The sequence below is a fragment of the Passer domesticus genome, chromosome 1, assembly GCF_036417665.1.
Source record: "Passer domesticus isolate bPasDom1 chromosome 1, bPasDom1.hap1, whole genome shotgun sequence".
NCBI lineage: Eukaryota > Metazoa > Chordata > Aves > Passeriformes > Passeridae > Passer > Passer domesticus.
In genome coordinates, this window is record NC_087474.1 from 41,566,909 (window position 1) to 41,621,752 (window position 54,844).

General features: G+C 44.8%; 2 protein-coding genes and 1 long non-coding RNA gene across 10 annotated transcripts in view; 1 reads left to right on the forward strand and 2 right to left on the reverse strand.

Annotated features, from left to right (window-relative positions):
* Positions 1-3,355, reverse strand: part of LOC135297814 (uncharacterized) — an 11,895-nt gene extending 8,540 nt beyond the window's left edge. For both annotated transcript variants that reach the window (XR_010359767.1, XR_010359766.1), the window contains exons 1-4: positions 2,494-3,355; positions 2,086-2,211; positions 1,393-1,620; positions 1-1,135 (exon numbers count right to left, since the gene is read on the reverse strand). The exon at positions 1-1,135 is cut by the window's left edge and continues 781 nt beyond it. This is a non-coding gene — a long non-coding RNA (uncharacterized LOC135297814). The remainder of the gene's footprint in view (positions 1,136-1,392; positions 1,621-2,085; positions 2,212-2,493) is intronic.
* A 7,154-nt stretch (positions 3,356-10,509) lies between these two features.
* On the forward strand, positions 10,510-41,737 carry POMGNT2 (protein O-linked mannose N-acetylglucosaminyltransferase 2 (beta 1,4-)). Of its 6 annotated transcripts, XM_064415803.1 has the most exons (4): positions 10,510-10,702; positions 30,773-30,996; positions 35,854-35,996; positions 39,434-41,737. In XM_064415803.1, exon 4 carries the CDS (start codon positions 39,526-39,528, stop codon positions 41,260-41,262), a length of 1,737 nt encoding a protein of 578 aa, XP_064271873.1. In that variant the 5' UTR covers positions 10,510-10,702; positions 30,773-30,996; positions 35,854-35,996; positions 39,434-39,525; the 3' UTR covers positions 41,263-41,737. The 6 variants fall into 6 exon arrangements, with proteins under 6 accessions (XP_064271873.1, XP_064271867.1, XP_064271877.1 ...); XM_064415797.1 differs by lacking the exon at positions 35,854-35,996; XM_064415807.1 differs by lacking the exon at positions 30,773-30,996.
* Positions 41,738-53,092: 11,355 nt separating this feature from the next.
* Positions 53,093-54,844, reverse strand: part of GASK1A (golgi associated kinase 1A) — a 23,295-nt gene continuing 21,543 nt past the window's right edge. For both annotated transcript variants that reach the window (XM_064415808.1, XM_064415815.1), the window contains one exon: positions 53,093-54,844. This exon is cut by the window's right edge and continues 6,094 nt beyond it. The gene's annotated coding sequence lies outside the window, so the exon portion shown is untranslated.

Consider the following 54,844-nt stretch of genomic DNA (forward strand, 5'->3'; position numbering starts at 1 on the left):
CTCTTCACGAGGCAGAATATCACTATGTCTTGTAAAAGGAAACAGAAGAGGAATACAGTCTGCAAGTTAGATTCAAAGTTGGGAACATGCCTTGAGGTTTCCACACAGAAGAGTGGTATTTTGCAGTTTTACTTTTAGAACAGTTTATTAAAAGATCCCAAATCCCTTTCACCTCTAAATTTTCAGAATGTGTCAGCACTCCTCTGGTCAGATTTTCTTTTAATCTTTGATTTTGGAACTGGTAAAATTGTCTTCAAACATGCCTACAGCAGTGCTCTGACATGAGCTTGTGCTCTGGATCCAATTCATTCGCATACAGAGGAACCAGCAGAGGGATCTCTGTGCTGCTAACACCCTGAAAATAGGACTTACAGAGTCTCTGTGCATACTTTGGCCTTGAGACTGCTAAAGGGAGTGAATTTCAGCACAAAATTGGACTTCATCTTCAAGCTACAATGTGATTTTCACGCCTGGGCTTTGCTTACTAAAGATTTCTATTACAGCCCTAGGACAAAAATGCTAATCCAATAGCTTTCATCTTTCCAGTGTCTCTGACCCATCTCACTCCCCAGCCACATTCTGGAGTATGCTGTGGATAGAAGGATATGCTGCAAGGTAGGCTAAACAGATAGCCTGGTGCTTCTTTAAGCACTTGTGTATTTAGTCAGTAGCCACTATGAAAGAGTTGGAATAATTTTTATTTTGTAGCGTTCTCTGTGGAAAAGCTCAATCATTTGCCCAAAGAAAGAGCAAAAGCTTTTCCTTTCTTCCATCCCTGCTCCAGTACTCAGGTAAGACCCATGAGATGGGCACTGCACACAGTGAAAAAATGCAGAAGATTATTCTGTCCCCTAAACTGAATGTAATTGTGGATACAGCTGCATCTGAGTTAGCACAAGAATTGCCATCAGGAGTAACCCCTCAGACCATATGACCCAGTGTTCTTCACAAGAGAGTGCCAACACCATCTGACTTGGAAAAAGAAGCAAGAAAACCTAATAGTGCTGCTACAAAGGTTAGCTTTGGTCTGGGACCATGAGGACTGGCAGCTTCTAATTGCTTTGAACGGTGCATTGCTGGTGAATATAACTCTTGGCTGCTCCAGCTATCCATATGGCAGCAGCTTCTTTCAGACCTGTAATAAAGAAAGACAATGGTGAAGACTAGTAAATACAAGAAAGCTGCAAAGAATTCACACATTTAAATCAAGCTTAAGTGAAAGACACAATTTCCAAAGCATTGGTTTGCATATTTACTGTATTGTCTGCATCCCATACCAAGAATTACTCATTCCTGGCAGCATTTTTGCCTGTGAAACAATATTTGCAACTGCACTTCCTAAGAAAGTCCAGTACTTTACCTTAAACATCCAATGCCTTTTGCCAAACTCACCTGCATGGAAATACTTTTGATGAAATGCTTGAAAAGTCACAACAGACATCAGGTCTGACTTCAGTGTAAGCATCCCTTCATGTCACACATCATTTTTGTGCGTGGAAAGGAAGATAAAAGCTCTTTCACCATTGGGTGCTACTCTACAAGCTAATCACTACACTAACGTGCAGATGTTCTTTTGATACGACCTTTTTCATACTCCACACAGCGGGTTGTTTAGGTTTTCTGTGAAGAAAATGGAGAGGGACCCAGTGGGTGACTGGAGTACTGCATGTTTGTTATTATCCCCCCCTCACTCATCATAACATCATATGAGTCGATGTGCCTGTGATTTTTTTTTTTTTTTAAAGTCTAATGCAGTCACTAGGAGCTGCTGCTGCAGTGGCACTGCCTGGGCAAAATTAAAGGATCGAGAAGTGAGGACAGATTTAAAATCTACAATTTAAATCCAAGTGGCACAAGAGGAAGAGCTTAATTTTCTCTATCATTTCAGGCGTGAAGCAGAAGGTGACCCCGTGGAAATAATTTTAATAATATAAATGAGATGGGATGTGTCATCTGTAAGGGAGGGAGCAGGGGGAAGGCAGAGCTCACAGGGGGCTGTAGCTGCAGGGAAATGGAGCAGCTTCAGATGGAGATGATTTTTCTGTCAACACAAAGCACATGAGGGGAGAGCTGGGGCATGCTCACAGACAGTGGTGCTTTGAAAGAGCAGGGCAATGATCCTGTCTGAGAGATGCTCTGTCTTGCTGTGACATGAATGGAAGGAGCCAAACTCCCTGCTCAAATACACAGGCAGATGCTGTATGTTTTCCACTACAAGAAAAGAAAAAGAAAAAAAAAAGAAAAGGAAAAGAAAATTTAAAAAAAAGGGGGGGGGAAGGGAAGGGAAGGGAAGGGAAGGGAAGGGAAGGGAAGGGAAGGGAAGGGAAGGGAAGGGAAGGGAAGGGAAGGGAAGGGAAGGGAAGGGAAGGGAAGGGAAGGGAAGGGAAGGGAAGGGAAGGGAAGGGAAGGGAAGGGAAGGGAAGGGAAGGGAAGGGAAGGGAAGGGAAGGGAAGGGAAGGGAAGGGAAGGGAAGGGAAGGGGAAAAAAGAGTACCTGTGTTGCTGTTACCCTGGAGAGTTCTTTTCCATCCTAGGTATGAATTCCCCAGCAAACAGACAGATGCTGAATTCATGCTACATCCTTGAGGCCCTGTGTTCTCAGAGAAGTGGAGCATTATTCTTTGCCTTGTTTTCATTTATTTTGCTGTGCTAGGTAAAAATTGAGCTCATAGGAACATACTCCCTGGGGCAGACAGAATCCAACAAGGCAGCCAGGTTTATTACCGGGCCTGGCTCTCCCAATTCACTTCTGTGGTACCTAGGGCTGCTGTCAAGGAGGACAAGGTTCTAGTTAAGTTGTGGGAAAGTTCACTGGGAGCAAACATTCCCACCTGAAAACAATGCCACACAAGGGTTGGTAGTTGGCATTGCCTTCTGGCTGGCCTGGAACAGGATCATCCTGAAAAGCAGGACAATAATTTTCCATTCTCTGTCACAGTCTGGCCGTCAGAGGAAAAGATAAAGAGAGCATTTGCTCTCACTGAGAAGAAAGATCTGAACCTTTTTAGGCAGGAGCCAGCTAGTCAGACTCCTCTGCAAGTGGGAGAAGGGTAGAATAATGACCACTTCCCCAGGTATTGGGCAGTGGGGTTTATGGAGCAGAGGAATCATTGTAACTCATCCCCACTCGGATTTGGGACCACAATGTTTGTGCATGCATGCAAAACCAAACAAATTGCTGAAAATCAAAGTAATTGTCCCAAAGGAAGACTGAGGTGCAAAGCAAGGATTTCTTAGCATTAGGCTTGATGTTTCCCATTGTTTTGCAGGATGGACACGGCTCTCAAGCTGCAGTCTGGGGAGGAGGTATAATGCCTCCTTGTTTCATATCTGTGTCATTAAATGAAGGTGATGAAAGTTAGGCTATGTATGGCCCCCAGGGGCAGAAGCCCAGCGGGGAGGCCGGTTGTCCAGGATAGCTCAACGAGGGTCCAGGATTGCCCAGCGGGAGGCTCAGGCAGCCCAGGCAGCTATAGTGATTTGCAGTCAGCTCTTTAGTGATTTCAGCTCTTTCAGCTTGCCTGGGGCCGTCACCCTGGGTATCGCCGCAGCAGACGCAGAGAGAGAGAGAGCAGCGCTGTGTGGGTTCCGCAGGGTTCTTTATTGGGGTCTCCGCGAAGGGTCCAGTGACAGCTCTCCTCTGCCGAACCGGGCAGAGCTAGGGGTTTTTATACCTTATAGGGGGATTGAAAACTGTCCAATAGTAAGGGTCAGGGGAAAAGTGACCTATGGATATACAGGGAGATAACAGGGTCCCAAAGGCGGAAGAGAGGGGCTTCTAAAGCCTTAGTCATGCTGACTTTGATATTTCCTAGCTCAGGCTTCTGACCTCCAAGGCCTTGCAGGCCTTGTGCCTGCTACAGCTATGCTACACTGGGGCAAAGCTCACATCTTACAAAAAGCAGATACTTTAGAGAGCAAGAGGCTGGACTGTTCAACCATAAAGTGAAGCAGGGATAGTTATCTTCTATGTCCAGACCTCACACTTTCCTAACACATAAAACTGATTCCCTTCCTGTAAAATCACTTTCTAAAAAGAGGATATGCACTGCCAAAACCTTATGTGAATGAAGGGCATCATAGCTCATTAGAAGTGCAGAAGGCATCCAAGGAATGAGGATGATGTGTGCCATAAGCAGTCTTAAACCAAATATATCAAAATTCTCTCCTGTGTGATGGCTCAGTACCAATGTCAATACTCTCTCAGGATTTCAGCGGGGTGACCTGGAAGAGATGGCTGAAGAGAGGGTCTCCAAGGGACTGCTCATCTTGGTGAATTTCAGGTTTAATCTTCAGCATCTGAGCTAACCAGTGATAAACTAGGCATCCCAAAATATATTCTAGCTGCAAGCTGCCAGATATTTTTCAGAGAGTTACAGATGGGTACTTGGGAGCCACAACACACGCTTTAAAAAAAAAAAAAAGGAAAGCAAATATTCTGCTAACCACAAGCTGGCAGAAAGAACTGTTAAAAATCCTGTCCCTGAAGAGCTCATGAATAAAGGAAAGGAGCTCTTTGAAAAGAGAGACTGAGCATGTGAAAGTCGAGGTGAACTACATCTTTATTTGTTATTACCAGCCTGAAGAGTTAAACGCTCTTTTATTTTTTACAAACACTTACATGTAGAAAAAAGGAAACTACTCCTCTGTGAAGACTTTGTTTTGTTATTTTATTAAAGAACAAATTCTTTTTCATGTTACCATTTGCTGGTGTTAGTTTTGTTTCTCAAACAGAAGCAGGGAAGCCCTGTGGTACTGAAACCCAGCTGATACTAGGTACTTTTAGCAGTAACATGTAGATGGAATTTTATTTAATTTACAAAATCAGGTGCTTAAGGCTTTGCAAAGGCAGATCTGCAGCTTTAATGCATCCCCTTGTGACAATGGGCTGGAATCAGCCTTTATACATGCATAGTTTACAGGAAGAGGAAGAAGGAATAGATGGGGAATATTAATCAAAAACAAAAAAGGGAATTGATAAATTTTACCTCACGATATACAAAAAGGAAGATAAGACCAGATGCATCAAGCCAAGTTAAAGACCAAAATTTATGTAGTCACAGTTTGGTGAACACACAGAGATGTTGCACATTTTCAGCAATGTCTCTTACTAACAGTAATTCTCATGGAAGCAGGACACAGCTCTCTGTTAGAGGAATTCCTGCCAGGAAGGGTGGGAAGATGAAAGAAGTTGTAGTGATAAGAGGCCCTCTTTGTGCAGAACAGCAGGTGTGAGAGGGTAGGTCAGAGCACACAGGGCTGGGAAAGCAAGAGGCAAGAACATCATCAAATATGGGAGTCATTCTCAATGAACAGGGATGCCAGGCACTGAAGTTGGAGGACTTGTAAAGACAAGACATGGATAGCAGGTCTCATAAACGTCCTGTGTGGAAGAAGAGTGATTAAATGGATCACATTTCCTCTGCATCTAGATCTCTTTCATGCCCTGCCACAATGGCAACAGCCAGCATTGCTCCTGCCACTTCCAAAAATGCCTCTGGGTGGGACATTGCTCAGTGCAGAAGGGAACTAGTCTCTTACAACCTGTGTAATGTTTCTCATGGATTCTGGGCCCATGCTCTCCTACTTTCTGCTGGACAGCTCTTCACCTCAGCAGTTAAATACGTGACGGTGCTGTCACCTTAAACAGGCAGACTACAAAACACCACAGACAGCAGAGCACCATCAATTCAGTCACTGAGTGACACAAAGTACTAAGAGTGATGAATCTTTCCTACACGCACAAGAAATGATTGATTTGAATAATCGCCCGAGAATATTCACATGACACTCGAACAGTCGCTGTCATGATTACCAATGTCTCTCTTCCTCACAGCAAGTCTGTAATTGGCAGGAGTGTCTTAGATAATTTATACAGCAACAAGATTTTCACACTTTCTCAGTTTTGGATAGTTGCTAATATTTCAGGAGACAGTAATTTTGTCATACAAGGGAGCTTTTGGCACATCTGTTGATGCCGACTGCCATTGGATTTCTCAGTTTTCCTGTCTTTTTTATTAATTGTCATTAGTACCCATCTATTCCTTTTTGAATTGTGGAGATTTACATTTATTTGAATTTAGACTAGTGCAGGTCTTTTTCTATACTGTAGTCAATCCATGACATATATTTTACAGAAACATCTACTTCAAGTCCACATATTAATGGATTTCCTGTTATAAGGAAAAATTCCTTATTGCTCACTAGTTTGCCCGTGCCATCTTGTTAAATAAGTGAATGGCTAAATAAATCAAGTGTTTGCTTATCTAACTGTCCTGCATTCCAAACCAAGCAGACTACTCCAAAAACCAAGCACTGTCACCACAGTCACCAAGAAGCTGTCACCACTCCAGGAGGAGCTAGGACAAAGCTACTTTCTCCATTGCTTTGCTGTCATGCTCGTGTGGATTGTGGCATGTTGCTCACTTCTGTGCTCAGTAGGATCCCACTGCTAGCAGCAGAAGCAGGGGTTGGTGCCCTGCTTCTGGGACTGGGAAATCTTCTTGTTCTCTTAGTATCACCATGAAACTAGTGGATAATTTTAACTGCCATCATTAGAAGTCCTTTTTTGATCTCTCTTTGTACAGAAGTTGTGTTTGCTCCCCTGTTTAACCGCACATGTGCTCATTTCACCTCATTTTACCTGGAACAAGATAAACAAAACCTTAGTTTTCTTTGGCAACACCAGCAATTACCCAGCCCTTGGGCTTAAGGAGAGAAACACTGGGATCAGAGCTGTGCTTTCAGAACACCCAGTGTCCTCACCACCTCGTAGGCACAAGTCATTTCAGTGGCAGCACTGCTCAGCAGCAGATTTATTTCTTTTTTTACTCCTGCATGTGTTCGACATCAGTGTGTGAAAAATTGCTACTAGAGGGCAGATACTGATCATGATACAGCTATTACTGGCTGCCAGGTGCTGCAGAGATTGGGGTCACTGCTTGCTTTTTCCAAAAGAGAGACAGTTTAATGAAATCTTGCTCTTCGGAGGCAAGAAAGCATTTATCCCCTCCAAACAAATTCATAGTCCTGAGGTAAAATGACATGAATATGTATAATTTCTTTAGTGAATTACATGAATTTGTAAGAGAGGTTTGAGGCATACAGCACTTCCAATGTCCCTCGTTCAGCTCTCTCTGCTGCCTGCATTTAGCATATGCTGAGAGGATGTGCAGAGAGTTCCATGGTGCCTTCCGTCCCAAATGGCTTCACTGATGTTTTTGGCTGAAACAGTTTTCCTTGGCAGGATGATTAGGCAGCAGCACACTCCATGGATGTTGCTTATTACCTCTTACAAGACCGGAATCACTGGTGCTCATCCAGTTTTACGTACTGGCTGGTTGGCCCACCAGGCTCTGCTGAGCTGTGATTATACCACAGGCAGACTGCTACTTCCCTTGGGATTGTGTGTCCCACTACCCCCACCAAATGCATTTCACAAAGCTGTTATTTAAAAAAATCTGAGTGGCTAAATCCCAGCAAGATCCCAGTACATCCTTCTCTCTGTCCTGCTGAGGAAAGGATAAGAGCACAAGTGCCCACAATTTGTGCAGCACACAGAGGTAGTGAAAAGCAAGGGAGAGCAGAGGCATTAGGTAAATGGCCAAAAAAGCTGAGGCAGCCTCACACAGAGACACACAACAAAGAAGCTAGTGGATCTAGCTGACTACAGCTGAGCAAGGCTTGGAGTGCTGCAGTCCCATGTATTGTTCATGAGCAGGCACATCAGTGACTCTGCTGGGTGGAGTCAGCTTCCAGGACACAACCCCCTGATATTTTATCATTCAAAGATAGTGTACATACAATAGAGCTATAGCACAGGTATAGAAGGGGATGTGAGGAGAGGATGTATGGGTTGGAAACATTCCAATGTTTGCTTCAGGCTGGAGATACAGCTCTGCCTATTGAACTGTAAAGGGTGTCTGAGCTGTTCTAGATCCCAGTTGTGAGCCTATCCTCTGCCTGTGTCTGCAAAAGCTGATTTATTTCCTGAATGGTCACATCAGAAGTGATTTGGGAAATGTAACTGTGTGACAGTATGTTGAAGCTCAAGTTCAGGCCAGGCAGTGTCTTCTTACAGATCTAATGTTGTGTCTACCAGCATTGTGCAGATGTCTTGGGCAACTAAACTGTCCAAAATTGCACTAGGACACCTATGCCTGGGCACCTGAAGGGGCTGTCTCTGCCATTAGCATGTTCACACTGCTTGCAGCAGGTATCCCCTGTAAAACCTGGCATTAAGGAAAAGTCATCCCTACCCCGTACAGATGATGTGCTTAAACAGATGTGGGTCTACAAAGTTCCTACTCCAGGAATAACGAATGAACTGTTTTGCATGAAAAGTTTATCAGATTATGCTTTTTTTCCCATTGCAGGTTATTCTGAAGCAGACATGACAATAAATCACCACAACCCTATGAATATTTCATAGAAACACATTTCAGCTTATGGGTGTTCTTCTTTTCTTGAACGATTATGTCTGTGTCTTTAGCCATTCATCGTCTGTGATACGTGACTGGCCACTTGATTCAAATTACTGTAGTGTCTGGCTTTTGACTGGTTCATTAAATATTTCATAACAAGGAGGAAAAGTAGCACTGCAGATGACATTTACGTGAATATACAAGCAGGTATTTGTGAAATCTTAGTCAGGATTTCTACTCACAAATACTTTGGGAAGATTAATAGATATCTCTAAACATTGTTGAAATAGTGACTTTTTATTCCAGTGAAAATTCCAATTAAATAATGAAAATTATGATAATGATTATTTGGCACTGTTGCTCTAGTTAAAGGGATGTGGGTCCAGCATTCTGAAGTGTATCCAAGACTGGACTATAACTAAGAAACTTAATGAGAAGCAGAGTAGATGGTATCTCTTGAAATGCAGTTCATTAGTGTAGTAGTTCTGGAACAAACTGAAAAACAAATCTCAGAAGCCTGACATTTGCCTTGTCAGACCATGGGAGCTCAACACTAGAATTCACAGAGACTGTAATGAAATGAAATTTTAAGTAGCAACAAGCATTCCTGAAAACCCTCAGTTCTTGTGTGTGTCTCTTGTAACACAAGTTAATTCTTCAGATTATTAGCTACAAAATCTGTAAGGCAGAAAAAAAGAGGCTAGAGAAAGGAGCACTAAGCTTTTAGACTTGATTTCCCCCAAATGATTATCAGCTTTTCAGGAGCAAACTTTTCAAACTGGTTAAACTTTTATATTAAATTCCTGCATGCATGTTTAGCAGTCCTGTCACTCTGGGAGCATTTAGCTATGCACACAAACACCAGCTAATGTGAAATATGCTACCAAAACTCTATCTGTCCGTCCCATTGAGTGAGAGCTCTGTACAGGTTTGGAAATGGGAAGCTCCAATGAGAAACAAAAGCCTCAGTGAAGTGGATGACAAAAGCCCCAGTGACTTTGGGAGAGGCTGGGAGCAGAGGTGCTGTTACACACACGTGTCCACCTGCTCAGGCCATCCAACCTATTGGTGCAGGCTCAGCAGGCTCTTGGTGGGTTTTTCAAGCTGTAATGGTCTCTGGGTTGCTCTGGTGAAGCCTGACCAGAGCAAACACCACCATGTGAATGTGACCTGCCACCGCTGCCACAATTTCCCTGGTGGGAAAGAACCTTCCTCCACTAAGGATGCCGGTGCTTGCGATCTGTCAGGTTTTCCTGGTGGATTTGGAGCCATGTACTCATCGTAAGGATGGCTGCCTTCTGCTTTACCACCTATCTCTGAGTGGAAGAGGACAAGGAGTGTGGGCAGCAAGGAAGAAGCCTGTCAGGCAGGGGGAGCAGAGGATGAGAAAGGGACCCAGAGCAACAGGGGTAGGACAGTGTGGGGAGGGGATGGGAGGTACAGCAGAAGAGGAGGCTCAGGGAAGACTTCACTGCCCTCTGCCTGAAGGGAGGTTGCAGTGAGGTGGGGGCAGGTCTCTTCTGCCATGCCTAGCATAAGAGGACTAAAGGAAGTGGCCTTAAACTGGGACAGGGGAAATTCATATAAGCTATTAGAAACAAATATTTTTCCCTGTTAGGGTGGCCAGGCATTGGAACAGGTTGCTCAAGCGTGTGTTGAAGTCACCATCTCTGGAGGAGTTCAAGAGACACTTGGACCTGGGGCTGGGTGAAGTGGTTTAGGGGTGACAGAGGTAGTGCTGGGTGGACACTTGCAGATCTGAAAGGTCTCTCCCAGCCTTGATGATTCGAGGACTCTATGATTCTGTGGAGACTGGAGGAGATTTGGGAGAAAGACGAGGAGCTGAAGGTGGGCAACGCAGACAGCTCCAGGAAACCGATCGCCGAGGAGGTAAGGGCTGGGCGGGCCGGGAAGAGAGCCGGGAGGGAAACCCGCCGGGCTGCGGTGGGAGCAGGGGTGGGAGCCGGCACCGTGTGCAGGGTGTGCGCGGAACAGCCCCGAGCAGGGCCGGGGGCACGGTGTGCGCTGAATGCGGGGGCAGCAGCGGGGGCAGCAGCGGGACCAGGCTGCGCGCAGAGCGCCCAAGCAGGACGCTCGCCCTCAGGGCCCGGCGAACTGCAGGCTCCACAATGCCCTTGGCCCGCAGCGGGCATGCGCGGCCGGCCCCGCCAGGCCCACCCGCCCCGTTCCCGCCCGCCGCCGGGCGGGGACAGCGTGAGCGAGGAGGCGGCCGGGGCCGGGCGGGCCGGGCCGAGGGGCGGTCGCTGCCGCGGGCGGCAGGTGAGGCGGCGCGGGGCGGGGGCCGGCCCGGGCTCCCGCAGGGGGCGGTTCGTGGGGGGTGGCGGTGGAGGCTGTCGCCTTGTTCCCGAAGGGAGAGCGGGTGACGAGGAAGCGGGGGGAGCGGGGCCGTGTCCCTCGTGGTCGGCAGCGACCCCACGGCGGGGAGGCGGAGGAGCCGGGGAGCCCTCGCGGAGCGGGGCTGGCGGCGCGGCCGTGGACGCGCCTGCACGGGCGGGCAGCGAGAGCGCTCCGGGCCGGCAGCGCCGTGAGGGGCAGCGGAGCGGCGGCTGTGCAGTTCCAACTCCGATAACCTCCCCAGAGGTCACGGCGCTGCGGGTTTAAAGCCTGCTGGGGCAGGTGAAGATGTAATTATGTTCTCCTGACAGTTTTCCTTGAGTGCCTTGGGACACCATCCCTCCAGCTCCCCGACAGCTGCCTTCGCCTTTGAAAGCTTAGCAATGAATTTGCGAGTTTGACCCCAATGGATACGGATGCTGGGTTTATCACACCCTGCGCCTTTTTAATTATTGCGTGCTGACTAAGCATGGTGGAAAAGTTTCTCTTGCCTGTGTCAGTTCTGGATGGATTGCACATGCACATTCCAAGGGTGGGCTCGCCAGTGTCTGCTGGGTTCCTTTGCTTCCTTCTAGCCCCCCTCAATTAACCCGGTGTTTAAATGGGCTATGAAGATAAAGAAAAATAAATAGAGAGGCACGTTCTCCTCTGATGAGAATGACTGTATCTGAACAACTGCTCAAGCCAAGGGAACGTATCAGTGTTTTCACACCAGTGCCATAGCTGGGTAACTATCGACAAATGCTGACTTTTAAAGGGTGACTGCTGACTTTGGTAATAAAACAGAAACGGCTCTTTTTAAGAGCAATCTCAAAACGCTTGAACTGATTGATTGGCTTGTTAGCTCAAGCCTTGACTTAGCTGGGAACCAGAAGAGCTCTTATTCTCTGCAAGGACGTTCTCCCTGAAACAAATCTGACTTATGCTAAACACATCAGCTGTAAGACAGGGTGTTTATTTTGCAATGTCATTTTCAAAACCATGGTAGATACCAAATGTGTGAAGTAGATACAGGAAAGCTGCCTTGCAGTCTGCTTTTCTGCCAGAGTGCATTTTGAACGGTTTATGATTGCAAGGTGGCAGTTTTACTTGGAGCCTCACTTTTGTGTTTTAATTAGCTGTCATCAAAGCTGGAGTTCAGCTTCCAACGCTTGTGAAGTGTGCCATGAACATGCACTCTAGCTGCCTGGGTAATGTTTTGGAACTAGTTACTTAGAACCCACTCTCTATTAAGCAATGTGCAAAATGGACTGACTGTATGGAAATCTCTTTCCAGCTCAATTTCCAATCTCCTCAGTTGCATCTCATTGTGAACTTCCTGAGGTTTGCTTCAATCATCTGGAAATGGAATATTTTCATTCCTCTTTTTCTCACCCCCTTTCTCTTACAAGTTGTTGCTTTAAAGTGTTCCATAAGTGCTGTGGGTTTAAATGGTTCCCTGTGACATTATCCCACATTCAGCTGCTGCTCCCCAGAATTTTTCATGTGTCTGGCCTGTGCTCTAACCTAGCAAGGTCTTTAGGAGGTGTTTTAAAACACAGAGACCTAGAGATCTTCCACAAGTAAAACCATCAAATGATCAGAGCCATAGATGACTTTTCTCAGCAGAAGAAACTGCTTTCTATTTAAAATGGCTTTTCCAGTCAGGGTGTATCTAGGCTGTGAGGGAGTGGATTTTTCTAGGAAGTAGTGGGAGGCAGGAAGAATCATGAAAAAGAAGGTGGCGCAAAGGAGAGCATTAAACCACAGAGCCAGAATCAGATCAGAGATCCTCAGCTATGCAGACAAAATTTCTTCAAGAGGACAAAGAATCTTGTCACACTGTGGGACAGTATTTTTTTGGGTTGTGTTCCAGGGTGGTTACAGAATTCAGTGTTGAAGTTTACATTGAGAGGTAGAGTAGGTCTGTGGGTTCACAAAGGTCAGGGAAGAGTGGGCTAGGAAGGGTCAGTGGAGTTTTGGGGAAGATGAGTGGTGCTCCCCTCTTTTGCTGGCTGCCTTCCTGGGGGAGCCAGTGGCTGTCCCTAAGGGACTTTGCACCATTGGCACAGAGCAGTGACTGAGGGTTAGCATTTGTTGGTGGTTCTGCTCTGGATGAAGGCATGACATGCTACCCTCTTCCTTCTCCTTTTAGGTCTTCCCCCCCTTTCCTTCACCTTCTGTGGTACAACGTGTTCCCTTCTCCATCAGCACACCACCTTCTCCAACACCACTTTGCCACCTTTCCCACACAACTGTCTCCCTGTCCTGGAAGCCAGCTGGTGGGTGTGAGGGGCTGGAAGAAAGCAGGTTTCTTTCCTTCCTTCCAATGTGCAGATCCTGCCTGCTGGCAGGGCAGGGGGGAGAGGGCCACTCACACCTGGTGGTGCCAGACAGCGCCCAGCTCTGCCTGTGTACAGCACAGGCTGTGAGCAGGCACTGGGCTCAGCACGGGGCAGGCTCAGCTGGGAGGCTTCAAAGCCAATTACTGGATGCAGTCTGTGTATGACAAGCTTCAGTTTCATTAGCTGCCTCCCAGGAGTATCGAGCTGCGAGGCTCACCTTTGCAGAGATCAGAGTCTCCTCTGTGATGTTATTAGGTGTTTTTAAAAATAGCTTCATCAATCCACTTTAAAAGAGCTGGTCTGCTCTGATAACAGTGCCTGCTGGTGCTTTTCCAGATAAGGAACTTGTCACTTTTCCTGCTGTCATACATGCAGCTTCTGCCCTATTTAGAATACAGTATAAAAAAAGACTACAAAATAACCACCAGTCTTGAATAAAGATTTATGTGTTTAGTTTAATAACAACTGAACAGTCCTTATTTAACTGCTTTGGACAGTATTAGCTTATGAAGAAGTTAGGATCAAGTTAAATGCAGAGGTGAAGATAATAACTTCACATACCAGTGACTTGAGGAAATCTTCATGATAATGTCTCTTATGTAACAAAATGACAACAGGCCAAAGATTTTTTTTTTTCCTTTCCGTCCCCATTAGAAATTCACTAGCTTTAAAAAGAATCTGAAATACTGTGTTGTTCATATATGTGTATCATCTGTACAACAGTGGGAAAGAGCCAGATGAAATAGCGTAAAACCAATTTCAATCTCTTTTGGGGGTCTGAAAGGAAGTTCCCAGCAGTATCATGAGGAAGCTGCAACATACCTAGTAATTCATTCTATAATGGTGTATGCAGGAGCAGTGTTCTAATTTGCACATTTCTTTGATGTTTTGTGAGCAGATGGCATTTTTAAAAAGGTCTGTTAATTCTGTGGGAATTTGGTAATGCCTAATTGCTGGGGGATCAGAAAAGAATAGTAGTCAAAGTGAGGCTCCAGACTTCTCTGCTCTCAAAAGGGAGACAGCCCTCTGCAGCCTCATTTTTAAGCTACTATCCTTTTAGAAACCCTTGCTTAAGAATATTCACCAGTGTCCTGAGCATCAATTTGGAACTTGCTGATTGGTCTTCATTAATTGGATTGTTTTCCATGAACCAGACACTTGTTATTACAGGTAAAAAGTACTGGGGTGATCATGGCTTATTGTGGGACATGATGCATTATGGATTTTCATAAGAAAGCCCTTTACTCTTTCCCTTTTTCTCACTTGTCTCATGGTTCCTTTCCTTTTATTTTTCCCTTCTCTGTTTCTTTCATTGCACCTTTGACTTGGTTGGTGTACTTCAGGCACCTGCCTAAAGTGTTTGCAGCAAAGGACCTAAGTACCTCTTTGCACTGTGACATCAAAGGATCACATTTTGAAATTACAACTTTTCCTTTGAACAAAAAGAAGAAAAGGTTCCTGGTTGCTATGGTGATGAGCACTATATAAATGCCTATAAATAAATAAAGTAAACAGCTGATTCATGGGCTTTGATTTGCACTATTTTTTGCTTTTCTAATGAGATATAATTAAATATCAGAATGGAAGGAAGTGACTTTCCATTAATTTTATTAAATACATGTTACGCCTTCTCTTTTACAGTATTTCAGCTGAGAACGGTTAAATAGTAAGATGTGTATTTTTCTCTCTGTAGGAAGTTAATGGTTTGAAAAATCATAGTCTAGTATTTATAGAAAAAACTTTTAGATGCCAAAAGGCAGTCCACTAAAAAGATGGTGTCCATTTTCAGTTTAATCAGAACATACATTTTGAGCTAAATGCCTGGGTTTTTTTATCTTTAAGAGACTCTTATAGCTGTTGCAACATTTAAGTTCCAGTCAAAAGTGTCTATAAATGTAATTATGTTCTTCTGCAGTATTTGAAACCCCACTGGTGCACAACAACAAAACTTGAAAATGTCACTGACTTTTTCTTTTATGTCAAAATGACAAAGGCACAGTGAAAAATCATATATTCCTTGTTGAAGTTTGACGAGGAGAGGAGAATTGGCTTTTTCATAAGCTTTTTGTTCTCAGGTCTGTGATGTAAAAGTAGCTTTCTCTCTGTGCTAAAGGTGATAATTGTAAAATGGATTGGATGGAGACAATAAACAGCACACTGGAGTAATCCCACACACAGGTGTTTCTCACTCAGCAAACAGGTTTGCTTTGATTAACAGCAAAGGAGAGTCTGTAATGGAAGGAGCTGTCCTTAGGGAAGGAAAAAAGGTTTGTGTGATATACAGAGCTACTCCTTGGTTAAAGGATCAGTCTGGTTTCTCGGTGGAGACTGATTTTGCTACACTGGCCTGAAGAGAGATTATCTCAGCCCTGAGCTCTGGAGTGCAGCTTGTGCACTGACAGGGAGTAGTTCTGTTTTCTACCACAGAATTTTTTTGTATCCAAAGCACCTGTCAGATTTCCAAAGGACTTGGAGCGCTATCCTGTCCTATTAAACAATGATAAAGTAACACCACATCCTTCACTGTCTTCCTTCCCTCTGTGCATTCAGATTCATGTCTGTTTGCTTTACCAATTAAAAATATATTTGACTAAATATATTTTACTTCCAAGTGTGGGTAATTGGGAGGACAAGGACACATGGTAGTTTTTTGCAGTTACACACAACTGCTCACCGAGCAAAACATGTATCTGCACACAGCTGTAGAAGGCAGGGGCAGAACAGGAGCAAGGAATGGTGTCCCTGAGGGTCTCACTTGAACAGTGACAGCCTGCTCCAGTTTGATTTACATTTCATAGGCCTGTCACTTGTGTCACAGCTGAGCTGCTGCTGTGGCCAGGCTGGTGGTGCTCACCTGAAGAACAATGACAGCATCAGTGAAATAGCCACAGAGCTGCTGCTGAACCTGGAGTTTTCCGCCATGGCACTGTGCTCATCTCTCAGAGGGTGGCACTGTGTCCCGACCCTGATCCTGTGCCTGCCACAGCACTGTTCCATGTGGGCCTGAGGCTGGAGCAGGTTGCTGGAATGTCATTTGTACTCCACATATATCAAAGGCAGTTTTACCTGGATTGGGGGTAGGTTTGGACTGTCAGTGTTTGACCTGTGTGACTGACAGTGGACAAGGCAATCCAAGGTCTCTCCTACAAGAGTCACTGCAGAGGCTGATGAGGTCTGTAGGCAACCTGAACCCGAACAGAATCTGCTGCCTGCCAGAGCAGCAGGGAGATGGGAAAGGTGGCAAACAGGTAGTCTTGAATGTGCTTCAAGTTTGCAGCTACTCCCAGGGCTAACCACATGGTTTTGGTGTTCCTGGAGACCAGGCTGGTGCTGGAGCAAGACCAGGCTCCAGAGTCATTGACAGAATTTTATCAATTGAAAAGCAGCATTGTTAGTAGTACATACTGCCTTTAATGGAGAGGCATCTTTATTTAGAAGTCTTTTCTTTGGAGAGGAGGATGAAATATAGATATTAATGACAGGACAAACTGTTGAGGACAAGCTGGAGCTGTTGTGTATCTCCTTTTCTGGCATGGGTAGGACAAAGGGTGAAACAGTGCATATACCAGATTTTTTTTTCCCATTCCTCAGAAGGTCTCCTTATGTGTGGTTAGAATTTTTTTTCTGTCAGAATTTTTTTAATAGATAGATATGATCCAGGACCATCTGGTGGAATTTGCTGTTGTCACATCTAGGTTTTCTGATGTATTGCCTGTCAAGTTATGTTGTATGTTCAGATGAATTTCTCATATGATCTGCTGACAGCTACTGACAGTCCTGAGATGGGAAGTTGGAAGCCTGAGGGGAAGAACAGAGGGGCAGAGCTAGCTTTAAAAATGTAGCTTTGATTGCTTTTGATTGATGGGCTTTTATTTCTGGTATTTAAGGGTGACTTTTTTAGTGAAGAAAGGTGAATGAGTGAACTTTAAACCAAGTGCACCTAAACTACTGTAATTGTACTTGGAAGGTCTTGGAAGTCCACCTGTAGTTTTGTTGTTGATTTTATTTTTTCTTTGACACTGGGCTCCTTAGTCGTTCTCTACCCTTAACTCTCCATCTGTAGACAATCTCACCCACTTAAATTGCAGCCTTTTCTTCCTCCTTTACTCCTCTGTCCTTATCCAGTCCCTTTTTAGAAAGACCTCAAAATATTTTTATATTTGTTAGGATACCATTAGGAATCCTAGTAATCATAGTATGCTAATCCTAAATCCTAACACCATAATAATTCTGTAGTAAAATGAACTTAAATTTTTGACAAATTCATATTAACCTTTGCAGACAGATCACATGTATAAAAGCAATAAGCAACTCTGAAATAACTACAGTAATTATTTTCTTGCTGGTACAATATTCAAATAATTAATTAAAGTAGATGGTTTTTGATGTTGAGATCCACAGTGCAATTGCATTTCCTCACACACTGATAAAGATAATGCTCTGCTTTGTAAACCAGAATCCAAATAAGCCATAAGCACTTCAGTTTTGTTCTTCATTTTTTTCTGCCATTATTTGAAGCTCCAAGTAGCAATTATAGGCTGGTGACAAGATAAATTTCACAACTTGTTGTCATTCATCATTTTTCAATTGGCTAGATCAGAAAATAATTGATTTGTGTTTGAAATTTAAAGGTTTTTAGTTTGTATAGTATTAGTAGAAAGCTAGGTATTTCTGGCTGGGTTGGGAGGAAGCCTGTTTTAGACAGAGGTGGGATTGCCCTGCAGAGGCACATCCAGGTGTGGCTCTGAACACAGACTCGCTCCCTTCTCTCTCAAAGCTGCCCTCTTACACCAGGCCTCCTGCTCTTTACGTCCTGCCTAAGTGTTGGTGAAGTTGAAAGTCACCCTTGAAAAGGAAACAGCTTTCTTCCATGGGAATCTGGATCTCAAGATGACAGTCCCCAAGCTCAGGGGACTCTTGCTGAGGCAGAAGCTGGAAAGCATTTTCTTGCCTCTGTTAGTTACTCCTGTGAGTCCTTGATGCTGCTTCCCGGACGGGGGACTGCGAGTGCCCTTCGGTGGCAGTCGAGAGAGAGATCATATTAAGCTGACCAGGCCTGTAAAACCAGAATATAGGGACCACTGTTGTGTACTCCAGTTTTGTTCCATACTTGTAAAGTATCAGATAAGGTGACTTGGAAATGATCCTGTGATAGGGGAGGGATTGGATATGCAAGGGTCAGTGTAAAGATGCAGCAGCTCTCCATGGTGGTGGTGATCTGTGTTGGATGGAGCACTGTTCTCATACTGCTCAAACATCAGCTCAGCTATTTTCAGAAGAAGTGGACTTTGAAGGAAACCCCATAGATGGAATATGGCCAAATCCTCTGCCTGTAACGTGTTTGATAGCACTGCAGGGTGGCAGAGCTGGTCTTCTGTCCATAAATGCATTAAATTAACTGCAGGCAAGCTTGCTGAGAAAAGGGTAATGAAGCGGGTCCAAAATGGGCCGTGTGCGCTCAAGCACATGCAGTGGCCTTAATGCTCTAGGCAGCATTCCCACAGGCACGTGGCTCTGGAGCAGCCAGGTCATGGAGCACACTGTGCTGTTTGTTAAATGTATTGCAGACCACAGGTGCAGCCAAAATCACTTAGCCAGGCATCAGAGGGAAAGTCAGGAAGGAGAGCAATTCCATCAGGAGAAACTTGTGAGAGGAGCTGGATGCAGTCTGGCATAATGCTGGTTTGTGGTGGATGTGTTCCAGTCAGCACCCTCTCAGGGACCTGCCTAGCCCACTGCAGCTAAAGTTTCAGCTTCTGATAATGGAGATGAGGATCTCAACACATGGATTGTGTTGTTTCAGGTAGAGGCAGCATCTGAACAGGTCTGCAGCATGACTGACGTTGTGCAGCCTTCATCTTTACTTCATGTGATGAGGAGGAGGGAGGGTGGAGATTACTTGAAGCACCTGGATAGAGGCAGAGCATAATTTTTCAGAGTTCCTTTGTCTGGAGGAGTACACAGCCCATATGTAATTCAGAAACATGTTAAAAAAATAGGGAGCTGTTGTCTTTAAAAATCGGTGAGCACCCAAGTCTGTTGGTTGAAAATCTTGCAATATGTCTAAAATGAACCAAGAAAGTGTGTATAAAAAGTAGTGATAAAACTAACCCCTCCCTTCATAGACTCAGAATAATGTGTATCTTTCACATTTAGGCTGAAATACCTGGAGCTGCACATGGATTTATCAATTGTCAGTTCTTCTGAAATCACATTTAATAGAGATGTTCTTTTCAGATGTGATCTGTAAACATTTTTTGTTTGTTTTACTGTAAATCTTGCTTCCCCCACTTTTTTTTCCCCAAGCCTTTTCTTCCTTCTTCTGTTTTAAACCTGATGATGTTATGCTATAGTTAAATTATCAGAGAGGGAGAGTGATATCAGTGTCCTCCACCTTGTAGTAAAAAAATCTATATTTTTGTTTTCTGCAGTGTATTGAGAGCAAGATAAACGAGCAGGGTGTTGCCATCCTTTATCACAGTCAGAATGATAAATGCCATGTCCTGGAAAGTTTAAAGATGTGTAAGAATGCAAATCCTTGGCCCACAAGGAGATGTGTTTGAAAGTGCAGATCCAGCCAGGAGTTAAGCACATCCTTAAATCTAAGCAGCAGCATTGCTTCCATTGGGTGTATGTACCTGGCACCTCGCTGTGTGGGGTAAGCAAAGCTCATTCTGTGCAAGGAGATTTGACTTGTTTCAGTGGCTTGAAGTGGGATATGAAAATGAGCCTTTTCCTGTCCCCTTGAAGAGCAGTCTGAGGGTAGTTCAGGTTTAGCTGTTGTGTTGCTGTCAGTGTGAACTGATGTAGATGGAAATGCTGATCCTTTGGTACCTTACAGTGCATCCCTCCCCTTCTCCTCTCTTTTCACCCTCTACCTGTGTCTGCTAACCATGAACAGAGAGCCTTGTTTGTAGTGGGCAATACAGCACCACAGCACCTCAGCTTAGCAGGTGGAAGCACTGCAAGAGACTGAGGGTGTTCCATGGGAGTGCAGGACTTTTCCTCCCTCGCAAACAGGGAAATATGTAGAAATTTTCAATAATTCACAACTCAGCCAGGAGGGCCAAGCGTGTCCTGGGGAGCATCAGGGACAGCATCACCAGCCGGGCAAGGGAGGGAATCACCTCCAGTGCTGGGGGCAGTTTTGGGAGCCACAATGTAAAGGAGACATTTAACTATTAGAGAGTGTCCAGAGGAGGGCAACAAGGATGGTGAAGCGTCTAAAAGGGAAGCCTGGTGAGGAGTGGCTGAGGTCACTGGAGCCTGGAGAAGAGGAGGCTGAGGGGAGACCTCATTGTGGTCTTCAATATCCTCACGAGGGGAAAGGAGGGACAGGTACAGATCTCTTCACTCTCTTGACCAGTGACAGCACCCAAAGAAATGGTATGAAGCTGAGTCAGAGAACAGAATGTTTAGTTTGGATATCAGGAAAAAGTTTTTCACTCAAACAGTGGCTGAACACTGGAAGAGGCTCCCCAGGGAAGTGGTCACAGTACCAAGCCTGACAGAGTTCAAGAAGCATTTGCACAATGCTCTGGGACATGTGGTGATTCTTGAGATGTTCTGCATGGGACCAGGAGTTGGACTTAATCCTGATGGGTCCCTTCCCTCAGCATATTCTATGATCTTCTCTCTATCTGCTTCTTTTCCTGGTTGTCCTTTAGTGGAAGTGCTCTCTTTGGCTCTGTTTTCTTTCCTTCCCTGTAGTTCATTTTCGTGCCATGTTTCTTGCTTCTTTGTATTTGATGTCACGTGTGCTTTCTGAGGATGCAGTGTATTCTCTGCTGTGGTTGCTGTCCACATATTCCTGCTAGTGTGAAGTCACCTGTGTCTTTCCTCATGGATTTGAGTTAGTTTTCTAACTGGGAGGTAATATATCATTTTTGTGTACAAATGGAAATGTTTTTATTTGGGGTTTTTTGGTACTGAATGAGATATCATCCCTCTTGCATCCTTGAGACTCTAAAAGAGAGATGGAGGCTGAATTTTCCTGATGCACTGATTTTACAGCATCAGTTTCACTGAATTACCACCAGCTGATCCAACAGCATTGCGGCTGCCACTGACATTCTCACATTCTTCTCCTGTGTTTTAAGTGATTTTGTTTACTTCATACAGTGCAATGAGGCCTTGAGCTCATGACTGGAAATTTCTTGGTGTTTTAGTGACAAATACAGATAAAAAAGATAATCTTCCTGTCTGGTCTTCTTTTTTTTCTTTCCCTAGAGCAGTCTTTGAAGGTTGCACCTTCTTCTGTTGTACATCCTTTGTCAAAGTATTTTTTTATTGTCTATTCCCCTCCTACTTGTTTCTTCTCTTCATTCCCTTTATTTTAGTCCTAGGTCTTCTTTATTCTTTTGGGTTGTTTTGTTTAGGTTTGAGAAGAGACACACCTGCGTTTAAGTATAATTGGCTATTTGGAGTTAACTTGGAAGTTTTCCTTACAACTGCCATGTAAGCAAAGTAATTTGCCCCTTCATCTCTTCAAGCTTTTTCCAGTGTCAACTGAAAAGTTTCACAAACTTTTGCTGTTCTGCCTCCAGTTTTCATTGCCTTTTGACCATCTTCTGCTCCAAAGCTTGCATTGTCACACCTGTGAGAGGCTGTGCTGCACAATTCTCACATCCAAACCAACTGATGTTTCCCTTTTCCATTGTGAAATGTTTCACCTTTTCCTTTCAAAACACACATGCAAGTATTCTCCTCTGGCCTTTGGCTCTGCCTTATAAAACTGCAGCAGAGATCTGGGTACTCACTGGCAGCTCGACTTCTCTGCTCAGTTGCATCCAGGAGCCCCTTCTTCAGCTGCTAGATGTTCTGAAGGCCACATGTGTTTAAAAAGAGTACAAGGGCTTATTTTGATATTAAATAAGGATTTCTTGGTTCTTGTAGGGAGGTGGCATATATGGATCTTGGGATTAAAGATGAGAGGGATAAGAGTTTGTTTGATAACAGAAGGGGTTTCTTGTATTTATGAAAAAATGGCTTTTGTACCACGCTGCTTACTTGCCAAAGTTCAGCTGAGAAAATGTTATTTTCAGTGAAAACAGATCATGTGTTTTCAGTTGCAAAGACTTCTTTGTATATGGTGTTAATTGCCTTTCCATATTTTTACTGTTTTACCGTAACAATTTGATTATACATGTATTTTTGCTCTCGAGAGACAGTGGGTGTGATACAATCTCTGTTTTAAACTGTTATCATGTAATTAGCAGGGAAAGGTGTCTCTAAAGTGTGATCTGCTGGCTTCTTTGCTGCTCAAGAAGCAAAGAGCAGCTGAATTATGGGATTTGAGTCCTTGACTGGAAGTCCTTGTTGTGTAAATTTGGCATAGGCTACTTCTGTTTCAGAGAACTGACTCTTTCTTCAGCTCAGAGTAGTGTATTAGGACCATGCTTTAATAACATCAAGAAATTGTGATGGGTTTCCTGGTTATGTTTTATGTACCCCTTGTATGAAGTGGGCTTGCACACAGATCTTTCTTATTCATCTAGTTATGTTCTCTGATATTAAACCATATAGGTTTTTAAAGATCCCTCTTGTGAAGTCTTATAGCTAATAGTGAAAAGTAATCTTTGCTCTCCCTTCTCAGAGCTTCTAAACCAGACTGGGGTGTTTCTGCTACATTCTCCTCCAAGCTATGCTGTGAGTTTTTTGATGTCTTTTGGCACTAAAAATTCACCCATTATATTTTAAGGATCAGTTTTGTGTACTCTTCGCTGGATAACACTCTTGGAAGTTCAGTTCTCTTCACTGGTGTTTTGTTCTAAGAGTGGTACTAAGCTGAGAGTTTAGATCTTGGTTTCTTTAAGCTCAGAGACTCAAGTGCAGTTTTAAGCTGCATGTGACTTTTGAATCACAGGTGCCCAATGAAATACTTAAGTAGTCTGTATAACCTACCTTGGAAATGCCTTGAAAGAATTTGAAATCAACTGCCTCTGTCCCTCCTTCTGTCCCAGGAAAAAAACCCTTCTGAGTTTGTGTGTAGGGACTGCTCTCCCCCTGCAGAAGAGGAATGCACTGTGTGTTGTCAGTGATTCCCTGGATGTGGTGGGGTTTTGCATGTGCTCCTGGCAGGCAGACAGTCAGATGTAGTTATGGAGTGACCACAGTCCATTACACAGAGCACTCACTGGTACGCCTTTGATGCATTGGAAATGAGTGATTTGTGAATTGCTTCATGTCTTACTTTGCTGTTGTTTTCCCCTCTCCCAGCTGGCCACATGTAATGTAAATTGAATGGGATGGTGGTGGATTGTGAACTGAAATCCCTTTGCACTGGAAAATTAGTTTCCCTGAGCAGATGAGGCTTTCATCTGTAGTTATGTGGACAAAAAGCTCTCTCCAGAAAGGTGTGTGACAGCGCTTTCATGACCTCTTTTTTTGCACTGACTCAACCATATCATAAACTCACTTTTGTGAGCCAAACCAGACTCAGGCTGTTCCTGCTGTTGTCGTTTATTTCAATTTAAATTTCAGTATATTCCTGCTTACCTTTCACAACGAATAGGAGGAGTGGTGGGAGGGAAGAGGAGGAGCAGTGAAAAATAAAAGGTTCACAAAGATTAATTCACTGTGTAATTTTCTCCTTTAGAAGGAGGGAGAGACACACCTGGGAAAATAGGTTATCAGACCTCTAAGCACACTGATGAAATACTGTCCTTTCTAGCAGACACTGTGGTGTTGCACTGAGGCAGTTCACTTACTCAGCACTAAAACTATACGACCAGATTCATTCTGAGGAGGCGTGATGTGGTTTTCTCTGTGTGTCTGCATTTTTACTGCCTTTAGCTAAGTTAGGGCCCTTGGTGCTTATCACTTTTTAATGGTTTGTTCTTACCTCTGCTCCTTGCTTCTGGCTGTTTGTTCTTTACTACTTAGGTTGTTATTCATGTTCATGTAGAGACCTGAGAGTTAATAGAAAATGAAGATTGGAGTTGCTCTCACCTTCCCTTTTCCTGTAAGGTTACCTGGGACAGTTCCACACACATTTATCTAAAGCTTTGCAGCATCTCAGCTGCTGACTCTGTAATAGTTGTGTCAAAGTATAAAGCTAAAGCTGGTAAGCTAGCAGCTCATTGAAATCAACTTCTTTGGATTTATAAAATCACTAATTAATCATCTTTTAATGTGGGTATAAATATAGAAGAAATGTGTAGTCTCTGTCTTAATTGTAATCTTTTATATGAATTTTGCAATAGTCATACATATGTATTATATACAAATATATATATACTTAGCACAGAGGTCACAAGACAAGCTATTATATACAAAGTTCTCCAGTCCTTGCTTAATTTATGTGCATGTATTGTCCCACTGGAACACAGGACTCTTGTGTGCATGCTTATTTTTAAGCCTTAAATATATTAAATGAGACAAGAGGGTTTTTATTTTTAGTGTATTTTGAGGTTTAGTTTGGTTCATCACCTCGATGGTAAAGAAATGGTGGTTATTTTGTGTAACTATAAGTCACTCAGCACAATGGTTGCCAGTCCTCAGTCCCTGACTTCTGTGCTTTCTCATTTTACATACTTGCTGCAGTAACACAGGTGCAGATTTGGGTCTTCATAGTTGCAAGAGAAGCTTTTTGTGCTGTAGCTTTAATCCTTTGCCTGGAAGGAAGGGTTGGCTACCTCAGCAGATTGTTCCTGTCAGCCTCCAGGTTACATTATAAGCACATCATTCTGCCACAGAAGGGGTGAAGCAGGATGAGCCAAGGCAGGAAGGTTGTAAATGTCCTCTATCTCTGACCTCTCCAGACTTGGGATTGGATTCACTGCATATGTATATTTTAGTCTTGTCTTCAAGGTCACAAGGCCTTCCTCTTTGAGGCTGCTGGGTGTGGCAGCACTTATGTCCTTACTATGGCTTATCTTGGGAATGCTTCACTTGTGAGGGGGTTCAGCCCTGCTCCAACCCTCCCTGTGCTAGATGGCTTCTCTGGGGGTGGCTGCATCAGTGCTAGCTAGAGATGGAAAAGCACATCCTGATGTAGGAAGCTGTCTGAAGAGCCCTTGATGTCTTGAAATACTCTGTAAAGTAGCTGAAAGACCACTCTATTCTTGGCTTTGCAAATACCAGCACATGGATCCAGAGCTGTACAAAATGAATGAGGGCAGATGTTTTTAACTGGAGCTGTCTTGAACAGCAGTTGCTTTATTAGGCTGATGTTGCTTCTCTCTCAGTAACAGCCAGGTTACACTTCAGTTGCTTGAAGAGATTCTCATTGCCAAGGACTTGACTCAGCATTTGATGCAGCAGAGGCGTCAGATATTGCTGGAAGGAAGGAAGGGAACAGAAATGAGCTGCTGTGGCAGGGTTGGGTAAGGAATCTTCCATCATGGAAGGACCACAGGTGAATAGCAACTGTGTCAGTAGTTTTGCAGGTGTTTCTCTTTCAACAGATACTTCCTGCTTTTCCTCTGGAACTTTCACCTTCTTGTGTGTATTGAAAGCCTTATCATTTATTTATGGGGGTGTTAAAAACTCCACACAAGTGGGTCTCAAGGAGGGCTTGTGGGGAAATAATACTTTGATTTCTTGGTGGAAAAAAAGGGGGCAAAAATTAATCACCTTGGTTTTTATTACTATTCAGATAATTACAACAGCAAGTCTAATACAAAAATATCCTATCAGGTCAGGCTTGGACTTCTTCCTCTTGCTGCTGTGTCCTTGATAAATATGCCTAAATTCAATAGTCTTTCCATGATTTTCAAGCTGCTGAGGACATGAAGAAGCTCTTCCTAGGTATTGAACTGTAAATGGTTGCATGTGACATCTGGAGGAGTAGAAATGGGCTTTTGCAATTAATTCAGTGTATTCATCTCACTTTCCCTGTTGTGTGCAGCGGTTCATGTTGAAGCTGAGAAAGATGATTCATTTGCTTTCTTCTCCCTCCTGTCAGCAGCAGCAGTAGCCCTCAGAGCAACAGTAAATGCCTGGCCTGCAGCCATGTGTTACTGCATCTCTTCTGGGCCTTCAGATGATACTGTAATCAGATGAGGGACGAGGTATGAATTCTTTTCTCCGGGGAAAATCAGACTGAGATTTTAAAGTATTAATCAAAACCCAGTTGTTAGGATGTTTTTTAATTGGCCAGCAGATGTTTTTCAGTCTTATGGCTTATGCTGTCAGGAAACACCATTTGTTGTTGTTTTTTTTTTTATACCTGCTGTATAAGTTATTTTATGATTTGTGAGACCTAATGATTTGTTCTAAAATTTCATGTGACTGTCAGCACCCCTGGGATATGCTCCCCACTCAGAACATGGATGTTTTGTGCTCCCCTAGCATCAGTCCAACAGGTTACACTGCAGGGAGGGTATCCTGTGATACTGTGCTCCTACCTGTTGTTAATATTACACTGCTGAGCTAGGAATAGAGTTGGGTTGTATGCTGGCTGTATTCTTTAAAATGTGAGGAGGATGTGTTGTTCAGGTGTGGCTGAAGGGGGCGTTGGAGGCAAAACAATCAGTTTGCAATTACGGGACTCAAAATGGCAGTAAACCTTTTTATTTCCCCTGATTTGATTTAGATTCTCCTTTAGCTTGGCTCTGAACTATTTTCCTGTCATGCTGCTGTTCTAGCTACTTCCAGGCATTTGTCAAAGACTGCCTAATTGAAGCACATGCTCCAGCTTGGCTCAAAACTGCTGCTGTGATCAAGACTGTAGATGCTGTTACTGCTTCCTTGTGGAGTTCTTTTCATGAAGTACTAGGACTTTGGTTTGTAGATTTGGATTCTCAAGGTTTTAAGAAAGCACAAAGTCTCTGAACATAGAAAAAGTGGAAGCTTATAACAAAGGCAGCTTCAGGCAACAGTCCTATCAGAATATTCTGAGGTAGAAAGCACCCATAAAAATCATCCAGGTCCTGGACCTCAGTCCTTGAAGCCTTCCTGTAATCCTGCTTGTGAACTGAGATTTCTCATCAGATGGGACAACTGCAGCCCACTTGCAAACCAGGCGCATAATCCAGTGAGGGCAGTTAAATTCTTGGACATCTTAAGCCCTGTCCTTTGGATACTTCCACACAGTTGTTATCTGTTTACCCCTATAAATCTAAGTGCCTGTTGGTGTTTTGTATTTCTGTTTTGTCTCTTCCATACCTTGGCACCCATATGATGTTCACATTCAGGGATGTTTTTCCTTTCAATAGCTGCATTTTGCTGTGATAGCAACATCTTGATTTCCTAAGACATCTGTGAGACTTGCTGGTTATGACTATCCTGTCAATAGACAGGAGAAGCGGCTCTCTTCCTTTTCCTCCAAAATTCCCAGGGCAAGTAATTCTGACATGGCCTCCAACTTGAGGTTAAGTTGTGGGTCCAGGAGGGGTTTTCCAGGTGTGCAGGAGGCCCCTGCAAGTGAAGTGGGAATAGAAGATGGGAGGAAGGTGTGTGGGGAGCAGAGTGTGTCAGGCGTGTGGCAACTCCTCCAGCAGCTCTTTGAGAGCAGGAGTGACAGAGCTGGTCACTTATTCCTCTCCGTCCTTTACCATGTTTACTCTGTCATTTGTGGTCTTAGAGGCGCCAGCTTCTGTCTTGAGCCCTGAAGCCCATGAATACAGCCTTGGAATACACAAGAGGTTTTGACTGTTGGTAGATTTTTGACAGGAAGCTGCTCCCATATTAAGGGATGGTGGTGTGGTGCATCCCACCCAGATCCCATTGGCAGGCTCAGTCTTTTTGTCTGTAAAATGGGAGATGTGTGTCTTCAGGTGAGGTTGTGGCTTAGTGTTGAAATGTCATCTGAGAGAGGGCAGATAAAGCCTGGGCAAATGCAGTTAACAAATAGCAACTGTGGGAAGCACCAGGGTGAGGCTGTACCCAGGGATCTCACAGGCAATGTTTTACCCTTGGTTTCTCATGTCAGTCTTGCTGAACATCATTGCCTTACCAAACTGCTCTTATGAGCATGAATTATCTCAGATTCCCTTGCAGACACATTGGCACTAATTACATTTGCAGGTGCACAGTTGGCAAAGCTGTAGGAGAGGGAATTGATTTATCTCTGTCACCCTGCTGACCTGTCATTACTGATGGCCAAATGGGAACTTGAAAGAGCACAAGTGACACCTAACTTGAATCAGAACAGCTACCAAAGGCATCTCCTGCCTTGGGAACTGGCAGGGGACTCTCCCACACCTTTCTTCCCTCCACACACACTGCATACAGCTGCAGGAGCAGGCCAGTGTGTCCCTGCAATGCTGCTGGGGTGGTTCCTAACAGGAATGGAGGGGTTTATGAGAGTGAGTAGTTTAGCACATGACAAGTTCAGATAGCAGGCAAGTATGTGTTTTATATGTATAAAACATGCTCACATCTGCAGAGGAGAATAAATATCTATGAATTTGGTTGATGTCAAGGCACGTAACCTGTATGTGTGTAAAATACATCTGATCATACTTACACCTTTTTAAACCTAATATCTATGTAAAACCTGCATCCTCCATCTCTTAAGCCTGGGAGTATGTCATTCTTGAAGCACTTGAGCAAAGGGTGGTTTGGCCTCTGAGATATTCTTCAGAAAAATACCTTTTACCATGTCAAAGTATATTCTTCAATATTCAATATTTGGCTGAATTCCTGGTCCTTTTGGCATGAGTTTTAATTTTAGCTTCTACAGAATCAAAATGTCATCCTCTCTGTGTGAAGTCCCAATCTTGGTGTCCAGAAACCAAATGCTTCCTCTGTGTCCTTTTTGTATTTGTCAGTACAAAGACTTTTTTTGTTAGTTCAGGCATATTTTTATTTTTGTGCTCTCAAACTGAAATGCACTTTTGGTTCAAAAGCCCTGCAAGAGGAGTAATTTCTTATAGAGAGTCCTTCTGGAACTATAAATAATAAATGCTGTGACTCAGAGTGATGCAGGCACCCCTGCAACATATATGCACACTGCAAAGATTCAGTAAATAATGATTTACCTGCTCTTTGTCAGCCCTAAACCAAGAGGGATCTATTCAGACTTTCTTGCTAGCTTGATGAGTTTTGTTTGTGCTGTACTGTTTTTTAGGAGTTCTAAAATGTGGTGCTGTTTTTGAAGGCTGCAACTTTATGAGGGGTATTAAATATTCATCGAATTCTTAGTTCTGAGCCCAGATCTCCTATTGAAACCTTACCAGCTTGTAGTAGGTGCTGACTGTGAAGAGCTTGGGACTGCCACACTTAGTGCCTCATGGTGCAATACTAATGGAAAGTTATTATTTCACAGTTGCTGGAATTATTTGATTATGGTTCCTCCCCCCCCCCCCCCTTAATGATGTAGTTTTGTACTTTGTGGTGTGGCAGATTGACAAACAGGACCCTCTTCAGGACTGGGGTTAAACTCTCATTTGTGATAATTGTCATAAGTTGTACCTAAGAAATCCATTAATATAACTCATCCCAGGGGCAGAGAAGAAGCTTATTCATAAATAGAAGACCAGTCTGTATGTGTTGTTCTTTCTTCTCCAGCAAAATAAAAGCTTGTCTAAGAGAAAGAAACCAACATGGTGTGTGTGGGTTATCAGGGTCCTACTGATAAAGTCTCTAACCAAGATCTGTGGGGTCAGTGGAAAGGCTCTCGTTAGCTTCAGTGGGAGGTAGGTCACACTGTGGAACTTTCTGAAGTGCAGAAAACACAAAGTCAAGATGTGTTTTCTCAAGTCAAGTCACCTCCAAATCTAACTCCACTCCTAGAGTTGCAAAATTCAGAGGAAAAATATCAGACTTGTTCCGCACAAGGCAACATCTTTGTATTCAGAGGTGCAACAGGACAGTGAGATGGTCTTAGAAAGAGAAGGGTGACTTTGGATTTCCTTAGTCCCAATAGGACAGGCTGAGGGCACTGGATGGGCTCACTTCTCTTTGCTCTTTTCTGTTATCTATTTCCTCCAGGCAGATGTGACTGAGCAGTGTCTGAGATCCTCTTAGGACAGGCATAGGCTCATGATATAGTTTGAAGTGTACCTTGAGCATGTGGGAGGAGGTATTAAGAGAACTTTCTTTCTTTTTCTTCCTTCTTATTTTACCTGTTAGGTCTCAAAGGGAAAATCCTCACAGACAGATATTGAACATTATGTGCTCTGAAAGTATACTATCAACAGGTTTGCAGAGCAAACATAGCAACAGCAAACATATCTCCTGTGTTTGCTTGTGATCTGCCTGCAGGAGTGTCCCTGCAGGCCTGGGGTCTCACTCCTGTGTTTGATGGTGTGACTTCATGCCATGAGCCTTTTGGAGGGCTATGCTGCATGTAGATCCACTGTGGGGTAAGCACTGGAAGTATTCCCAGTCAGTTCTGTCTGGTTTGCCATCTCCATGAAGCTGCTCAGCCCCCCCAGGTTCAAGCTCTGCTGTGAAGGTTTGTTTAAGGCACTCACCTCCATGAGCTTGTGTCCAGTAGGAGATTGTCTTATAAGATAATTTCTGGATAATTTCTGTGCCTTTGTGTTTAGGAATTACTTGTTTCCACCATAAAAAATAACTTTAGTATGAAAATACTGTTTTCTGGATCTCTGAAGGAGGGCAATCACATCCCTGTTCAATTCTAAGCCATTTGCTGACCGTCACAGCTGGGAAATTGCTTTCCTGGTGCCAAGGGAATTACTAGAAAGCACGATGAAAGGCTTTCAAGCAAGTAACATTTTTTTTTCCTTTCTCTCCTATTGTTTTCTTCTTTTGTGTGAAGTGTTCAGAGTAGCAGTGGCGTTAATGATCCCCAAAAGCAGGATTTCCAAAATGCATGTGTCCCCCCTCCCCGGAGCAGCTCGCCGCCCGTCTCCCAGGACATGCTCAGCTCCGTGAAGCAGCGCGGTGTTTGTTTCAGTGTGGCCGCCCGTCGGGGATTTGCAGGAACACTGCAGCAAATCATCCTGCATGCAAGGCTGACCTCTGGGAGGCTAACAAATTGAGGTGAGCCAGCTGGAGCGATAGGACACCGCCGGCAGACAGAGCATGCTCAGACCTGGGGGAGAAAGGTAGCTCCGGCTGCCGATGGTGCGCGGGTTACGGTGCCGGCAGCTCTTAGATGGGATTTTTGCTTTTTCTCTGTGGTGGTGAGGGAAGAAGAGGACTGGAGAGTGCTCGTTCCCCTGCAAAGCATAGCTTTAAGGTGTCTTCTTTTTTTCTTTCTCCTGTGAAAGAGAGGCACCGGATAGCATTTCCTGTTATTTAGCAACACCAGGTATGCGTGCATGTGCTGAAGCAGTGATCTACCAGTGATAGTACTTCCAAGACTAAAAAGGTTGCAGATGCTCTGAATGACTGTATTTCTTTGCTGGGTGTCATTGTGACTGTGCTGTGTTTGCTGTGCTGATCACATACGGCTCTGAATTCAGTTTTGTTGGCAGCGTACTGAGGAGAGGGGGGAGGTTGGCATGTTTTCCATGGTATCTCCTCGCTCCCCCCTTCCCTGCAAGTTCACACTGAATCCCTCCTCTATGTGTGTGCACATGTGGGAAGGGAGTCAGTAGTTCATTTGTAATCCCGCATCTTTGTAGTCCTGCTTTGTTTAACTAGGGCTTTGCTTTATCGTTTTTAAACAAAAGTCTCATGGGGAAAACATCTCTGATAGGGACTAAATTCTGTAGGTTTGCAGAAATGTATTTCTTGCCCGACACGTGCTGCTATGGGATTACTTTTTTTTTCTTTTTTTTTTTTTACCTTCCCCTAAAAACATGCTAATGTGGAGCTTGTGGTAACCAAGGAGGGATTGTGGCTGTTCTCATTGGCTGCGCTGTGCTCCGAACAATTTTGGCTCCTGCTTAGGATTTGCAGCGCACAGGAGTGGTCCTGGTGCTGATGGAAAGCAGGGAGAGTTCAGGCTGGGAGTGCTGCTGAGCACCAGTCCCAGTGCCCGAATAACACAGGTACTCTACCTGCTGGAGAGCACAGAAAGAAAGGATGGATAAAATAGAATAACAAATGGCAGCTAAAGGCCACAGGCACAGTTGGTGTAGCTGAAGATCATCTTGTTCAGTACTTTGGGATTTCACATCATATTCTTTTTAATTCACTTTTGCAGGATTAGTAAATTTTCCCTTTAGCCACCCCTGCTCCATCTTTGCTTTAGGCAGACCACTGAAGTAAGATAAACCTGCTGCTCTCTTGACACTTTTTGTTCTGACAGAGGTATCTTGTTTACAGACTAAAAGCAAGAGACCAGGCCAAACGAGAGATTTTTTTACTCATGTGACAGGGCTGTTAATGACAATGTAACCAGATAGGTTTCAATGGGATGCTAGGTGAACAAAGAGCAACTGGAATGAACTCTGCCTGTTGCCTCTGTCTCACCATGGTTATTTTGAGTAACTTGGGTTTTCATCTTTAGGCTTGGGACTCTCAGAAGGTAAACAAGACTTGAGGGATTGAGGGAAATACTTTTTTTTTTTTTAATTCATCTTTTTAGCTTATTTTCCCTACATCTCTCACCTCAAAAATCTTTATCAAGATTGTTTATCAAAAATGCATCTTTTTTAGGGGAATTTTTTTGAGATATGGGATTTTTTATGGGGAAAGAATTTCGTACTCCATTATGGATGGAGAACTTGGAAATGCAGATCTTAAAAGCCCAAGAAGTATTCTTTTTAGATTTATACTTTTAGCTCAGCTTTGTGGCTTGCTTCTATGCATTGACTGTTAAGTGTTGGAATTTTTTTTAACCTGTTATTCTGTAGATCAAGACAGGAGTATCAACAAATATTAAATCAATGGCTGGTAGTCATGGTGAAAGTCAGGTTGGATCTCTTCCTGTCCCAGCTCCCACAGACTTGGAAATTAAATGGAAGAAAACTTAGGTTTTCTATCCATAAGTGCAACTGGGAAGTGTCCTGTAGCCACCAGGCTTCTCCTGTTCATATGGAAGGGACTTTTGCAGTAGGGACCATTGCACAGAGCCTCAGTCTCCTTGGTTGCAGCCTTATATAGAAAGATTTACAGTTTTTCTTTCTGTTCTTCACTTATGCTGAGCCATGAAAACTGAAGATGGACCTAATTTTGATCACAACTATCTATAGATAAGGTTTTTATAAGACAGGGTTTTTTAAAATATATTGTTATATTTTGATAATTTTTTTCTGAATAAAGCTCTATTTTAAAAATTCTTCTTGAGACTACATAGTCAAGATATCCTTGTTTTTCATGTCCCCTCTTTGTATCAGGCTTCAATAATGATATTTTTATCGTTAACTGCTGGGCTTACTCCCTCTACAAGAATCTGCTCTTTTCCTGTTTAAAAAGTCAGCACTTCTACAGTTGGCTGCTTTTTACAAAGAAAATGTTCCAGTATATCAATCATTCAGTGTACCATCCTTTCTTTAATGTGCTATGTACTGTGAAAGATATATGTATCTCATTAAATAAATAGAGTGAATAAGATGATAACAGCTTTTCGGGCTTTGGGGATTGACTTGCTGGTAGTTCTGTGGGGATCTGTGACAGAGATGAGAATAAAAGCAAATTCTTGGCTGCCAAATCCCAACTCCCCCTCTTTCCAATTGGGAAAGTTGCCTTCTAGCAACTTCTGCTTTGAGGATGAATGAAGTAGGTATTTAAAACTGGATGTGTTACATACACTGAATCCTTAGCTAAGCCTCTTGCATCAGGGATGGGAGAAAGAACAGAAGACATTTTGCAGGGGGAGTGCAAAATGCCACGTTAGCATGCTTTTCTTTTCCTGTGCTGGTCCTGGAAAGCCAGTCTAGCAGGAGGTAGAACCAGGAGTAGGGAGTGCTGATGGGGAAAATGTCCTTGAGAAGGGAATATCTGCTTCTGCCCCTCCCACCGTTACCGTAACAAGAAGCCCATTTCCTGCCCTTGCAACTCTGCCCTAACTCCTTCACTGTCCTATGGCAAGAGCAGCCCCAATCCACTTCCAATTGTGTTGCATTTCTGGGAGCTGTGGGGATGGTTCTCTTTGGACACCCTGCCACCACTGGCAGGCTGTGCACAGGAGCTGACCAGCTGGGCCAAAGCCAAGCTGGCCTTCATGAGGAGGCATTTCCTCTGTGCACAGAGTGGTGATGCTCTCTGGAAGTGTGTCTCCTTCATGCTTTTTGGTTTTCCATTTGATGAGGCTTTTTAGCCTGCTGTAGCTATGGAAAGCTGAACATCGGCCTGGAAAATGTTGGGCAGTTGGTAACAAAAGTTCATCAAGGCCTAAACAGACCAAATCAGCACTTCTCATTTTGTTAATACCTGCAGAAATAGGTGACCTCTCTTTAGACATGCTGGTCACCCTGTTCACCCTTGTTCTCCCTAATCAAGCTTTTGGTTTTTTCCCTTTGGGAGTCTTAGTAGTGTATGTTTGTCACTTTTGTAGTTGGGATTTTTTAATGTGGATTTTGTAGCTTTTCTCCCTATTTCTTACCTAGACTGCAGTTTTTAAAATGGAGAGGAGATTTGGAGCACTGTCCATCATATTAATAGCTTTAGTGATTCATCCTACTGTAGCTTCACAATTAAAAAAAGAACAACAGAGCTCATCTCCTAAATGAATCCAAACAGTTCTTCATGCCAACTGCCTATTAGTGGAAATTCCTCTCTCATCCCGCCCACTCTGAGCTCCTAGGCATGTTAACAGGAGATGGAGAACAGTGTCTCCATCTATGCTTCCTGTGTCCTTACCACTTCCTGAGGATGTTTAATGCATCACATAACCTGTAGCTAACAGGCAGAAGGTGCTGCTGTGTCCAAACTTGCTTGAAAGTGTTATGGATCTGCAAGACACTGGAGGGCTCTGCCAGAAGTGCCTGCTGAACAAACCAGATGAATATTCCTGAAGACTTTACCTGCTCACCAGCAGCCAGTGCTAGTTAGAGGAGAAGTAGCTGAGCTGTGAGAATGAAACTGTGATGCTTTTGAAGTGCTAAGTGAATGGGGGTGGAGGAAGAAAATGGGGTAAGCTCTTCATGCCTGTGAACTCTTGGAAAAAGAGTAAAGATGAGCTGACCAAAAATAGAGTGCCTCCCACAGGCTCTTAGCTGCTGGAGCAGCATCCATTGTGGCTGAGCTGCAAACCTCAGGATATGCTCTTAATTCCACTGCACAGTCTTGAGCTGCCCCCACACCGGTGTTTTTGTTGAACCCCCCTTGTCTGGCTCTAAGACTGCTGCCTCCTGCCCTGTCAGCATCACTGCCAGGGAAATCTGCCTCTTCCACCTCCCTCTCTCACTCCTGTTGCTCCCCTGCAGCCCATTCCTCTCGGGATTCCTCAAGGGCACATCCCATGCCCTCCCGTGGGACATCATTGCCCTCTGGCAGCCTGGCAGCCAGAAGCTCTGTGCAGCTTTTACATGCACGTCTCTTCTGGCTTGGCTCTGCTCTATCAGTTGCTGTGTCTCCTGGTGCTGAAGGATGGTGCTTTAGCATTTCAAAGCAGAGAGTGAAAAAATGTCAGTCCAATCGATTTCTTTGGTAACTGGGGCATATTACTCATGTGGAGAAGAGCCCTGGGTATCCCAGTGTCACTGGGAAGCAAGAGGGTGGGTGAACGTGGTAGGGATGGGGAGGAGGGAGTCTGTGGGCAGCTTGGGGGGTGACTGGCCTAGGGGCTGCCCTCTGAGCACAGAGCACTCTGCTCTGAAGAAAAGTAGCAGTGTGTCTGGCCTGCCACTTCTGCAAGTGCCTTTCAGTTCTTAGGATGTTCTCTGATGACACCGTGGGAGTGGCAGCTCTAGACCCATTTTGTGAGGGAGATTTAGTAATGAAAGTTTCTTTTATTGTGAAGCAGCTCTCTTCAGGTGGAAAACTAAATGCTTTCACCTATTTCAGTGTTACCCTCTGCCTCCTGGGAAAGTTTCTTATCCCAGGTCTACTGCTGCTGACAGCACTTTATAACTGATCTCAGCTTGGGGGACTGAGGAACCATGGACAGTGATTGCTTGCCTTTACTCCCTCGGTGCAGCCTCTCTTGGGTATGTAAAAGCAAACAGTGGGATTGTTTGTTACTATTTATGCTCTATCCTTCCCTGAGGGACCAAAAATTATAGTTCCTGCAGGTCTGTTTTCACTGAAAGTGTCAAAGTGTTTTTTCAAACACTGAAAGTGTTTTGAAAAAAAAAAAGTGGATGATAAAATGTGGGAAAACAGGCAAAGAATTAAGACAGTTCTCTGAGTACCTGTGAAATTCTCCTTTCGTTTCTGCCTGCAACACCCCTTCCTGTCCATATCCCGTTATTCACTTCCATCAAAAGCAGCTTTCTCCCAAGCAGCATGAACCAGGATTTGGGAACTGGCAATCAGGAGCAGAAATGAAGATGGATTACTTTAGCATTGCTAACATTTAACATATATTCCTGACACCTGGTTAGCTAAAGCACATACACTCTCTTCAGCTAAGTGCAGGGAAATGAAAGAGCTGCAATGAGGGAAGAGGTAGAAGAGGGCCTTGCAGGTGATTTTTTGCTAAAAAGCTGAGTTGTTCATTCCTTGCCATTTAGCAGGTATGGCTGTGGCAGAGTCTGAAATGAGAATTGCTAACCTCTGAACATTGTCTGCATCCATCAGGCATCTCTGAAGTGCCTCTTATGCCCTTCCCTTGGGGCTGGAGGGGAGAGAACAAATCAGTCGGGGTGAAACATTTGAACAGACTGTTTTCAAGGAGACCTGGAGACCTGTTTGGCTCAAGGGGTTTGTAATGGTCAGCAGAGCTCCCCACCACCAAAATGCCCATGAAATGCAAGTGGCATCAGTGGTGTTTTTGTGGACTGTGGGCTTCTCATGGCTTTGAAACACCCACACATACACACTCACCTTGCCATAATGGAGCAATAAAGAAGCCATGTGGTTTTCCCTCCTCTGCCAAGTTGTTGCAACTTGCATTGACACCATTGAACTTGTATGTGCCTTGTCCTTCTGACCCACAGAAGTTAAATTTCATAATGCCTGCGGGCTGGCCTTCCTTTAAGAGTGTGCTTGCAGGAGAGTATTTGCTTGTTAAAGGTCTCCTCCATGAACTGATTATCAAGCTTTGCACGTGGCTGCTGAGGCTTGATCCTTTCCTTGCTGATGCTGTTGAAGTCACTTAAAGCTGTGCTCACAAGATGAGAGGTTTGTAGTGGAGAGGTTATGTACAGAGTTGGGTGATATCATTAGACATTTTTCAAAGACAGTGAAGAAGTAAAATAAAACTTTGAAAGTTGGTACCAATAAAATAATTCAGGATCTGTCCCTATCAAAATTTTCTCTTCCTGAAAACTGATTTGATTGCATTAGCAGAACCTGAGTGAGGTACTGCTGTCCCCAGTGGGTTTCTATTCCAGGCTGTCCGTAGAATAGCCGTGGTTGAGAGTTGCACAGCCATGAGGAGCAGCAGTCACCCCTGTTGACAGAGGAGGACAGATTGAGATGTGATGTGACAGCCATCATTTTTCTGTGCAGGATATCTGTGGCACCTGGGACAAGACCCAGTTAAAATTGCTGTGGTGGAAACAAAGGCTAAGTGGTAGAAAAGAGTTTATCACAGTCCTTTATGCCTTTCTCGATAGAGGCTGGCTGAAGAGATGACATAGAGAAGCATCTTTGGGGCATGGTTTGTGGAGAGTTGATCCTGCCCTGATAATCAGATGATCACTCTAGGTCCCTTTCCTTTTTTTCCACGGTTGAAATCAAAACAACACATTTTTAATTTGCTGCTTGCTTTTAGGGAGTTTCTGAATGAAGCGGTTTTTCAGACTACTTGCCAAAGGAGATGGACTTCATTTCTCTTTCATTTGAGTAGCTAGAAATTGAAGTGAATTTGTTGCTCAGATCCCCAGAGATCACCTCTTGAGTTTGTGTGGCTTACAGCTAGCACTCATTTCTTTGGCATTATTCAGACTTCCGTACCTTCAGTTCTTCCTAAGACAGATCCTCCAGGCTGTTGGGATCTCATGAGGTGTAGGTATCCCTTCTGACTTCATTGAGTTCCATGATTCTCCATTCAATTCCAAGTTGCAGGATCAATCTTTTAAGTTGCAGTAGCTCTTTTCAAAGGAACTCCTCTGGCAGTAGAGGAGGTGTTTGCTTTGGTCCCAAGTATGCCTAGCTAACTTCCTCCACATTGCCCTGCAAGAAGTGTCTCTTGATTAAAATGCTAAAGGATGCTTGGGATGTCAGAACATGTGCTTGAGACATTGCTTTTTTTCCCCTCATGGCAAACCTGCACCAAAAGAAATTGAAAATTGCTACCTTTAAAAATGGCAGCGAGAAACAATCTAGTGAGGTAAATACTAACCAGAAATTTCCCTTCCTGAAATTCCCCATGAGTCATAGGTGCAATTATTTACAGCCTGACTAGCAGTGAATCTTGATGCATAATAAAAATTGAAGCCCATAAATTCTGTAGGTGAATCAATATCTCAATTGAAGTTCACAGATGAAGTTATAATCAATACTCTGATATAAGCCAGTAGTGTTTCTGCATAGAAGGAAAACAGTGGCAGGCTCTAACAGAAAAATAATCAGGGAGGCTTTGGAGCAGCATAGAAAAGGTTCTCAGGCTGGAATGGGAAAATGCCAACAGTGAAACCCTTCAAATGCATTAGCTTATCATTTGTGTAAGGGCTGGTGTGCTGTGTGAGCCAGGCTCTGACTAAATGAAGGTCTGATTGCTTTAATGACACATCAGTTCCTCTCATAAAGAGCAGTGCTCTCCTCTCTTCCGTGCCAATATTTCTTTTGGAAGACGATGGCAGTTCTTAGCTTTTGATCTTGGATTGCAGCCAGAGCAACACCCTCGTGACTCGGGATTTTCCCTCAGGGCAGTCCATAGACCTGCAAGTCCTTCCCTCACCCCTGGATAAAATGAGATTGAATGTGATGTTCACTAGTTCTCATTGCACACTGGAGTGTAGCAAGATCTGTCCTGGCAATACCCCTGGAGCTATTGCTGCCTGCACAGTGAAGGTGAGGGCACTGCTGGGTGCTCTCGGCCATACAGAGCGGGAGGAGGAGCTGGGGCTCCGAGTCCTCTGCAGGTGACCCAGTGATGGCACTGCTCTATTTCCTCTCACTGTGGGAGTGGTCTGCAAAAAGCAGAGTGATCCAGAGTCACAGAGAACGTACTTTTCTTTCTAACGGGTCTTCATGGAGCTCATCCTTAAAGTCTTTTACATTTTCTTCTTCAAAAGCATAGAAATGAAAATGAGAGCGGAGCCTTCCTGTGGAGCAGCTCCTACTTCTGTTTGTTTCATATTTTTTCACAGTTTTGGGGAGAGTTTTGTCACTTTTTTCTTCTTTCGCCTCATTCCCTGGAAGGGGAAAAAATTACTGAAAGAAGCCTAAACTCTCTTGAATCGTCTATAAAATATGATTTATGGTGGAGCTGTAAAGCTGATGTTTAAAGGTTCCTCTCTTGTTTTATTTTCCACAGGTCCTTGCCCTCACCATGTCAAAGAGTGTTAATGATGTGTTCCCTCTCCATTGCATTCCCCACCTGTCATCCTGCTAGGATCTGACTACAGAATGAACATAGCAGCTGTGTTCAATGCCCTGCTCGTGTCCGTCCTCGCTGCCGTGCTGTGGAAGTACATCAAACTGTGCGACCATGCCGCCACGGTGGAGGAGGAGCTGGTCCTCATGCGCCAGTCCCAGGAGCTCTCTGAGGCTCAGATTGACTACCACGCAGCTCTGCAGGCCCTGGTGGAGAACGGCACCAGGATGGTGTGCACTGGCAGGATGCACACCGACCGCATCTGCCGCTTTGAGTCCCTCTGCTACTCCACCGAGGCCGAGGAGTTTGTCTACTTTCACAGCAACTCCTCCGTCATGCTGCCCAACCTGGGCTCCCGGAGGTTCCAGCCGGCTCTGCTTGACCTCTCCTCTGTGGAAGATCACAACACCCAGTACTTCAACTTTGTGGAGCTGCCAGCTGCTGCGCTGAAGTTCATGCCAAAGCCGGTCTTTGTGCCCGACGTGGCGCTGATTGCCAACAGGTTCAACCCAGACAACCTGATGCACGTCTTTCATGACGACCTCCTCCCCATCTATTACACCATGCAGCAGTTCTCTGACTTAGATCTGGAGGCAAGACTCTTCTTCATGGAAGGGTGGAGTGAAGGTGTTCACTTTGACCTCTACAAGTTACTGAGTAACAAGCAGCCGCTCCTCAGGGAGGAGCTTAAAACCCTGGGCAGGCTCCTCTGCTTTACCAAATCCTATGTGGGGCTGTCCAAAATCACCACCTGGTACCAGTACGGATTTGTCCAGCCACAAGGGCCAAAGGCTAACATCTTGGTTTCTGGTAATGAGATCAGGCAGTTCACCAAATTCATGATGCAGAAACTGAACATCAGCTTGGAGGAAAGCTCCAGTGAGGAGTACATCGTAGTGTTCAGTCGGACAATCAACAGACTTATCCTAAATGAGGCAGAACTAATCCTGGCTCTCGCTCAGGAGTTTCAGATGAAAACCATTTCGGTCTCTCTGGAGGAGCATTCATTTTCTGACATCGTCCGGTTGATCAGCAATGCGTCCATGCTGGTCAGCATGCACGGGGCCCAGTTAGTCATGTCGCTCTTCCTGCCGAGAGGGGCCACCGTGGTGGAGCTCTTCCCATATGCTATCAACCCCGAACACTACACCCCCTACAAAACCCTGGCAACCCTTCCTGGAATGGACCTGCACTACATTGCCTGGCAGAACACCGACAGGGAAGACACCGTAACCTACCCGGACAGGCCTTGGGATCAGGGTGGGATTGCTCACCTGGACAAGGCTGAGCAGGAGCGCATCATCAAGAGCACGGAGGTGCCGCGGCACCTGTGCTGCCGCAACCCTGAGTGGCTGTTCCGTGCCTACCAGGACACAAAGGTGAACATCCCATCCCTCATACACGTGATCAGGCAGACTGTGAAGTCGAAGCCCGGACCCAAGAAGCAGAAGTGGTCTGGTAGCCTCTACCCTGGCAAAGTGAGGGATGCCAAGTGCCAGGCCTCTGTCCAGGGCACAAGTGAAGCTAAACTTGCTGTGTCCTGGCAGATCCCCTGGAATCTGAGGTATCTCAAGGTCAGAGAAGTAAAATACGAAGTGTGGATACAAGAGCAAGGGGAAAACACTTACATGCCTTATATATTGTCCCATCAGAATCACACCTTCTCAGAAAACATTAAGCCCTTCACGATATACCTGGTGTGGATACGCTGCATCTTCAACAAAAATCTTCTGGGACCTTTTGCAGATGTGCTCTTGTGTAGTACATAACCTGCTGCACTACCTGTACAGCTCTAACCTGCTCTCCAATCCATCTGTGGTTTAAAACTTCACGTCTTGTAGTTTGTAGAGGGCTGAAGAGGACCAGTGCCTAAGTGTCCATTTTATTGCACTCCACATGTATTCTTTCAATGGTATTTATTTCCAGTGAGTGTTTGGAAAAAAAATAAAGAGAAACCTCTGTGTTCTTCAGAGTAACTTCCAGAGGTTAAATTACATGCTGAATACATGTAGTTGAAAACAGAATGGAAGTGAATTGTGTGTACCTTGGTCGTGATTTAAATTTGTTCCTATTGTGTGGTGACTATTTAAGCACAGCGTTAAAGCGCAGTTAATTCCATGGCTAAGTGGGCAATTCTCATCTGCTTTTTCACTGTGAGTTATATTTTTCTGTAACTCTTGACTGTAACTTTGAGTTCAAGATTTTGTACGAGAGCCTTCATTAAACTGCTGTAAACCTCCTCAATATTTTTTTGCATTTTATTATTTGTCGAAAGCATTACTGTGATAGATCTGTCCATTGCTGTGATAAAATGTGTAGCTGTAGCTTCCTATGTTTATATTTTAACTGAAGAGAATAACTACAGACGACAGCTTTGTCTTTAGAATCAGATTTTAATGCACCCCTATTGCAAAAGGTTGTAGTAACAGATAGGTAGAAAGGATGGAGTAAATTGAATAATTTACTGTGGTTTAGGAGTTTTCATTTTGTGAGTTATGTACAGGTGTGTGAGAAAGGAGTGGGGTGATTTGGGAGAGCTGATGGGAAAGAGATTGCATTTACAGCAATCTGCTCAAGAAAAATTTTTTTTTTGGTGTTTCATCAGAATAATTGGTTGATAATAGCTCCTAATAGGTACATGCTTTGCTGGGGAATAGGCAGGTGATGGCAAAGGGAAGCTTTCTGTACTCAGGTGTTCCTGGATGTTGGTGGAAGGAAGCAGAGTCAGGCAGGAAACAGGTAGGAGTGCCAGGGAATTGGGCTGGCCACAGAACATGGCAGGGATCAGGCTGATGACACTCACACCTCTGTTACTCCAGTGGGGGGAGTAGTTTAGTTTAGATTTAAATTCATTTTTTTCCCTGAGATCAGAATTTGGCTTCATTGCCAGGGTAACACAGTGACTACTTTGCACCTGATCCTGCTCAGATCTGCTTTAGCTGGAGACCCTAAATGGCACTGTCTTTGAAAAATGGCTCTGAGTCACAAGTGCAGTTCTCAAGGAGGGGAAAAGAAAAGGAGCAGGAGATGTTTCCCTGGTAGATATTAGCATCCTCTGTAGTTTATAACTAGTGCTGAAGCAAAAGGAAAATTCTTCTCCTTTCCCTCCCAGTCCATACCTTCCTCCCAAGGTCTGGATGGACATTTGAAGAATAGGATAAATGTCTTGCTTTCTGGGCTGATAGATGAGCATCGCAAGGCAGGATTATAAATACGGCTTCTAAGGAGAGGGGGAGTACAAATGGCTGTATAAATTTGGACAAGAAACAGAAGGATTGAGAAATGAGCAAAACACAGCACAGCACTGGACCTTTGGGCAAGTGCTACTTCTGTAAATTCATTTTCATTACGTCTTGCTTTGTTTTCAAACATGTTTATGATTTAAAGGAGGGGAAGAAACAGAACATGAGTCCCAAAGTCTGCATTTGCTTTGTAATTGTAACCTTGCCAACTAATAGTTTTTGCCTTGATATTTTAAAGGGGCACAGGAATATGCCCATTGTTGTTTTCTTAGGACAAAATGGGCTTCTTGCTGAAGTGAGTATTCGAGCTGTGCCTCAAAGTCTCCATGTGGCTGCACATTCCACACCATATATGTCAGAGCTGAGGTAAGAAAAACTTCCTAAAAGATGGCAGTGAAAGCAAGCGGTTCAGGGAAGCCTCCAGGACCTGTGGCTCCCCAGGACCTTGCTGGCTGCTGAGCTCCTGCTCACAAAAGGGTTTTGCAGCAGTCCTGCATCCCCACATCCATTCTAGCTTAAGGTAGCCCTGTGGCCAGTGGCCATCCTGCTGGCTCTTGCAAAGGTGGTATTGTTGGTATCCTGTTTGGTAGTGAATGAGTCTTCAGACATTTGAAATTTATTCAGCATTCATTTTGTATCAGCTCTCAAAAATAATTTTCTTTGAGTGTGTGAGCTGCCTGTAATTCTCCTAACCATTGTTCATCCTCAGCAGGATATTGATCTGCTTGTTGCCTTCCTGCCTGCATTTCTCTGTGCTTCTTGTAGTAATCCTATGCCTGTAATTTGTAGATCATCCCATTTCACTTAAAATTAGTTCCATATGATTGCAGATTTTATAACATTTGCAGATTGGTTACAGCACATTAACTATTTTCTTCTCATATCCTAATGACTAATCAACAAAATTGGCTACAGAGCAATGAAGTATCATATATGTGGGTTTCTGTGCTCTTTACTTTGGCATGAAACAATCTTTCGTGTTCAGAGAGAGACTCATTTTTTCCAGAAGATAATCAAATGTACTTTCCAAAAATGTGCATTCAGGTTCTGATTTCCTCATCAGTGCTATGAGTACTTTATGAGGTGGGGGAAAAAAAAAAAAGAGTTCTTTTCCTTTTCAAGTTCTCAGACTGCTGAACACTGAAGTTGTGCTGAGGGTGTTGCCATTTGCCTCCAACACCTGCCCAATGTAGAAGTGTCTGTGCTGGCACCTCACAGCTATACCTGAATTTCTCCTCTGCCAGAGCACACAGCAGTGAGACCCCTGGTGCAGCCTGTGGCTGTCATAAATTGGGCATGGTAATGTTATGCTGATTTATGCCACCTCAAGAACTGCTCTGGAGTGCTGGCATCTTTCCATAGTAAATTTTCTTTCTTTTAATAACTTTGCCATCAGTGCTTTGCAGGCCAATTCCACTTCTCAGGCCCAGACCTACTCTGTGCCATGAGCTTTTTGTTTCCCTTGCTCCCCTCTGTCAATGCCACTTCTTGATGGATCAGAAGGAATGTTTGCCTGGCATCATTTAAAGTTCTGTCCTACAGTGAATGCAGACTCTGTGCACAGGGGCTGCATCCCTCTCGTGTACAGGAAGGCAGGACTGCAGCTGCATTAGTCTATTTTTTTCATTGGGTGAGCTTGTGGGACTCCTTTTGACAAGTTGCTTTGTGCAAGAGACTTGGAACTTCTAGTGCTGCATCATTTGTTTCTCTTCCCAAAGGAAATTATGCTCTCCAGTGCTGCCTGTCCATGCTATCCTGGAAGAAGAGAAGTAGCTGGGATTAAATCCAGAACCCTTTGTGGGCAGTGCAGGATGCTGGTCTTGAACTCCCTGCTGCTGCTGGCCTTGCCCATGCTTGCAGAGATGGATCATCCAGGAGGATTTCCTCTGGCTGCAGTTCCATATTTCCTTCTAAAGAGCCCAAGTGCAGGGACAAACCAGCAGCTGTGGGAGGGCTCTTACTGACATGTGTGAGGATGAAGAGGAGCTGAATGGAGGGCTTGCACCCCTGAGGGGTTGGAGCAGGAGCTGCAGGTTGATGGTAATGCCTTCATGGATGGATGGGGCGGGCATTGATGGAATGGTTGCAGCCCAGGTTGGTCACCCAGGGTGGGTTTTACAGCTCCAGAAGGTGACTGGAGATAGTTAATCAAAATACTTGGATCTGCGGAGTTCAAATTGAGATGTTTCTGTCTCCTTCCTCTGCCCTCTCCTGATTATTTTTTGACAGATCCTTTTCTTAAGGAAATTATAACTCTTAAGAGCAGTAACTTGGGACTTTGCAAAGTACCTTTTTTGGCTTTATCACCTCAATACATTAAATACATTACTCAAGGTAAATGTACAACAGGATTATTTGTTAAAGCTTTCTGCTGATTTTTAAAATTTTTATTCTTTCTTCCATTTCAAGCCACTTTTTTGCCTCCATCTCTTAGGGCTTTGCATGTCCAGCACTCTGGGATCTGCGGATGTTTCTTGTCCCAAGACACCAGCACCTCACAGGACCCGAATTAATTGAGGACACTTAGGATATTATTCATTCCAACACCCTGTGGACTAGCAAGGACCCGGATACATGCCTTTAGCTTCCTCAGGGCAGGAGTTGGTCCAAGTCCACAGCAAGGAGGTTGCTGCTCTCTGGGACCCCTGGGTGAAAGGAACTCTATAAGCACACCATCATTTAATTTGCATTGAACAAAACAGTGACTTCAGCATCTTTATTGCTGTATCTCTTCTGCTGAGCTATATAAATAGCAGACTTATTTCTATATTATTTTTGCTTCTGGTGTCTATGCTGGTGTAAGGTAGGATTGGTTTAGTGGATAAAAGAGCACTTAATTTTTCCCTGCTGGACTTGGGGTAGGCACGCTCTTGGAATGGCTTTCAGTGTGATGACTGACAGTCCATCTGTGCTGTGGGTGGTATGAGAAGCATCACCATCTGCACGTGTGTGAGGCACATCACCGTCCTTATGTAAGAGAAGTCACCTCCCCCAGCGTGTCCCTCCTGAGGGGCTTTCAGCCAAACCCTCTGCTAGCGTGGGGCTGGCTGCAGCAGAGAGCCATGGTGAATTTACGCTGATTGAGGGCCTAGCCCTGCTCGTCACCCTCTCAAGCCATCCCTTCAGAGCACGCTGATTACTAAATTAATTGTTGGCACGCTCAGACAGATGCGTGGAATAGCCTCCTGTTTGCTCGAAATAACTTGGCAACGATCACCACCTTTAAATGCTGCTTAGTCCTGCCGTTTTCAAATGTGCTGCCTTTAAAATTTAATTGAGTTTCCCTTTGTTGGGTGTGCATTCAAACAGCTCGCTCCAATTGCCTGATTTACCTTCTGGGTTAGCCGTGTCCATGGATGCATAATGTGGCATCCACGACAGATCCGCTCAGGGTAACATCTCTGTTCCCTGCCCTAGAGACTCCCTGCTCCTTTGTCTCTCCTTGCTTTGATGTTATCCTGGCCTCTGGCAGTAGCCAGCCAGCTGTGGGTAAGGTGGATGGAGGTGGGACAGTCTGCAGGCATTCCAAGCCCAGCAGCACAGTTGTTTTCCTGCTGTGGGTTTCCAGCAGTCTTATCCTGTGGATGTTCCTAGCAGTGTGATGTTTTTGTGGTGAATCAATTCCTCCTGCTTCATTCTGCCTGGTAAAAACCTGCCAGGGCCCTGTGGATATCCACAAATAGGTACTGGGGCAGCAGCTGCTCTGTGGGTTCCAGTGGATCTCCTGCTTTGGGGTGATTTCACCCCAGCCAGAGCTGGGTACTGGCCTTTCCCCACCCGCCAGCCCCAGGGGCCAGGTCTGCTTGTGTGGGTGGCAAGGTGTGACACAGGGTGAGGAGACACAGGCTCAGGCTGCTGCTCAAGCTGCCTAGCAGGGTAGAGGCATTGCTGGCCATCTGGCTGAGGTTTTCATGAAATGTGTCTGGTTTTTTGTGGGATTCTCACTCCAAGAAACATGGAGGAGAGAGAGGCGGCATGTGGGGGAGTAATCTGGAGTGAATTACTGGAAGATCTCTATTTTTTGGGTGAGACACCAGTAGAGGACTGTAGATTGAAAGCCTTTTGTTTTAGCACAGGACTCCGAGATTTGCTGATTGCACAACTCCTCATCCCAATCCTGCTCCTCTGTTTCAAGGATTTATATCGTTCCCCATTACTTCATCCTTTTTATTTGCTCTTCTCTAGATTCCATCTTCTGTTTTGCCATTAGAAGACAAAAAATCTGAGCTGGGCTTGATGCAGAGGGGAGAAGGGGAGAGCTCCATGGGAAAACACCTGTGTGTCCAGCTGTGGCCAGGAAGCCCCTGGCAGCAGAGCTTCTGCAGGACAATGGCAGAGGAGTGCTGCCCTCCATATTTCATAAGCATTCTTTTTCATCTCTTTCCTTCTGACAGAGAAAGGTGCTCTCCTCCACACGTTAATACTTGTCAGTCTCAGAGCCAGACAGCTGTAAAAAATTCTCTTTCCTTTCTTCTTCCTCCAAATTCCTTCCTTAGGATAGTGATGGTGCTTCAGAGGAGAAATTATAAATGCTGTTTGCTTAGGGAGAAGAATGGGATTCAGTTGTCTGGGAGTGAGAGCTTCAGATGCTTTGGGTTCTTGCTCTTTTCCCACCTCTTACTTGCTAAATTTTGATGCCTGGAAGATGCTTGTCCTTGGAGAAGGTGGACAGAGACATTGCTGCTGCAGCTCCAGAGGGCCAAACACCACAGTTGCATGTCCCAACTGCTTTTGTGAGAAACATTTCGTTTCTCTGACAAATTTTCCTTCTTCCAAAAAAAAAAAAAAAAAAACAAAAACCCAACCAAACAAAATCAAACCAAGCAAAACAAAAGAAAAAATTCTATTAGGGAGAATTTTTTATGAAATATGTAAATTCCAGAGCTATCTTTCTACTCAAAACTGGTTTTGAAACAATTTTCAACAATTGATTAGGGTATAGAGGGGGGGGGTTCTGATTAAACAGTGGTTTATTGATGCCATTTTCCCAGGCTAGAGGAAGGCCTGGGAATTTGGTGGGGCTGACCTGATAGTGCCTTTCTGCAGTGCAGAATTTTCAGTGGAGGTCTAAGGGCAACCTTTTCCTCCCAAAACTGTGCTGCAAAGCTGGCAGGCAGGAAGAAAACCACCAAAGAGCAATTAGCTGCATTCCCTACATGGCACGTTTCCCTTCTAGGTGTCATCACCTTTCTGAGGAAGGACCTAATTTGAGTGTTCTCCTCAGGAAAAAAAAAAAAAACAACATATTTCTTACAGTCCAGGTTTGGGAAAACTCTGAGCAGCAGAGTGCACTTCCTATAGCAGTGGTGCAGGGAAGGGTGGCAGGGGTGTAACACCAGCTGCTGATGTGGTTTTTCCCAAGGTGAGCACCACTGCTCTTACCCTGCTCCTGCTGAGTTCATCCTTCTCCAGTCTGATGCATCCTCACCAGTAGCTCAGGTGAGGGCCACCTAGGTAAGCACCACACACAAATAAGCTGCAAGGGTTTTGGTTCTGCTTTCTCAGCTCTGTTTCAAAGCAGTAGCATTTCAGGGGAAGCCAAGGTGCACAAAATGACCCACGTGGAGCAGTAGTGCCCCTTGCTTTGTGCTGCTCCAGGCCAGACAAGCCATTTACCTGGAAACCCTCTCTGCTTGGTGGAATTAGAGTATCTTACAGCCAATCCCACATGATCTGTAGGAAGATCAGATCACCATTAGGTGATCAACAGCTTCAGGAGCAAGCAAACCTGCCTGAACACAGCCAGGTGCAGTCAGTGCATCCAGCTGTAGCTGCATGGAGCTTTTCCCTTTTTATCCCTGTTCTGGTCTGGCAGCTTTTTTCATACGCTTTGCCCTCATGTAAACAACCACATGGATTGCAGTGGAATAAACAAAAATCAGGCCCTTGAATGTCATTGCTTACCAGGAAAGGGACCAACGTGGAGGTCCGTGAATCCCGTGTGCAGTGCTACAGGCACAGCCACCTTTCTGGGCTCTGCCCTGGGGGGGCTGCAGCCACCTGCACTGCCTGGGGAGCCTACTTACCTTTGCATGGATGTACAGCAGCAGGGCTCTATATCTGACTGTGACTGTAAAAGAGATCCATTTATTGTTTAACTCTGAAGCTGCCTGACTCGCAGGGGAACCTGTTCCTCTCCACAGAATCTAAATGCATGTTTTTAGGCTGGAGTGTTTTGAAACGCTTTAAAAATGTAAACTATCCATAAATGCAAACTGATTGCAAATCGCCAGCTTGAAGCAGAGGCAACAAGAAGCAAAACCCCAGTGCAATTTGTTTTAAAATGTTTTGTCTATTTCCATTTAAAGCATTTAAATAACCACACTGGTACCTCTACGCCCACATGCTGTGTGCCTACTGCTACCCCAGCCCAGCTCTCCAGCTGCCAAGAGCTCCAAATATTTCAGACCTTGATGTAGGGTGTTTCTTTCAACATCTTGCCTACTGGAAGCCATGGTCCTACAGCACACCAAGCCATGAGCCTCCAGAAAGCTTCACTGAGCTTGATTTAGTTGCTTGAGATCAGGCATCACCAAGACCAAGTTGCCATTGTTCACTTGGAGGTGTGGCTCAGGGTAAATAATTTCCCAGTTTAGCTAAGAAGGCAGCTCAAGCTCTGCCAGAGTGGGATCCCACATGTGATGGCAGGGCTTCAAAAGAAAATGCTGCTGGCAGTGGGCTCACTCTGCTTTCCCATTATCCAAGCTGCATCTGTGGTGACACCAGGGTGATGCTCCAGGGCTGAGGCTGGGAAAGAGAGGCTGGGGTTGGCACACGGTGGTGGTTTTCATCTGATGTCCCCTGCCAAGCCCACCAGGTCGCCCTGTCCCTGAGCTGTGAGCCATTTTCTCCTCAGTTAACTCAGTTTGACAGTTCCAGCTGGTCCCAAGCCATCCTAATTGATGCCACATCTTTCCTGTTCCTCTCCAGCTTTCAAACACGTGCCCAGGCTCCTGCCAGCCCCCATCAGCCACTCCCCTGATGCCAGCAAGCCACAGAAAGGACCAAGTGGGCTTGCACCAGTGGTGCAAGGCCAGGCTTTGCCAGGTGTGGAAGGGACTGGTGCGTCACCTCGCACCTCAGAAGTTTGCTCTTGGACTCTGCAAAAGTGAGATTAAAGCCTCTCTGCATTTGGTGGCAGCTTCCCTGTCCTCTTCCACTGTTTCCTGGCCAAGCCAAAGGACCATGGAGAGCCTGTGAGTGTGTTGGCCTTGCTCTCCATCATTTTTCAGAGCTGTTTCAAGCTCTCTACCCAGAGAGAGGACCTCTGCCATGCAAGAGAGTTGTCTCAGTGCAGCCACTTATGTTCCCCTTTATTCTCTAAATTTACTTTCTTTCCTCCCATCCTCAGAGACAGTGCAATGAATAAAAAAAGACACCTGATTAAGGGTTTTATTTGAAGGGACTGCAAAAAAAATTGTGGAGTATAACCTGTTTTGCTCTGTTTTGCTAAAATGGAGATAAAAGTCTGTCCAAACTCATTCCACACCTGAGCTGATAACTGCTGGAGGACTTCTCCGCAGGCATTCAAAGACCTGATTTATGACTACCAGGTTTTAGGTGAAATGTTTTGTTCTACCTGATGGCAAAAGTGAAAGATTAAGCCCTTCTAGCTTAATTCTTCCCAAGCACACTGAGGAAAGGGACATATTCCACTCACGTTTGGGGGCTGACATTTGAACATCGAGTTCAATTCTTGGTTTTAAGGATATTTTTGGCATCTGGCTGGGATTTTATTGGGGTTGAAAGACAGAGCTTGGGAGTGTTTTATTAGCTGTTCCTTTACCTATAAAGGGAACATCTACTGTTTATTAGTTTAAGAGGAGTACAAGCAATACATTGAGTTCTTGTTTAATAACTTCCCCCAGTGCTCCAACACAATGACAACTTAATCTCAGTGTAGGGTGCTCTCTGCAGCTGGAGAAGATTCCAAAACCATGGGAAAAAACAACCATGCAAACCTCCTTCCCCTTGGGCAGGAGAAGCCTTTGACAGAGATGTTGCAGAGGGGCTGTGGACACTGGTGGTGGGATCTTGCAGAGCGTCAAATAATTTTGACTAACAGCTGAATATGTAAAAAAAAAAAAAGTCTGGATCTCCCTATGGTTAATTCACAAGCAGTAAATTAAACGTGTTTTGCTGGGAACATCTTGCCTGGTACTTTTTGCCACATTTATCTTGTGTATGTTGCCACCTGGAAGTTTAGTTGTCTGCATGCGTTTGGTGCCAACGTCTCTATAAAATCCAAGGAAAATAAGCTGTGAAGAGCCAGAGAGCTTTTAAAAGAGGAATGCTTTCTGGAGGAAAAAAATACAGCATTGAAAAGACATCCAGCAGTTACTTCTTCTCTTGGGCTAGTTATGGTTTAAGATTTATTTGTTATGGGAGTAGTGAAGTTGGACCCAAGCTATTAATCCAAACCAGAGGGGGAGTGTTCAGCTGAGAAATATTTTCCTACCTGCCAAACTTTCCCAAACATGTAGAAAATCTTTTTCCCTGCTTGTGCAGTTGGGTTTGGCAGTATTTTGTGTCTCAAGGGACCTATGATTTTTTAATTTCTCAGCGGGATTTAATTTTTAAATTCTCTTCCTTTGCAGGGGAAGAAAAAAGGAGAAGTAATGGTTCTTGTGAGAAGGAGCACAAGTGCAGAGTTTCTTGGAGGGATGTAGGACGAAGCCAGCCTTGGTGAGGGCTCCCTGAGCTCCAGAGAGGTGATAAACCACCAGAAAGTGATGGTTCCAACATCCTCTGGACAACACAGTCTCACCTGGAAATAGGAGTGACTCCTCACTCCCAGCATCCTCATAACTGAGACTGGGCTGAGCATCTGGATCAGGAATAAGGATTTGGAGGGAACATTAGGGAATAGAAAGACAACAGGACTTGAATGGAAATATTTGTTTTGCTGAAGGATTTTCATTTATTGGATTCACCTGGAAAAGCTGCAGCAGGCTCATTAGAAACCAGCTCAAGATTTGGTTTAATCTGCAGTCTCCTTTGCTCTTCTGGAAAGGGGCTCTTCCACCTCCTCCCCACGCCAGCCTAGTTCCCCAAACACTACCTACAGAACAGAGATGGGGGTGTTTTTAATGTTTAAGTTAACTGTTTTTAAAATATTTATTCATTACATGTCTGTTGGTGCCTCATTAGGGTGTTGGCTGAATTAATTATTTAATCTTTAATGAAAAAAGATGGGGAATATTTTCTCTTCCTATCTAAGTGCTGATTAAAATGAATCCCAGCACTGTGGGGGAGCTTATGCAGTGGAGCCTGGGCTCTCCCCATTAGCTGGATACCACGCTACCCCCTATTAGCCCATTTTTACAAATCAGCTTTGATGCCTTTAGTTCCAGAATTTGCTCATCAGAGATCTCATACCAGCCTCATGAGCCCTCCCCAAACCTTCAGAGAGCTCCAGCCAAAGCACCTCCATGGGGATATCACACAGAACACCTCCCTGAGGGTGTGTAAGGGGCAGGAAGGTGGGGGACAAGTGGGGATTTCCTTTACTGATTCCCCATTAAATGGTTTCCACACAAGCCATGCTGCCTTTGTGCCCTCACCCCATCCAGTTCAGCAATGTGTGGCCCAGCTGCAATCTCCACTGCACTGCAGAGGTGGGGAAAAAAGGTTTTGTGCAAAATGAACGATGGCTGCCCCGACTCGTGTGAACCGAGGATGCAGGTTTTCTTCTGCAGCGTGTCAGAAGGTGCTGACAGGAGGCACCTTTCTTCTCCTGCACCCCTGCAAGAGCTTCAACTCCAATGGCATCACGTTCAAAAAATTAATGGTAGCATCATTATAACCATTAGATTTGGGGTTTGATGAGCGGACAGGACTTGACTCATCCCAGGATATGACTGCTGTAACCACTCTCTTGTGATGTGATCATACACAGTCTGGGAGGCTGTGTGAAATGGCAGAGGTGAGTGGCCTGGGACAGCTGTGAGGAGCCATCCTGCCTGGCAAATCTGCTTTTCTGAGAAGGGGCAGAGATTTATTTCAAAGCTTCCAGCAGGTAATGCTGGGCTCTGTTTGTTCTGCCCCTGCGAGTTCCTCAGGGCCAAAACTTGGCAATGCCAACCAATAAATAACCATGTCTTTAGAGGCTTTGCTAAGCTCTTTTTTTGTAAAATAAGTCTGCAGAGGCTGTGCACAAAAGAGCTGTATCTCCCCAAGGACAGGCTGTGATCAGCCTTGCCATTTGTGCTCAGAGAGTATTGCCTTTTTAATAAACCAACACGATTTTATGGTATTGTTTTCATATAAGGAAGAAGAAAACAAATTATTGATTCTTTACTCACAAAGAGGTTGCTTTGCAGCCTCCCTGTAATACCTGCAATGATTTTGCAATATATTATGATTTGGAAAAAGGGACAAGGACAGTTCACCTGTGCTTGTGAGCATCCTTGGCAGCACACTTTTATTGTTGTAGGAACACACTGTTTGCCTTACAGACCTGTGTAAGGGCTGTCCAAGACCAGATAGAGTCAGATCTTGTGCCATTTCCCTCCCTGGCTCTCTCCCCCACTCCCCACTGCCCACTGCAACCTACTGCAGCAGCCCTTGGAACAAACATGTTATCCACCAGGCAAGCCTGTAGCTGCTGGGAATCCGGCACTGCTGGAGGAGACAGCGACTCCAACACCAGCCCCTCTGCAATCTGCGGCTTCAGTTTTCATGGAGCAAATCTGGATCTTGGAGGTGCTTCTCTTGGTCCTGACTCAGGGGTGTCTTTCATTATGGGAGCCCCTCTGCCCACGCTGGATGCAGATTTGCTGCAGATTCAGCATGCTGGGGAGGAGGTCAGCTGAGAGGTGAGAAACAGACCTGTGCTTACCTGATCAGTTCAGGCATGACCTAAGCTATTTTCCACCACAGCCAGGAAATCTGTGAGAGGGGAAGAAATTGGATTTCAGCCTCCCTGGTATGAAGCTGGAGCCCTAATCACTAACCTATCTCAGAAATGTAAATTTTGCAGAGTGACTCCTGCAGACCTGGTTTGCAGCACTCAGCTGGAGACAGACCTCTCCCTGAGATGATTAAAATCTGATTTACAAGGCACGGTGGACAGATGGCATCTGTTTTCTGCAGTCAGTGGTCCCTACAGAATAAAAGAGGCAAACTTCAAGGCCATAGCTCTGCAAAGACAGAGAAATTATTGTCCATATCCATGCAGGTGCCTGCACTGACACATCTGCTCCCACCAAAGCAGCAAGGTACCTGCTTACCCTCCTTCCCTGCCTCTCAGCATCCAAATGTTCCCTATTTCCAAGCCCTTCCCCTGCCCCACATCCCCTAAAGCTACTGTGAGGGCAAGCCAGGAGATGGGCAAAAGCAATTAAAAGAGAGGACAGTGCCTGGCTGCGTTGTGGAGCGTGCAAGAGGCAGCTCCAGCAGGGGCAGGGGCAGGGAAGGGATGACGCTGCAGGCAAAAAAGGCAGCGTCTACCTAGAGCAATCAAAATGCCTCAGGAAGATGAGATCTTTCAGAAAGGTGAGTGTAAAAGCAACACCAGGAGGGAGAGGCAGGGGAGGACTGAGCAGATTTTCCCTCTGCACAGCCTGGGGCCAGGCTGGAGCGGAGCCCCAGGATGTGAAGCCACATTGCCCACCCAGGGCCAGCTGTCAGCACAGAAGCACAGCTGTGCCTTTTTGGAGCTTTTGTCCCCCACCTCTTGAACTTGATCAAGCTTGAAAAGGCCATGCCCAGCTGAAGCAGAGATGCCTCCCACACGTTGGTTGTGTCCTGTTTCTGGAAGAGGAGTAAAACTAAAGGCAAGGAAGAGGCTGCAGCTGATTTGATGCCCCCGCACGGGCACTTAACCCTCCAGTTAAGCTCCTCAGCAAATTGCTCAGCAAATTGCTCTGGCCTTCGGTGGAAGCATTTGATCTCTGCCCTCTTAGTTTACAACTTCGACTCCAATGGGCAGGATGAACTCTCCCTGAGCACCTAATTATGGCTCTTTCCCTGTGATGCCACGTTTCATGCTCAGACAATAAAGGAGGAAGTGTTTGACCTAACCTGTCCTTTCTGTGCGTAGATGTTGTGCCATGTCTCCCCCACACTCCAAATCAAGAAAAACAATGCTGAATTGCCTTAAATTTAA

What these genes read in the sequence shown, in the direction of transcription:
- POMGNT2 (XM_064415803.1), top strand. Translation starts at nt 39,526, where the DNA reads ATGAACATAGCAGCTGTGTTCAATGCCCTGCTCGTGTCCGTCCTCGCT.